This window comes from Spea bombifrons, chromosome 7, assembly GCF_027358695.1.
Source record: "Spea bombifrons isolate aSpeBom1 chromosome 7, aSpeBom1.2.pri, whole genome shotgun sequence".
Lineage (NCBI taxonomy): Eukaryota > Metazoa > Chordata > Amphibia > Anura > Pelobatidae > Spea > Spea bombifrons.
The window spans coordinates 26,280,469-26,344,679 of record NC_071093.1 but is presented as its reverse complement, the minus strand read 5'-3'; the positions used below and the strand labels follow the sequence as shown (position 1 = coordinate 26,344,679).

Sequence of the window (64,211 nt, the reverse complement as noted above, 5' to 3'; positions counted from 1 at the left end):
CAGAACATAGAGGGCTATGTATGATAGTATAGGAAATAATATTTATTTAGTGCTTGTTGATCCAAGGAGAAATCTGATTTTTTCCCCATTGAAAGCTCAATTCGAAATTGCTGACATAAGGGGTTTTTGCCTTCTTTTGGATCAACAGCACTTAACAAGGAATAGGAAAAGGGTTGAGCTTGATGAACGCAAGTCTTTTCTCAACCTTTACCACTATAACTACTATAACTTTAAGAAGCATGTTCTGCACATTCTTTTAAGTCACTGTTTAAGTATTCCTGACCAAAATGACAACATTTTATATAAATATAAAACATTTTTGGAAGTGTTTTGGGCATTTAATAATCGTACTTGGAATGCAGTTTCTAATGCTGGGCTTAGTTACAAAAGTTAAATCCAGCAGGGCAAGTAGAATTGCATCTTTAATGACAATAAATCTTAAGCATGCTTGTATTCATGCTGTAAATGTAATAATAATGACCAGGGAGCACTTTACAATAATATATAGCCCTTTGCTATAGAAGATGCCGCCTTACCCTGCAGGCTTGCGAATATGAGAGTTACACCTAAAATCTTAAATGGGCTAGATGAAGCAACGAAATAGATTGTGTTGCATTTCATTAGAATTCATTAAAGGTACAGTTTGTAATGGACTAGTCTCCATACTCAAGTCCTGTTCCTTTGCAGCCAAACATGCAGCCCTCAGAAAGACCTTGAGACTGCAGCATTCGATGTAGGTGGAGTAGGAAGGGTAGCATGCACATTAATAATTTACAGCTACAATTACATAGGCGTACCATTTTCTGCTGATACAGCTTAGAGCAACATTTTCTTCTGTGCTTTTTAGTGAGCTGTGCTTAAGTTTTACTGAGAAGTTTATTTCGATTTATAAATATTGCACGTGGGTCATTTTGCTGCTTCTACAAAAGCACAGGGATAAATCACACAAAATAGATATCATTGTCTCCTATGGGATCAGCTGAATGTCAAATGGCTGCACTGCTAGTTGCTGTTAGTCTGAAAGAAAATAGGAATATATTGATTAATGTGGAGTTGGTTTTAATTGTTGTAATCCAATTAGATTTTTCTGCAGCATTTGATACAGTGCCATATTGGTTACCACACACATTAGGGGAGATAGGCTTAATGGAAATCATCTTTACTTGGTTTGAAATTTGAGTAACGTGCAGAAAACTGAAAGTCGAGGAGTAGTCTACATAAATGAAATTATTCTGCTTGGGTTTTTTTCAGCTTTTACCAGTCAATCCTTCTATGACCTGGGCTAATCCCAGTACCACAGTGTCATTACAGAAATGTTCCCTCATAACTATACAGTGGTCCCTGCTAATATTGACACCATTGGTAAATAATAACAAAGAAAGATGTGAACAATTGGGTTTTCTTCAAAAAATGTGATCATTTCTTTAAAAAATACATACAAATACTCTGTTCCCGTGGATAGCAAACAAGTGGAGGGCCATTGTACCTGTGAACGCTCCGTGTTTGATCCGGACTCTCTGGGGTACTTCCCTCTTTCTCTGGGCAGGGGGCCCACTTCACGCCCTACTTCATACCCAAGCCCACTTCATACCAACTTTCTCTCCTACTCATTGCTGTTTGGGAGTAACCGGATCCTATATGCAGTTCTGCGCCGTGCACACTCACAGAACCAACTAGCCCTATCCCCACAAAGCCACTCCTCCAAAAAACAACTAACCCAGGTATGCTTGTGACCACCTCAGAATGTTTCCAGGTCAGGGCTGACAAAGGAACTGCTCAATGCCCTACTGGATTTAGAGATTTATGGTTACTACCCAAAACCTTTTGTGTGTTTTAAGAGCTATGTAACAAGGGTTTTCACCACTATTTGCTTCACAATGTTAAGAACTGAATGTAAGAAAATACACTTTGAAGCTTCTGTTACAAAATAAGCTGTACCTTGGCTCCTGGATCCTTTATATGGTCAGTGGTTCCCCATTAGGGTGACCACACGTACCAGATTGCCCGGGAGCCTCAATCAATCGAAACACCTTTTTTTTTCCTACGCGGAGGAGAGAGAGGGGCGCCGAGTGGTTTTCGCTAATGAAGTTTTCAGCAACCACTCTGGTCCCCTCAGTCTCCTATGTGCTGCAACCACAGGACCTCTACAAGGTAAGTGAACTTCAAAGGGGGAGAGGGGTAGATAGTGAGAAGGGAGGGAGAGGGGTAGATAGTGAGAAGGGAGGGAGAGGGGTAGATAGTGAGAAGGGAGGGAGAGGGGTAGAGAGTGAGAAGGGAGGGAGAGGGGTAGATAGTGAGAAGGGAGGGAGAGAGGGGTAGATAATGAGAAGGGAGGGGGAGAGGGGTAGATACTGAGGAAAGAATATTGAAATAAAGAATGAGAATGAGTGAGAGAATGAATGTGTGGATGAATTGTCTGAATGAGTGAGATAATGAAAGTTTTGCTTTAATCCATTCCTGGATTTCCATATGCTCTGTTCTGTGCTTCTGATTCCTTGATTCCAGTTCTGCTCTTTGCTTCAGCTCTATTCCCTTTAAAAGGTGTTTCCCACCCGTTATGTTTGTCTCAGTCTACAGGTACGTCTCTCTGATGTGTGTTTGGATTTCATGTTTGGTTTGTTTAGTACCTCTGTAGGCAGGGTTTTAGTGATAGGACCCACTGAATATTGGAGTATTTTGGCGTAGTGGTGGGCTAAGCATACTATGGCTATATGATGTGATGGAATCTCCAATTGTTATCTTATAGTCCTAGGCTAGTCCTGTATCCATGTGTGTCAGTATTTTGTGTACCTTTGCCCTCCTACCCTGAATCATCTGAGGATTTCGGTTCCTCTCTCCTATCCCCATGTCCCAGTTAAGTTGTGCTATCCTTGCTTAAAAGAGAAACGTCCGAGGATTCCAGCTCCTCACTCCTTCCCCTGTGTTCTTTGCCTTATTCCCTGTCCTTTGTTGTTCCCTGTATCATGTATGTCTTGTCTGGTTATATTCTTTGCTAGGTCTCCATGTTCCTTGCTCTGTCCTTCTTGCTTGCTACGTTTCTCTATGTTCCGTTATGTCTCATGCCTGCTCCATGGTGTCTGCTGGACATCTCCAAGTTGGTGTGGCAGAGCCTTTCCTGGTGTGTGTGTGTGTGTGTGTGTGTTTGGGTGTCGTTGTGGCAGAGCCTGTCCTGGTGTGTGTGTGTTTGGGTGTCGGTGTGGCAGAGCCTGTCTTGGTATGTATGTTTGGTCATCTGTTTCCTGGCACTTAACTTACAGTAAGAACTATTTCATTTTTTACTTATCCAGAGATAAAATGCCCTCCAGAATTTGTATTAATCATTTAGTGAAAAAGTTAAGGTATTGTGTTATTTACTCTATAATATTTATTTCAAGGATTAATTGCACTAAATTGTGGCTTCAGGCTTCCCATGTTGAATGACCAAGTATTATGTTAGTCCACAAACAAAAGTAGCATTCCATAGCACATTACTTTTGACAATATATTTACTCTATATGTATGTGTATATATATATATATATATATATATATATATATATATATATATATATATATATTGTGACAGTGTAAACCCAAGGGAGATGCTTAGTGTGGCATTTGGGTACAGGTGCTATCCAGATCGTAAATATGGGTCCCTGGGGTGGAGCAATTGGAGAGCAGAGTGGGCCAATGCTCCGTTCCCCCATTCTGTGGAAAATCCATGCCTGCTTTTCCAAGTGGCTAGAAGTCTGCAGGATCCGGTCCGGGATACCTATGGGGCCGACATCAGCCACAGGTGCTGGGCATTAAAAAACCCTGGAGCTTTATATTCAGAGAGACTGTTGGGGGAAGAGGAAGTTTCCCTGAGCTCCCAGGGCAAGGAGAGTCCCTGAAGACTACCATCCCTGAGCCAAGTGAGGCAAGACCTGCCTGGACCTGTGTGTGCTGTCTGGGGGAGGTTTTCCAGAGCATGGCTTAGCTGGGTCTGGCTGGGAGGGTCAAGTTAGTGGGTGATTCGGCTGGTCAGTCTGGACCAGCATAGATTAGTTAGCGAGGGCTCCAATTGGGAGCTAGGTTTTCTTTTTATGATTTGGTTTTTGGGGTGTTGCATTTCAACAGTTAAAATAAAGTTCTGTTTTGTTACAAGCTGGTGTTCCTGACTCTGCCCTAGAGGACTTATGCTATAGGGTTGGTCACAATATATATGTATTTATACACACACATATACATATATACACCCTATATGTTTTTTCAGTGGTATGATTTAATGGTAGAAATTATTAATGCCCCCCCTCCAGTTTTGACTGTGGTATCTTATGTGCCCCCCCTATATTGTTTCTAGAGTCGCCACTGTTTGGAAAGTTTGAGAAAGTGATTATCACTACAGTAACCAATGGAATGAACAACAGACAGTACATAACCCCAATCAGCCCTGGGGTCACATGTCAAATAACATGCCCTTCAGTCCCTAGCAATGCCTGGTCTGTTCAGATTACTTAAGGAGCGAGGCCTGTGCAGTAGGGTTCCAGATCTCCTTGTACCACACTACTACTTCACATGCCCCAGAAAATGGGTAAAATATGGCAAATATTGAACCTTTGACTGAAGTGAGAAGTAACACAAAGAATAAATGTAGGGTCGGTAGAGCCAGGAGTCATGACAGATGGTGTTCTAATAATGGTGAGAGACATACACACCCTAGAGAGCATTGCCAATAACTAAAGGTGAACAAAGAACATAAGGCAGAGGGTAAGCAATGTTCCAGCTCACACGTGCTTTCTCTCAAACCTAGAATATCTGTGGATCAGCTTTACATAGTGTCAAGAAGGTACGTATTACAGGAAGAGATGAGACAGTCACCATAGTGACAAAGATAAATATAATACAAACACTAGATTGCAGGTAGATTTTTCTCTCCACTTAGAATTTGTTTCCTTACGTAAGTCTTCTCTATTCTTTGTAGCAGGATAATTACAACAATAAGCTAGTCACCCAAACTACTAGAATATGTGTTTTTAAATTAAAATTTTAAAAGATCAGTTCTTAGTGCATGCATATAAGGGTTTTAAATATTTTATTCTTAAGTTATATAACTCATTATTGATTTTCAAAATATGGGTTTTGTGAGAAAGGAAGTTCTTTTTTTTTAAAGTTTAGCAAAGGTTAATGCAGCATCCAGGGGCACTCTGCAGCAGATGCCACATGTGCATGGCGTACTTGTAACCAAGGCACCCAGCAGGGTCACATAACATGTGTTACTTGGTACCGTAGTAGTGTTGCAGCTTCACAGTAGCTCGTATTGAGAGTTCAAGCCACCATGAAGGCATGTGGAGGGAAGCATGTTCACCCAGATTTGCCCCCTTTTTTTGTTCTGGGCATGACTAAAGTAATAAACACTGCTGAACACTTAACAAGAAATGTGTTTATTCAAGCAAACCGTAGCGACACTGAATGTATGTTGTGAAGGAATACTTAGCAGTGCCTGACGTCACACACTGGTCACGGTGCATTTTCTATGATGTTACAAGGAGTTCTGCACAAAGTGTGTCCCATCTGTGCCTTTTTAGTGAATGCTGTCAAAGGTATCTTATCTCCGAGCCATAATTTGGGCTGCCATACCAGATAGGACAATATAAAACAAACAAAAGACCTAGTAAAGGGGTGGGCGATATCAAGCATATTTAGAAATTTAGAAAAGTTATTAATTGCCTCCAGTATCATGTTTACATTGTTCCAGTAGATATATGCTGACTCTTAATACTTAGGAGCACAGTGAGGTAAATGCCTTATATTCCCTCACCCCTTTCAGACAGTTTTAATTGTTTATGATTGTGTTAAGGTAGAGTGACCATTACAGTGGAGATTATATTAAAATACTACTTAATACTTAATATGTACTTTGAGAAAGGAATAATTCTAGTCCATCCTTGTGATAAACATTTCTGCAATTCCACCCAAATAGGGTGGAAATCATCTTACCCAATGCTAAGACATGGCCCCAAACAATGGATCAAAACTAGTTGCAATGTGATCCCAAAATTATTGTCTCAGTCCCTTAATTAAATTTGGTTGATTTGGATGCAGTGGTGTCGGCAGAGGGGGCCATGGCCCACCCTACATCATGCTGTGCCTCCCAACTGAAATTGATAGACGCGGAGGAGAGAGAATACGTTTTCAGCAACCGCTCTGCGCCTCTCACTCTCCTCTGCGAGGCCTCTGTCTTGGTCGCGGTGCCGGCATTTCATGCTGAGCGCCGGAATGACATCATATTCCGGCGCTCAGCAGTGAAGCAGCACGCACCGTGGCAGAGCAGTGAGACAGAGGCCTCGCGCTCCCACCGCAGGACTTCTACAAGGTAAGTGAACTTCAAAAGAGGGAAAGGGTAGCTAGTGAGGAGGGGGTAGATAGGGAGAAGGTAGTGAGACGGGGGAGAGGGAGTAGATAGGGAGAAGGGAGTGAGAAGGGGTAGATAGGGAGTAGATAGGGAGAAGGGAGTGAGAAGGGGTAGATATAAGCATTGGGGACCAAGATGGCACAGGCAGGGTGGTTATGGGACAATGATGGCACAGGTAGCCTGTTTATGGGACAAAGATGGTGTACTCTCGGCTGTTTGGGGACAATGTTGACTCATGCTGGGCTGTTTGGGGACAAAGATGGTGTAATTTGGGTTCTGGTCAGGTTCTATGTGGCAATGGGGATGTCAGGGCTGGCTTTGGGGTGAGCAACCTGTGATCTATGGCTGTAATTTAGGGGGTTTTACCTTTACCGTTAGTATTTACCTTTAATGCTGAGTTCTTATGTGAATTCCAATTGATCTATACCTGCAAAGCTGGGTTTTTGTGTTATTCTGTTGATCTATATCTGCTATGCTATGTTTCCATACATTATTTATGTTTACCTGCAAATACATGATTTGTATGTCTGATTCAGTTGATCAATACCCGGAGTGCTGTTTCCATGTGTTGTTTATTTAATCTATACCTTCAGTGCTGAGTTTACATGTGATTTCCAGTGGATCTATACCTGCAATGCTGGGTTTGTATGTTCTGTTGATCTATACCTGCAATGCTATGTTTCCATACATTATTTATGTTTACCTGCAAATACATTATTTTTATGTCTTATTCAGTTGCGCATGCTGTTTCCATGTGTTGTTTATTTGATCCATACCTGAACTACAGGGAGTATGTAAAAGAGAGGTATGGTTTAGTGAATGAGGGGACAAAGGGACTCTAGGGATGATTACTGGGGAGAGGGCCTCTCAATGTCACAGTGCAGTCAGAAGGAGGGAAGACGGTACTGACTCTCAGTCTTCCCCTGATCTGCAGTCAGTGTGGCAAATGTTTTTTTTTTTTGGTGTGGTAGCGGAGGGAGTGATTGCATGATAGGGAGCGTGGAGCAGGACCCAAGGAAATGCTTGGGTTGGGTCCAATTTTTTCACTATAAAATATATTGGCAGCAGGGGCAATATATATATATATATATATATATATATATATATTGGCTGCAGGGACTAATATTAATATATATCGACAGCAGCAGGGCCTAATATTAAAGAATGAAAAATAACTGCCAGTTCAGCTGTTATTTTTAAATCATATTTCAATCAAGGTCTTTACTTCAAAGAGATAAGTACATATCATGTAGTTAAAAATGCATGTCTAACGCATATATAGTGTATATGTAGCATTTTATAATTGCCCCCCCTACTTTGGTGCCTTTCGCCCCATGTGCCCCCCTGAATATGAAACCTGGAGACGCCACTGTTTGGATGGTGCTTGTAACAGGATGCAGGTGTGGCTAGTCTATTATTGGAAAAAAAAGAAACTAGCTTCATTACTCCAGCGTTTCCACTAGGCCTTTCCAGGAACTGTTGTGAAAAATAGGGTCTTTTTCACTAAAAATGAAAGGTCATGGGCTTCTGTGCAGATTATGATTGTTTTCTTTAGGATCTAGGTTTGCCATTATTTACAATTGTTTCCAGGACACATATTAATTGTGCATGTAACAGATAAGGTTGTTAAAATGCTGTTCTGTAGTAGGTGGGAAATATAACTGATTCCTCTCTGTAAATGGATACATCTCACTGCAGGGGAGCCCTTTATATGTGCTGTTCAGCAACAGTGACATCAAGTGACAATAAATATCTGCTATATGTCTCAATCTCTTCTTTTATTATTATTATTAATACATCTTATCTATTAAGTGCTAAAAAAAAAAATTACACAGCACTGTACTATGTAAGTAGGGGGGTTAACACGTACATAACAGAAGTACATTAACACATGTGACAAAAGAGGAATTAGGAACCCTGCACGTGTGCTTGCCATCGAGCCATATGGTAATTTTACACAAAGTTCCTGGCAAGAATGGTGGGCTTTTGGGGGCCCTGCTCATGATCTTGCAATCTAAAAACTTTCTTCATCTTTTCTTCTGTTGCAAAGTGCCAGGGCTGGGGCAAAGTGCTGGGTGCAAAGTGCTGGGTGCAAAGTGCCAGGGCTGGGTGCAAAGTGCTGGGTGCAAAGTGCTGGGTGCAAAGTGCAAAGTGCTGGGGCAAAGTTTCTTGAACAGTAATAGTCCACCTCTTTTCAGAATGTTTGGGGTTATTTTGTTTCATAAATATTGTGTTTGGGTTCTTGTACTTTGAAAATATTGTTTTTTATTACATCATAACAAAATAAGAATGTTAATGTAAATTTTAAGTTGTTTTTTAACATCCAGTTCATTAAATTCTTTTAAATAAACGAAAAATTTGCATATTGTTTTTTTTATCCGATTAATCGATTAATCGAAAAAATAATCGGCCGATTAATCGATTATTAAAATAATCGTTAGTTGCAGCCCTACATGTTAGTGTGTGCGCATAACATGCTATCATGCGGCCGACTTAACACTTGGACTGGCAGCTAGAGGCATAAAAAAATGTGCTATGTCCCTCTCCTCCTTTATCCATCTGTTTCTGTAACCTTGTATTTTTTGAATTAAACACTGAGACAAGTTTATTTGCACACGAGAAGAGAAAAAAACACAACAAAGGGAGAGGAGAGATAAAATAGAGGAAGGAGGGAGAGAGAGAAGAGAGAAAGGAGAGAAGAGACAGAGGAAAGGATGGAAAAAGAGGGAAAATAAAACTAGATATGAGCAAAATCAGAAAAGAAGAAAAAGAATAAAAGCAAAACAGTTTAATTGGCTGAGACAGATGACATTTAGATTCCAAATTGCATCTTAAAAAAAGACAAAATTGTTCTTAACAGTATCAGTTGCCATTTCTTTCTAAAGAATATGCACAGGACTGTGAGCTCTCTCCACACACATACATATCTCCAGCATATGTACATGTATACTGTAGCTTAACTTTCTCCAGCATGTCAGTTCTCTCCCCCACCCAAACTTCATCTCTCCACATGTGCATTCCACATGCATTCCGTGTGTTCCAGGGCCATGCTAATAGCAACAAACAGCCAGGGCCTGATTAAAGTAGGGGCTGATGGATCTGCAGCTTCACTTCCGCAGGGGCCTGCTACTTACCTGTGTTGATCACACACTGTGCGAGCAACGTCTCTTGTACCACCAAGGAGATGCAGGAACCCAGCGAAGTCATGTCACATACATCACATGACCCTGCTGCGCATCTGCTTACCCTGGGAGGTAAAACAGAGGTTGTTCGCACAGGGTGGGCGTGCAAGAAAGATAAGCCTAGCAGCAACATTCAGGACAGACTACAGAGGAGAGAGTCGAGACAGTGGAATGCCAACCAGAGTATTCAACACGGGAAATGATAAGTGAATGAACCAGAGTTTTTGTGGATTCTTGAGTGAGAAATAGATTTTTAGGTGCAAGCGGCAGGCTCTTGCGAGGGACTGAGTGTGAGGGATGAAGAAGAGGTCAAGGATGACACCAAGCCATTGGGCATGGTTAGTAGGAGAGAAAGTTGTGTTGTTAATGGTGATAGAGAATTCTGATAGTGGAGTGGAGATGGAAAGAGGGAAGATAATGAGTTCAGTTTTAGAAAGATTAAGTTTCAGATGACATCCATGAAGAAATAGCAGACAAGCAATTGGTAATACGGGACATGAGAGATGGAGGTAGATACGGAGAAAACATGTACATTTGGGTATCATCTGCATATAGATGATACTGAAGCTGACAGAGAAGGAACAGTTAGACAGATATCAGGAGATCCAGGAGAGAGCTATATCTCGAATGCCTATAGAAGCAAATGAGTTAAGAGGAAGGTGGTGTTCAACAGTATCAAAAGCAGCAGAGCGATCCAGTAGTATTAGAATGGAGAAGTAACCTTTTGCTTTGGCAGAGAGCAAGTCATTGGAGACTTTTGTTAGAGCTGTTTCAGTAGAGTGAAGGGGTTTGAAACCAGACTGTATAGGATCAAGGAGGGAATTAGAGGGGAGGAAGTTGTTAAGGCGATTGTACACAATCCGTTCAAGCAACTTAGAGGTAAAAGGAAGCAGAGAGATAGGGTAGTTAGTCAGACAGATGGGATCGGAGGAAGGATTTCTTAGAATGGGTGTAATTTGGCGCATAATTAAAGGCTGTTCTACAGTTCCAGGTTGAATGCTGAAGATTCGGTGGAAGTAGATTCCAGAGGTATGGGGCAGCCCAAGTGAAATCTTGTAGATGGGAAAAGAAAGAGGTGATTTCTGTGAATGGATATCTGAATGATTATCTGTGAATGTGTATGAATGAATGAATTAATATTTGTCCTGGTGTGTTTGGGTGTGGGTGTGGATGTGGCAGAGCCTGTCCTGGTGTGTGTGTTTGGGTGTAGGTGTGGCAGAGCCTGTCCTGGTCTGTGTGTGTTTGGGTGTCGGTGGGGCAGAGCCTGTCCTGGTGTGTGTGTTTGGGTGTCGGTGTGGCAGAGCCTGTCCTGGTGTGTGTTTGGTCATCTGTTTTCTGGCACTTTACTTACTGTAGGAATACAATTAACTACTGCATATCATTTTTACTTATCTAGAGATAAAACAGACTCTTGAATTTGTAGTCACTTCAGAGGACAAAACTTTCTAGGCTCAGAATCAGTGAGAGGACAGGCCCATGATGCTCTTAATCCGGCCCTGCAAACAGCCACTTTCATTTGTCTAATGGATGCCCAGTTCCACTCAAAATGTGGACATACATAACCACTCACCCAGCACGTCACTGGGACACAAAGAAGTAAATCCAGGAGCCTTTCCTCTTCGTGTGTCAGCTGGTCCGCTGACATCGGTGGGTGGTCTGCTAACTTCACTTTGTGGTTCACTGATGTTGCATTTGGGGCAACACAGAAAACATTTAAGTGGTAGAAGGAGAAGTGGGCAGGGAATGAGGCTTGCCTCCATGCTGCACCTGGAACTGGAAAATTATCTGCAGTGACCAGGAGAAGCGACGCTTCCCCGGAGTCTCTGAGCGAAAACCAGAGTATGCGTACCTCTTTATTACGGTACAGTCCAGGTAAAACCTGGACAGGTGGCAACCCTATGCACACCACACTCAGCCTGATAAGGAAATACTAAGCTTCCATGTCACAGGATGACCTTGCACATTCTTTTTGTGAAAGTCACCTTACTCAGAGGTATAACATATCTGAATGCATACATAAAATGCCTTATTTTACCTTCGAGCTGTCCTAGACCTAGCCCAGCACAATATCACCAGCTGCCCATTCTGCTCCACAACTTCTTAACTGCTGAAGTTCTTGGTACGTCTTTTAAGGATGCGTGGCCCTGAGTGGAAGTAAACAATGGAGGCTCTGCTGACATGGTACAGTCATCCATAGTGTTAGGAACTGGTTGGGTAAGGGTTTTTTATATTTATGACATGATATTTATTATAGATAAATATAGAACTTGGGTTAAAAAAAAAAACAAAAAAAAACAAACCAAATATGTCATTTTACTTACTAATCCTTCCACAGGATAGATGCTACTGCTAGAAGGGAACACTATTTTTTTAACACCAATTCCTTTGCTGAGTAACGCCACAAATACATTGATTTACGAAGATCGAACACTCACTTCCACACTGATTTACAAAGATCAAACACTCACTTCCAAACTTTTTTTTTGTTTTAATCAATTTTAATATCTCTGGCTTGGTGGTCATCAAAAGGTTTTTTCTTACTATTCTTTTCTAATGGGAGTGGTAAAACATGTTTGAAATATTTTGAAAAGGTTTTTATCATTTCTCCCACTTCTTATTTGTTTATTTTTCGATTACTTTTCCAGTTTTTTCCACTGACAGTCCATTTGCTTTCTCCTCATAGTATAGCTGAACCAAAATTCCTAACCCTAACTTACAGGACCTTTAACAACACTAAACCTCCTATATCTCTGTTCTTGTCTTCAAATATGCTCCCAACAGCACTCTCTATACTTGATTATGAATATGATTTATGCCTCTGTTGTCACCCTTTCCAAATGATGGCTCCTTGGCTTCATCTGTGTTATGGAATTTATTACCTTGTTCTGTCAGTTTTCCCCAACTTTTCTGCTTTGAAAACTCGATGAAAAACAATTTATTAAGAGAAGTGTATATCCTTTACCTAATATTTTGCAATTCACCTTACAATAGCATATTAACTGTTTCCTTAAGGTTTCATATCTCTCTGTGAGTCTGGGCCACAGTCTATGCTATCTGATCATCTCTATAGTCATTTGATTGCAGGGAGCCTGAGTCTCCCTGCTGACATGGGCCAGAATACGTCACTGGACTAACACATCTCCCTACAGATGACATACTTACCTCCAGTCACCTCCAGTGCTGGCTCAGGTGAACGCTGTGCATAGGAGTCTGTTCAGATCTCTGTGTGCATGTGTGGAAAATGCTGCTATTATTTTCTTTGGGAACACTTTTTGCCACTGATTGGCTTCAAGCAGCCGTTCAGTGGCAAGATCATCGAGGAAGACAGCAGCTGCTGCTGCAGGGCAAGCTTTTTTTGTCATTTGAGCTTTAATATTTTCATTTTAGAAAAATGCATATTAAAGTACTCACAGAGTGAGGGGGTGTCAGAGACATTTGAGAAAGTAGGTAAAAGTGCTACGATGGACTGGGAGGTCGTGCCCTGGGTTTAAATCTTGGGGCATTCTAGTGTCACATGATTTTGTCTGTATACTCTAACAAATTCATTCTTTTGTGTATACCCTGGAAGAACAAATTTAAAAAAGTTCATGAAGAACCTGAAATGAGCTTTACTGACATGTCCTTGGTTGATGCAGGAAGAAGTGTAAATGAAATGGGATATAATAAAGGTAAATAAAACACCTGGTCCAGGTGACATAAGCCTGTAGGTACTTAGGGAGCTTAGTTCAATAATTGCCAGGAAGCTATTGTTCAAGGACTCTTTACTCTGAAACAATGCCAATATACAAAACCAAACCAGGTACTGTATTTTATGAAAAAGGAAAATCCAATTTGAGGATGAAAATAAATAACCTGTATACTTAGTGTTCACAGTGTGGAAATTTTACTTGAAATGTTATGGAATATTAATATTAAGAGACACATTTAGGAGAATAATACCATTAATTAGGTTCAGTAGCATTCCATTCACAAAGGCAAGTAGACTCTTAGACTAGACAGTTCATGAGGTTTATTTACACTTGGCAAAAGCTTTTGATATGCCACACCCTAAGATTACTGTGTAAATTAGAGACTACAGACAAAGGGGAAACTATTTGTACTAGATAGAGATTGGAATGAAAAACAGAATGCAGTGTGCAATAAGAAATGTAGACTTTCATAGAAAAATAGAAGTGTAGCAGGAGTGCACAAAATGTTATTCACAATTCAGTTTAAAAAAAAGTAAATGAAAATACTTTCCCAAAAACACATATATATATATATATATATATATGTACATATATATATATATATATACATATACAAACTATCCATTATGCATCTGTCAGAAAAACTGAAAGCGATTTTCTTAACCCCTTAAGGACAATGGGCGGTCCCTAAACCCATTGAAAACAATGCATTTTGAGCGGGCTTTGTCATTAAGGGGTTAAAAGGGACCTTTCTCCAATGATTCTACTCTTATGAGACCAAGTGACACATCTCACTAGATCAGTTTGCTTCATGGCCTTTAGGCTTACATTTAGTGTCCCCCTCTTTGTTGAAGGGAGCAAGATGATCTGTCTAACCCTTATTTTGGCCGCGGATGGAAGGAAGGGGTTGCGTATGGCCTCAGAAGATATACCGTATTTGCTCGATTATAAGACAAGGTTTTTTCCAGAGCAAATGCTCCGAAAAATACCCCTCGTCTTATAATCGTGGTCGTCTTATAATCAGACCTCAACAAGGTCTGACTATGAGACTAAGATCCAGATCCCCCGCAGCGATGCAGGGGATCTGGATCCTCCTGCCCCCCCCTCCACTTACCGGTACTTCTGAGTCCCCGGTGCTTAGTCCGAGCAGCGTGTAGAGCTCTACGCGATTCGCGTACACAACTTCCGCTGCAGCCAGAAGGAGGCGCGTTTAGCAGCAGGGGTTGTCTGCGTCCATAGCGCAGACCTTCCCCGGCTGTCAGAGATCAGAGTTCCCCGTGATCTCTGACAGCCGGGGAAGGTCTGCGCGATGGACGCAGACAACCCCCGCTGCTAACCGCACCTCCTCCCGGCTGCAGTGGAAGTTGTCTACGCGAATCGCGTAGAGCTCTACACACTGCCCAGACTATGCACCAGGGACTCAGAAACACCCTATTTGCCACTCTGTCCCATAATATGCCTTTTAACCCCCTAAATGCCAGAGTGGCATATAGGGGTATAAGGCAATTCTGGAGGCAGTGTCACATAGGGGGTCAAAAGGCATATCATGGGGCACAGTGGCATCTAGAGGGTTAAAAGGCATATCCTGGGGCACAGTGGCATTTAGAGGGTTAAAAGGCATTTCTGGGGCAGATGTGCATAACGGGGGGCAGGTTGGGGGAAAAAAAAGGAAATAAAAAAAATATTTTTCTCAGTCATAGCTTTTATTAAAAAAAAATGTTCACATAGTTTACATGAATTAACAGTTACTGGTAAAACTTTTTAGTGTCGTCTTATATTCAGGCTTTTTCTTTTTTTCATAAATTAATATTCAGATTTTGGGGGGTCGTCTTATAATCAAGCAAATACGCTAAGTTGAGCATCCGGTGGCTAGTTTGGACAGCAAAGCAAGGTGCCTTGATCTTAAGGAAAGATAAAATGTAAAAAAAAAGTAGTTTTAGGGATTTCAAAATTCATAATAATGAAAGTCTTTATACATTTTTGTTTTCCATATAATTTGAAATTAAAGGTGTATTTCCACCTACACTGCTGAATGAAATGTAAGCCTTTTCCAGTATTACAATCATTATTCCTAGTTCTGTTGAATACTGAACCTGATCAAGTAAAATTTTTCCTTATTTATAATTTTTGCCAGGAACATGTACTGATACAAAGGCAGTACTAATTGTTTTTGTGGGAGTGCCATAGAAACAAAAAATAAGCTCAGGTTTTGTAGCTTTTTTTTATGCGATTAATCCTTAAGAGGAAAGAATATGACAAGTCTGCTTGGGTTTATTTGCTTAAGACATTCAACTAATGTTTTGTCAAGTAGACCAGTACCTTTAAAATGATCTCAATATCGATATCCTGCCACTGCAATCTGAGACAGATTGTGTTACAGTGTTTGAAGTTTCTGGGCTTCTTGCGCTCTGTTCCTTCATTTATTTCTTTGCTTTGTCAATGTTCCAATTTTAAAAATCAATTACACATGGATGCAAATTCATGTATAAGCTAAGAGGCATCTTGAAACACCCTTAATTGACAATACTTCTATGTGCAGTGGATCTTGTAACCATTTATTTACACTACATATACTTAGAAGAAAATACTACACTTTTGGTCCTGGTCTTTTTTTTGTCCCAAGTAGACACGAAGGATAATGAGAAGGGCACGAATATTTTCAGCACTATTGTAAGTGCAACATATACCACACTTTTTGCTTTTTATCTTTCAGATTAAATTGATTTGAGAAGCAAAAGTGTTTCGGGGCATAGCTGGGCTTTCCCCAGAACCGAACCCTGCTGGCTAGTCCCTGTTATGTTATCTGCACAAGAAGTTAGGGCAAAACAGTGGCATAACTACAAGGGTCACAACTGTGACAGGGCCTGCCTCTCCAAGGGGCCAGGGTGACCCCTGCGATCACTTGTTCCTGTCTCCTCGTGTTGGTTCAAAATTGTTCAGAAAGGGGCCCTTTCTAAACAAATTAAATTGGCACGGGGAGATAGGAAAGCAGCAGGGTCACGTTACATTACATTATCTAAGCTTGCGCTGAAACCAAGGCAGTCTGAACAGTGTGCAAGCACTGGACTGAAAGCTGCAGGAGTGGTAACGTGGTGCACGAGTATATATGTTTGTATGTATGTGAGCATGAATGTGTATGCGTAAGTGTACATGGGCATGGATGTCTATGTATAAGTGTATGTAAGCATGTGGCACAATACCTCTCATTTTAAAGGGAGCCAGACACAATGGCTTGCTCAGTATATACTGATGGGAATTATGCTATACCACTGTATCTCACATTAAGCTCATGCAAAACACTTGCTCAGGCCTGGACCAACACACAATCTGAGTAAAAAGGGTTTGGAGAAATTTGTTTTACTATTATTTCTTTAATCCTCTGCAGTTCTAATATCTTAAATTCTTTTGTTATTTACAAACTTTCCTCAAAGTAACCTCTGTAAAAAATATAGTGGGGGCACACTTTTCTATTCTTACCCTTTGCGCTCTGCATCTTCTTTAAATAGCACCGGATGTCACTACCACATTCACTATAATGCTGTTTGTGTGTGTGGGGGTATGTCACTGACAACCTGTTTAGGCACAGACAAGCTGTTAGGGGATAAAAATGGCACTGAAAAGATGTTTGGGGCTTAAAGATAGTACTGACAACCTGTTCAGGGGCAAAGATGGCAATAAGTTGTTTGGGGTGCAAATATGGCACTTGTAAGTTGATTGGGGTTAAAGATTGCACTGGCAAAGCTGTGTGGGAGGCAAAGCTGGCACTTTGGGAAGTGGATGACATATTACTTGGTGAAGGCGGAGGGCCCAAAGAGGTGGCGTTGTTGCCATAAAGAATGGGTGTGGTTACAAGTATTATGTTTGTTAAGGGGAGGCGTTAGTAATATAGCTACACACAGAAAAATGATTGCACCCATGCATCAGTGGCAATAGACTCGGCCCTGCTGACAGCATAGACAGTGTGACATTGAACTCCGTTCTAAATCCAGCTGCCTAGAGGAAATGTACAAGACTTATATGAATATGCTCCCCAAGCTCATGACTAGGTATTATAATAGCATAAACTAGCCTCCTACTAGCTGTCCCTTAATATGAGCCATTGCAGAGGGACTGGCAAGACATACTTTGAAAAGGAGAGTGTTTAAAAAAAAAATGGTTGTACATAAGCTAGTAAAGTGGTACTATTTAATTGTGAAGTCACAATTAAACATTGTTTTGTCATTACATCAAACCACTACAGTCTGCATATAACCAGCAAAAATGAGCCACAGCTTATACATTAACTCATTACGTCATTGTTTGTGCACATTGGTCAAATCATTTATTAACTTTTTTTTTTTAATATAGCGTTCTGGTTTAGCCATAAGTCTAGTTAGCAATTTCAAAAAAAATCAAGGTCTACGATAATTGTACAGCGCCATCAAGTGGAGGAAATTGTTTGTCAACTATGTTCAGAAATCAAATGAAAAGGGCAGCCAGAATGAATGTTCTGAATGCTATAATACTGTGAAAACTTGTTTAACTTTCTAGAGGGTTTCTTCAAAACTTCCATACATACAGGGTAATATTTTTTCAACACTACTCACATCAACTATTGAGGTGACTGGCAATATATACAAGTATATAACCCCCCCCCACACACAAAAGTCTGAGTACCACTACCTCATAGCAGCAGGAGAGATGTGGAGCAGCTAACAGTTTGCTTTCCAAGTTTTTGAGCTAAAAATGTAATTAGAGGCAGACATGTCATCGTAGTGGTCTCACATGTTGATGAGATGTGAAATAACAACGAAGAAGCTTTTTCTTTTTTTGACAATACTTCCATGTTTTAGCAACATATAAACATGTTTAACCCCTTCGTGACAAAGGCTGATTTTACTTTTTGTACCCTTCGTGACAATGGCCGTTTTAACATTTCTGCGCGGCTCGTGTTTAGCTGTAATTTTCTTCTTTCCCGCTTACTGAACCCACACACATTAGATATTGTTTTTTTCAGGACAAGAAGGGCTTTCTTTAGATGACATTGTTTTGATTGTGTCATATTATTTACTATTAAAAAATAGTATAAAATATGGTGAAACATTTAGAAAAAAATGACTGTTTCTAACTTTTAGTTGAAAAATCTTTTACTCATCTATAAAAGGTAATAAAAAAAACTGCTAAATAGATTCTACTATTTTTGAAATACCCAATGTTTTTATGCTTTTTTCTACACATTATGGGGCAATAAGTACAGGTAGCGTTTTGCTATTTCAAAGCCATTTTTTCCAAATCTGGTAATTCTTCCCCCCCATGTGCCATTTCGAGTATCTTTGAACCCGGCCAATGCAATTTACCCCATCAAGCCATATATTTTTGAAAACTAGACAGCCCAGGGTATTCCAAATGCTAGTATTTTAACCCTTTCCAAGCACTTATTCTACCATCAGCCTTTGTCAAACTTTATAATAGTAATTTTTTTGCATTTGTTTTTTCACACACATTTTACTTCAGGTATGAATAAACAGGTTCTCATATATGTCACTATCATAAAACACCCCAATATGTGTTCATCACATATACATACACACATTTTAAACTGTATTTTTTTCTATTGTTTATATATTAAGTTGCGTGTATATATATATATATATATTATGCACCATCTCAGCAGAAAGAATCCCCATTTTTACCATTAGTTCTACCTCAAATGTTTCAATGACTGTTTATTTATTTATTGGGTTTTTGCCTCAATGGCACTTTCATTTCACTAGCACTGTGATTATTGCACAATTAATTTTCACTAGCAAAGTATCCGTTTGTTTACTGTTTGTTTACTGTTTAAAAAGTGCATATATATATATATGTGGAATAGTGCACAAGTTGTTTTAGGGAATCAAATATAATGTTTCGGAAATTAAATTATTTTTGGGTCGTGACCTAATGTCCAAAGAGAAATGTGGGTCCTGAGGATAAAAGGGTTGAGAACCACTGAGTTAGGTGAAATGATTAGCTATTCCTTTTGTTTCGTCATTAGCAATACTCACCCCTAGTTGTTAGTCCTAGCTTTTTGTTTTATATAGTAAGCTCAATGGGTCTGAAGCTCTGAAAAACTGAACGTTATTATTCAGTTTCAGCTACCCAAATGTCAATTTTGGTGCTAGAAGTACTGTCATATCACCTGACCAAATAGCACTACATTATGTAAGTTCTAGTTTGTATTATCCACTCAGTCTAACTGCTGTACAAACTCTGCAGAGTCTCTATAACATTACATAATATTAATTTAAATAAACCCTTTTTAGAAGGTGAGACATCTAACACAGACCTGGACAACATATTTCCTCAAGCTAGCATGAAGCCCTGCTCAGGTCGGTTCTGCAGCTCATGATCAACAGGGCCACAAAGTACACTGGGAGGACTCGTCTCCCTTTTATTGAATGATGCACATACTGACAGTGTTCAAATGCCCATGCTTCTGTCCTGATGTTCCATTCCTATGGTTATCAGCACATTTGAGAAACAGAGTTTATCCTGCTTCAAAAGTTGAAAAATATAGAATACAATTATTTATAGGGACTCCATAGGTATCATAGTTACAAGGAGGTCCATGAGACCCACAAAGATCCCAAGAGGGCCTCTAGTCACATTGCATATACCCTCTATGTTTATTTATATGCCCATTAATAAAATAACAAAATACTCCCCACAACGAAACATTCACATTAAGTGTGAACTGAATTTGAATAAAGAATAACAAATGCAAGAATAGCTCCTCCTACTGTAGTATCATAAATAGTTTTAATCTTGTACTGTACACAAATATTTAACAATTAATCACTATCCAGTTGTCACGCTTGCAGCATAAAAAAGAGTTTATTAGAAGCATTAGCTAAGTAAGTAAAGGTCATATGACACAGTGAAGATATAGCAGTCTGCGGGCCATCTGTAGATTCCCACTGCTCTGGTAAATGAGCGACAGATTGAAAGCAATGTCTCTCTGAAGGTCCACCTGATCGTCATCCATCCCCTAAAAAAAAGTAACAGAAAGGGGCTGAATGAAACTGGGCTATATTTTTCAGCTGACAAAAAAAAAATACAAAGGATTGTTGAAGCATGTTTTGTTTCTCAACTAGGTCAGTCAGGATACCAACCTCCATTTGAGTGTTCTCTTGTGTTTATTTTCTACATTTCTACAGTGATACTTGGTTGGCAAAATGTTTTTGATACCTTTTAGTGGAATAATGTTCATACATATACACATATGTATAAATAGACATGTCATTTTTAACACGTTCAAAGAACATTTTAATTGACCATAATAGGATGTAGCATGGTGGTACTAATACGAGTCACTTCTGCCATAGTCAAATGTCAAATAGACATTTATTTCTTAAAACATCATCCCCTTTACAGTCTATATCCATGGCTACTTGTTACTCTAGATACTTCTGTTGCTGGATAAATCCAAGAGCAGGTCCTTCAGATTATACAGATTATTTCCACATGTAAACCAACTCAGATCATGCCTGAACCAGAGTCTTATTTACTGGAATTGTATCCCAGGTCCTGTAGCTACCCACTGCATTTATTGGACACGTTATTTATTCTGTTACTGTTTGTGATACCTGCATCCTATTAGCAGCATCATTTGCAAAAACAAAGAAGCCAACATGTGACAATAGCTTAGCCCTGTAAAGAGTTCTAACTGCAATTTCCCTAAACTATACAGGTGGGAGGGCAAACCCTGCCCATACCCCACAAAACCTTTAGTGTTGGGTATGGTAACATCACAGCAATTTCCCTGCAAACAGGAAAGACACCCTTGGGTTATGCAGCATGCTCAGTTACTTCAGTGTGAGTTTGCTGCAGTAAGATTTAAAGGAGAACTCACACCAAAATGTTTTATTACTAGCATCAGCTTCAAATACATTTTCAAGCAGCTGCATATTGCCCACTTGCCTGTGTTCTAGCTGGGTTAGTATTAGCCCAATCTACTAGACAAACACTTTGACAGCTTACCATGATGCTTGGAAAAAACAATACAATGGCTCATTGTTAATCACTGGCCAGACACTCTGACTAATCAAAGTCTATGTAGGACGGGACAACATAGCCATAAAGAATCAGCTCAGTGTGGGGGTTGTGCAGAGAAAGTCATCCAAAATATAACAGCTGTATATAATGGCAGCTTTCATTGTGTAAATAAAGGAAGTTTATTGGAACAAAATAAATTACTGTATTTTATGCTCACCTTGAAAAATATTTTTCCTTGAGACTTCCCCTCAAATGAATTCAGGAATCTGGCTTTAGCAGAATAATTGAATGTTCTTTTCTACAGATTTACCTTAACAAACCTGTGACACTATGCGTTAGGCGTTAGGGCTTAGTGTGTTGGACATATTAAAATAAAATGCTAGCATTTTCTCCTGATGTTTACTATGGAAACAGAAACATGCTAGTTCTCCAATACTTCTCTTTAAAACATCTCTAGGGTCTCCTTACTTCTTTAAGCTCTAAAACTATATACCCCATTATTCAGTTTTAGCTACCCAAACGTGAGGATGGAAGTGCTGTCCTTATTTATGGCTTTATCATCTGACCAAATGCCCCCGCCTTTATAACTAACCATGTGCAGTTTATAGATAGTTGACACACCTGTCTCTTCACACTATCTATAGTGATGTTTCTACTTTCATTCCACAATCAGGGAATCTTATTATGCAGAGCTATTTCTATCAATTCTTTCTGCAAATGTATAAGCCAAGTAATACACTATGTAACAGAAACATGGTCACGGAATTTGGCTAGTTTATGTTGTGAGCTTGAATAAAACTGATGAAGCTATGCAATACCTCTTATTATTGTAGTATTTTTTATTATATTTAGTATATGACATACCTTTAGCTGAAGTGGTGTGAGCTCAAGAGCTTGCTGATAGTAGTGAATTGCAAAGTGAGTTAGACCCATTTGATGCAATGCACGGCCAAGGTTGTAGTAAGTTTCCTGGCAAGGGCCACGGAGATCAAGATACTTATTCAGAAATGAAAATCCCTAAGAAAAAAAAAATGTTAGAATGTACATTAGAAAAAATACAAATGTATTTGCACAAATATTTGTCATATTTTCAAGGTTCAAACTACACCTGCACCTTGCTTATTCTAGAATAACTTGTATGATTATATCACCGGCCTGTGACAATATCTGTCAAACACACATGCAAACCAGAAAGATTTCAGAAATTGCCCTTTGGGACTTCAAACCATAATAAAACAAAGAGGTATGAGTCAACTGTCAACCATTGAAATGGTTTACTATACTAGGTTTTACACAAATTGTGTTAAAACGGTTCTCAGATTTGCAATTTGTTGACAGTTTCAAAATGAAAAAGAATTACAATACCTGTACTAATAAAGCATGTCTTTTTAATACAAACTTCTGTGATGCCATATGAACGAATGTTAAGCCTATGCATAGGCTGTGCAAAGGATCACTGGGCTGCATTCGGAAGGCCTGCACATACTGGGCTAAATAAAAAAAAACCATGCATTTATGTATTCACATAGTAAAAAATCCACAATAAGCAAATGGGTAAACACTGAGACAGATTACAACAGATCACTGTGATTAGTGATCATATGCCTCTGATAATCTTAAAATGCTTCCCCTGGGTCTGCTAGGCAGCCCCCTTTAATAAGAAGTGATGTGTTACTGTCAGCACATGTGCACAATGTATCTTTATTCACAGGATGTACCATTAAGCCCAAGTGGTTATTATGGCCACTTTAAGATGTAACAGCATGCCCTAATGTCCAAAACAAGCACATTCATTGACCACAAAACATCCTTACCAAGAGCATGTTTGAAACTTCCAGACACAAATGCGTTATGACCACTAAGGACACACAGAGCAAGATTTTCAGGGTTTTTCAGCATTAGTCTCAGGCAAAATCGATGATGTCTCACGTCTTGGGAATGCATTGTGACTTGATTGAAGATATTCCAAAGCTGTGGTTTGTTTACATCTTCCATTAACATTATTCTTTAAAATAATAATAAAAAAGATTCATATGATAGCTTTATGTATCTAAATGCATATGATTCAGATCTCAAAAGAAAAGTTAAGATACCCTTTCCAAAGGTATACAGCAAAAGTGGGTTTTGATACATACCGTAGATATTGCTTATATCAACTTGTAAACACGTTTACGTAGAGAGAAAAATGTAGGATTTCCAAAAAGTTACGTGTAATAACAGATTACTAATTCCAAGAGGTGTAGCTGTTAGTAAATATTATTTGAGAGTCTGGGGCACGTTAGGCATTTGCTACTTGATAAATACCGTATTTGCTCGATTATAAGACGAGGTTTTTTTCAGAGCAAATGCTCTGAAAAATACCCCTCGTCTTATAATCGGGGTCGTCTTCTAATCAGACCTCAAATAGAGGTCTGATTAGGAGACTAAGATCCAGATCCCCCGCACCGCTGCAGGGGACCTGGATCCTCCTGTCGTCGCCCCCCCCCCCCCACACACACACTTACCGGTGCTTCCGGAGGTGAAGTTGGCAGCGGGGGTTTGTATGCGTCCGTCGCAAATACCTTCCCCGACTGTCAGAGATCAGAGTTCCAGAGTTCCTGATCTCTGACAGCCGGGGAAGGTATTTGCGACGGACGCATACAAACCCCCGCTGCCAACTCCACCTCCTTCCGGCTGCCGCGGAATGAGACGTCAACCCGCTGCCCCGGCAATACAGCAGGAAATTGGAAGCACCGGTAAGTAAGTAAGTGTGTGTGTGTGTGTGTGTGTGTGTGTGTGTAGGGCATTTCTGGAATGCCTTACACCCCTATATGCCACTCTGGCACTTAGGGGGTTAAAAGGCATATTATGGGGCAGAGTGGCATATAGGGAGGTATAAGGCATTTCAGGAGGCAGAGTGGCGTTAAGGGGGCATTTAATAGTGCACTCTGCCTCCTGAAATGCCTTATACCTCCCTATATGCCACTCTGCCCCATAATATGCCTTTTAACCCCCTAAATGCCAGAGTGGCATATAGGGGTATAAGGCATTTCTGGAGGCAGAGTGCTCTATATAATGCCTTTTAACTCCCTTAATGCCACTCTGCCTCCTGGAATGCCTTATACCTCCCTATATGCCACTCTGCCCCATAATATGCATTTTAACCCCCTAAATGCCAGAATGGGATATAGGGGTATAAGGCATTTCTGGAGGCAGAGTGGCACATAGGGGGTCAAAAGGCATACCATGGGGCACAGTGGCATATAGAGGGTTAAAAGGCATATCATGGGCCACAGTGCCATATTGGTGTGGCAAGCCTGGGGGCAGATGTGCGTAACTGGGGGACAGGTTGGAAAATACAATAGAAAATATAAAAGAAATAAAAACAAAAAAAAAATATTTTTCTCAATCATAGCTTTTATTAAAAAAAATAGTTTACATGAATTAACATTTACTGGTAAAACTTTTTTCCTTTAGGGTCGTCTTATATTCAGGCTTTTTCTTTTTTTCCTACGTTAATATTCAGATTTTGGGGGGTCGTCTTATAATCAGGGTCGTCTTATAATCGAGCAAATACGGTAATTCTCTCTTAACATACTTAGTTACGTGGACATAGCTAAGCAATATATAGTAACTTACCTGATGTAGTTATAAGCTTTCCTAAAGTTTTTATCAAGAATTGCAGTTGAAAGCCCAAAATATTCTAATTCCTTCCGTTTCTGTCGGTCATCGTAGAATGAATAATACTCCAGCGAGGAATCTACAAGGAGCTCCCCTTCTTTGTATCTGGCCAAGTCACACAAGGCATATATTGCCTTCAAAAGAAGATACCACCAGTCCTCCTTGCTTAAAACGCTTGTAAGTATGGCAAATATTGCTGTATATAACATTAGAACACATGAAACCATTAGATATAAATAAAGATATGACATGGTATGAATAGGTCTGTTTCCAACATTATGCAAATATTGTTCAAATGGAATGTGCGAAATAATCTGGAAGTATTACATTGGGATTTCTAAATATAGCTTTACAAAAGCATCTATTTGTCTACATATATAAAATAAATGATCCTTCCATTTGAAGTAGGTATTGATTATAATCTTGTGAACACTGCAGTGAATTGAAATGTATAAATACTGGATTTAATTACTGATGCCACATGAGCTGTTCAGACCACAAGTGACAAACCAGAAAGAGTCCTCACAAAACAAAATCAACATTGGATGTGTTAGAAAAACATACTGCAGAAGTGAATGTGGATTGGCCAAAGGAAACACAATTTGTTGTATTAACTTTAATACACTGCGATAAACAAATCTGACAGTTCAAAATGGGGGAAATGGTCTAAGAACTAAAAGAAAAAACTATAAATCAACACTAAAATGCACCACAAACATTTAAAATGGGAGCTCCAGACATTTCTATTACTAGTATATCATTAAAAATGAGTTTAAATAGTGTTCTGAGTTTTAAAAACAGTTCTAGTTTTAACATACGTTTAAGCAGCTGCTCATGTGTATCTCCGTTATATTCCAATCTGCTAAGCAAACACACTAGCTCTTTATAATATGGTCTTGTAGTTAAAAAATCAAAACAAAAACAAAAAAAACCCTGTTTTAATCACCCAGACATTCAACAGATTTCAGATTTAAATAAAATAAAACTACATTTTCTTCAAAACTAAATTACACTACTATATACAGCGCTGTACTTAATGCCCCCAAATTTTTCATAGGTCCTCTCCTTTAAACAGTCTTAAATCTTATCAATCTGGTATAAAAACAAGCATTTCATTGAGATGCACTCACAGCTGCCTCATTCAGCTAATTTGCTGGGGCTTCCTCCAGTTGATTAGCTAAGGTACAGTAGGCAAAGATTACATTTTATCTTGTCTTTATACACAGATTTCAAAATTCTGCCTGCATCACAAAATATGCTTTTTGCTTCTTCCACAGAAGCTGGAAAATAATTACCTTTTGCATCACAGTTTGCAGAGTCCTGATCATCGTTGTCTGAAATTTTATCTCTAGACACTTTGATGAGATATAAGTGTCTCTCCCCTGATTTTGAACTTGAGATTAAACAAACCTGTGCTCTGTTCATTGCAATCTGAAAACAGAGAGACACTAAAATGCAGTGGAAAATATACAGGGTATTAAACCAGTGAAATTATGTAGGCTTATACAGCTGAAAAAATACAGGGCTTTTTTTTTTTTTCTACCCTTCGTGACAATGGCTGTTTTAACATTTTTTGCGGCGCTCGTGTTTAGTTTCTTCTCTTTCTTTTAGTGTACCCACACAAATCATATATTGTTTTGTTAAAAAAAAAAAAAAAAATGGTGAGAATTGGAAAAAAAATGACCCTTTCTCACTTTTATTTGAAAAATATTTTACTCATCTACAAAAGCCTATGAAAAAAACCTGCTAAATAGATTCTAATATTTGTCCTGACATGAGAAATACCCTTTTTTTTTTGCAAGTTATAGGGCAATAAGTACAAGTAGCATATTGCTATTTCAAAACCATTTTTGGCAATTCTGCTCCCACGTCCTATCTGGGATATCTTTGAAGCTGGCAGTTCAATGCCATATATGTTTGAAAACTAGACAACCCCGGTATTTCAAATACTAGTATTTTAACTTCCATGCACTTATTCTATCACCAGTCTTTGTCAAGTTAGTGGTAATAATTTTTTGTGTGTTTTTTTCCACACACACTGTACTTTAGGTAAGAATTTACAGCTCCTGGCATATGTTACTGTCAAACAGCACCCCAGTATGTGTTCAGCAACATCTCCTTTGTACAGTTGAGTTGTTTAGGGACTAAAAGGCCACATTAGGCAGGTGCACATCATTTTTTATATTTTGTTGGAACTGGATTGTTCCCCTGATGGTGACAATTAAAGCTTACCACAATTTTATTTATTTATTTTAACTATTTTTATTTATTTTACTAATCACATGTATATATTCTGTGCATTTATTATAGATAACTCAGCTATAGATAACTCAGCTCTTTGAATGGTGATCAAGTCATATTTTTAGGTTTTGCTTGTATTGACACATTTCCTGTATGGATGTTTTCTAAACACAAAATCACATTTAATTGAACTTACTTTTAAAAGCATGGCAAGCATGGTGAGTAATGTGTCCACATAATCATACATTTTGCCTTGAGAGTAAAGCAGGGTTGATCGATGAAGCAGCAATTTGAGTTCCTGTAAAAGTAACACCCAGATAGAGATTGAAATTTCAAGTGGTTTAGTCAACTCTGATCTTATTGTTAATGTTACTGTTATAATTTATATACGGCGGGCCAACAGTAGAGAGGAGGATTAAACTGGCAGTGAAGTAAACATATGGTGTGCCATTTATTTTAGGGTAGAGCACACAAGAGAGAGATAAAATCTTTACATAGAGCTGCCCCTATGATGGCATTGAGTTTATTTAGAAACTGCGTGGTGAAGCTTGATCTTTCTCTACATATGACTCTACAATCACAAAAACAATGTGAGCCTCACAGGTTCTAGATTATTATGTATTGCTTTATATTGTGCCATCAGATTCCACATCACATTACAAGTGGTAGCATGTAAAATAACAATATGACGTACAGAAACAGGAGGGCCCACAAATACTCATGTGTTCATGTAGCTCAGGTGTTTGCCATTTAAAGGGACACTCCAGCCATCATAAGCAATTGAATGCATATGATAGCTGAGAGGTCCCTTTAAATTTACATGTATTTGTCCCTTTGCATGCCCCCAACTATTTGCCATGGTATATTTACTGCCAGTCTGCTCTTGCACTGGCCGAGCAAACCTCATAGATGGGTCTAACAATAGATTGTTGGACCATGGAGATGTTCTGTACCACTCTGTGTACAAACCCCAATGTGATATCCTGCACATAACAGGGATACAGAATCATCACCGTAAACAAATAGAATGCACCCCCCCCCTAAAAAAGACTTCGGTTTTAACAAGCACCACTGTATTTTCCAATTTGAGAAACCAATAAAAAACAAAGCCAACAATGATATGCAGTGGTGTGCAATATACTTTGCAACGGTTAGGTTCACTTGCCTGTTGTGCAGCATTTGCATCCTGTGCCAGTGTATCTGGATCATACATGGGTTCTAATGCCTCCAGTGCTTTATCTGGCTGACCAAGTTGTTGCTGAAGCGTTGACAGAGATATCCTGGCATCCAAGTGCAAAGGAGCCATATCTACCACCTTGCCGTAACTCTCTGCTGCTTTCTCCATGTGTCCCAATGCTTTTAAGCAATCTACAAAGAAAGAAAGATTAATAATTAAAAATGATGGATTGTGTGCAAACGAATACTCTTAGTCTCCTGTAAACTTTCAAGTATAATACTCAATTGTATTAATTTTTCTTTTAACAGGATTATGTACTCATGGAAAATTAAATTATAATTTAAATTTAGGATTTGCATTTGACTTCTTGGTTTCCTTGGGGAAGTGGACAAAGACAGAATAACAAGAAGATACAAGAGAAGAAGGCGAGCCGCACAGCAATGAACACAGAAATGGTCAGTGGAAAACATAGGGAGACATTCAGAGACAGAGTGAGAGAGTGAATGAGAGCGTGAGAGAGTGAATAAGAGTGTAAGAGAGTGATCGAGTGTGTGAAAAACCATGAGAGTGAATGAGTGAGTTATGTGATACGCCCTCCAATATTTGTCTAAACCGAAAGGGTAGGAAACAAAATTTGTTGTCTGCAAACAAATGGGCCAAACACTAAACAAAAAATTGCGCAAATCATTCTGTCCCATTTGCACAAGTCTAATGCTAAACATGTATTATAAAGCTACAGGCAAGCCAAGAATAGCAACAGACTTTACCTGCGTGTCGCAGCCATACCACTGCTAGATTATATTTTTCTGAGCACACTAGAGCGCTCAACAGTGGTAAAGCAGAATTATATTCTCCAACATCAATAAAAGCTTCTGCAACATCCAGATACAAATCCCCCATTTCTTCAGGATTCTGCTCCATTAGGGAAGTCAACATAGTCTTTAAAGATAAAAAAAAACATAAATTCACACTTAAATACTATTTCTCAAAGTTTCTTGAACAGCACTCTTTCCAAATTTCCCAGTAGGCCACCTCACTTAGAGCTGGTCATCCTTCTATATGTTTGTTTGCAGGGACAGTAGTAAAAGAGATCTGCACCTGTCGCAGTCCCCTTCAGGCAGATTGACAGACTCAGAGGCTGGGGACAGGGAGGTAAAAGGAATAAACACACACACATACAAAAATAAGAATCGGGCATGCTGGGGAAGGGTATGGATGGGAAATAATACTGGGTATAGTGATTAGGGGGATGATTTAGATGCAATAAGGGGTGATAATGATAGGGGATAAAAATTATTGAGGAGAACAATAGGATGATTGAAGAAGGTATGCATATGTTGGCTGGGGGACACGACATATGAATTATGATATGAGTGGGTGTAATAATGTGGTAGCCCTACACTTACATACACACATACATACATATACAGCCACTCCAACACCATACACTTACCAAGTATTGGGACCTCTTAATTATTTAATTTGGGTGTTTCAATCAGACCTATTGCCACATGTATAAAACAATGTAGTCTGCATTTACAAACATCTGTGAAAAAAGTGGGTCGCTCTGTAGAGCTAAGTGAATTCAAGCGTGGTACTGTGACAGGATGCCACCTTTGCAATAGGTCAGTTCACAAAATGTTATCCTGGTATTATTGGAAAACGGAAGCGTTTAGGAACAGCAGCAACTCAGCCACAAAGCAGAGGACCAGGCAAAGTCACAGACCTGGGTCACCGAGCGATGAGGCGCATGGCTCGTAAAAGTCGCCAGCGCTCTCTTGATTCCATAGCTGAAGAGTTTCAAACTTCCACTAGAATTAAAATCAGCACAAAAAATGTGCGTGCATAAACACGGGGTTGGATGCATTTGGTGTGGAACTTGACTGGCCCACACAGAACCCTGAGCTCAACACCAGCGAACACCTTTGGGATAAACTGGAAAGAGATTTGCGAGCCAGGCCTTCTTGTCCATTAGTACCTGACCTCACAAATGCTATCCTGGACGAAAAGTGGAAGCTGTTTTAGCTGCAAAGGAGGGACCAACTTCATATTAATGTCTATGTATTCCGAATAAGATGTCATAAAAGTCCCTGTTGGTGTAATGGTCAAGTATCCCAATACTCTTGTCCATATAGCGTATATACAGTATATATTCCCTACAACCATACAGGATATAAAAGTGTGGTGGAAGTTCCCCTTTAAAGCCATGATATATCTTTATGGGCCAGTTAGTGGCAAAAGGTAAAAAAAAAACCAGTGGATGTTAACTGTTGAGAATAATGTAGTTTGGTGATTTTTTAGAAGCTGTGAAAAACATAATGAAGGGTACATTCTAAAATTCATATATTTTTTGCAGTTTGAATTTCAACCATTACTTACATTGACTGGCTCAAGAATATTCAGATGAATCAAACAAAGCATCATTTTGACTGTAATATCTATGGGAATACCATCTGGAACATGGCATACAGCAATTTCTGGAGAAGAACAAGAGGGAACAAGTGTAATGCTTTACAAATACAGAAAGGCAGATGTATCTTAATAATGTCAGCTTCGACAAGTTCATTACCTGCACTGTTTTCTGAAGTGGCAGACTCCTTTCTAAGTGTTATCCCCGAAAATTGTGTTATAACCTTAAGGAAGGAATAAAATAACATTACATTTTACTTTTGCTTATAATAATTCCCCAAGTGTATGTATGTATAAATAAAAGGATCATATATATAACCTTTAGAAAAACGTCGCCTCAGAGGGGATATGAGAACATTATATAAATATATTCGGGGCCAATACAAACCATTGTGTGGAAATCTATTCATAAACAGGACTATGCATAGGACACATGGTCATGCGTTCAGATTGGAAGAAAGGAGATTTAGACTAAAGCAGAGGAAAGGGTTTTTTACAGTAAGGACAATAAGGATGTGGAATTCTCTGCCTGCAGAGGAAGTTTTATCGGAGTCTGTACAGACATTTAAACTGCAACTGGATGGATACCTGGAAAAACATAATATTCGGGGATATAATCTTTAATTATGGGGAAACAGCTTATTGATCCAAGGAGAAATCTGACTGCCATTTTGGGGTCAAGAAGGAAATTTTTTTCCCTGGTTAGTGCAAAATTGGAAAGAGCGAAACCGGGGTTTTTTTTGCCTTCTTTTGGATCAACAGCAACAAATTAACAGATATAGGAAAGGCTGAACTTGATGGATGCATGTCTTTTTTCAGCCTATGTAACTATGTAACTATACGTAATATATTCGCCACAGTATTATGCAAGTTATACTTGTAGATGTCTAAATTGAGTAAAGCGCACATATAAAACTGTTAAATATGAGCCTACCTCTAATGCTTTGTCATACTGCTTGTTGGAAATGTATAACTCTGCAGCAATGTTGACATCTTCTATTGCTACAAGACTTTGGTGTTTGGAGAAGGCTTCTTCAATCACAGCAATGGCAGATGCAACATCATTTGATTCATAATAAGTCCTATAGAATATACATGTAGATGTTAACACCTGTATAGGTGTTGGAAAATATATATCCACTGTGGATTAAAATCATCATGTTTATTGCTATACACTGTAAACCAAAATGGCAAGATCTAAATATCTTTTTTTGCAATTTTTCTGAAAAGGGGACAGCTGGAATGGATGGCTGGGGGCTTCAACGCTAATTGCTCCTATAATTAAGGTGGGAAGGACAAAGTCAATGGCTCTGCTGTGAAAAAGGTGTCCCTAGTGCCAAAATCGTGACAGTGAAGCCATGGTGGAGACCAGGTCCCCTTCTTCTTTTCTTTCCATTGAGGGGCCACACTCATATGCAAACCCTCCCTTCCCTTCGCTAGATCTTCTTAGTCCCTGCAAGGGGAAGGACCACTGAAATCTTCGATTGAAATGGGGCATGACCCCCTCATCAGAAAACAAGGAACTTTTTAAGGGACCCTTTCCATCATGGTTTTTCGGTATACAAAAAAAAAAAAAAAGACAGTTACGCTGCTAATAAAAAACAGAGCATTTTAGGTCGGTGTGAGAAAAGTTCCCATGCACCACACTCCATGCCTAAAAGGCTGAGGCTATTGACATGTAAAAATGAGTTTATGTAGAGGTCCAAGGTGCCAAATGTTCTTACAAGCAAATGCAAAAACTGAGGAATTGATGTGTGTAAACCACAAAAACTCCCAGTGCACCGCGCCTAGACCATGGCATGGGGACACCTTACGGCCAGAGGACCAAGCTTTCCCTCTCTCACAGGTACTCACTTGATCTTGACTGAATGTACAATGACACTCTTGGCTCTCAGCTGACCGATTCAGTCAGAGAAAGTAAAAGCTGTACATCAAGACAAAATAATTATGAATAATATGGGGTTTAACAAAAAAATTATGCATGTTGGGTATGACTCTACCGATTTTGTTGTTGCTTAACATACACTGAGCATAGTTAAAGTTGTGGCAACTAACTTGTAGTACGAATACTAAGCACACACGCATCATTTGTGTGGATACACTAACTCATAAAGGGATATTAGAACTAAAGCAAAATATAGCAAAATAAAAATTGCTCTGCTCTGTAGGTGTATTATAGCCCTGATCCTTAAGAGGTTAATTGCATTATTGCACTTGAAATAAAAATAAAAAAACGGACTTCAGCATCATATTTTAATTAGATTGTATATCTCTCTACAAACAGGAGTATGAGGAAAGCAATATGAAGCACACACTAATACCATCAAGAATTAGCATTTTCTATTTAGATCATAGATAGAAAATAATCAGAAATACTGCTCACAAATATAAGCTAGCCTTGCATGTTGCAGCACACTGGTAATGTTATGCCTTTATGACACCCTCTTTTGCAAAGAATACGTCCAGCATTGTATTCTTGCACCATACCAAACTGCTGGCTATTGTCTAACAGTTATTTCTAGTGAGAACATATCAGTGCATGTCCTGCCCACAGCATCCAATATCTTCTTTTTATTCTCATATATTTTGCTTATTTCACGTTGTTTATCTTAGACTATACGTTGAAGTGCACGGGATATTAATTGATCCTGTATAACCAAACTAAGCACATTTTCACAACTTTTATTTGGTAGAGAAAATAAAATACTTTAGTGCTTACTTTCACTCTAAACGTAAATATAGCATAACATTTATTTAGTATTAGAATCCTGGCAAAACAAAAAGACATAAGACAGCATACTTAGCCATATCTCTTGCCAGCTGCATGAATCTTTCACCATCAGAAGGAGACAAAAGATTTAAAATCTTGCGATATCCGTCCATTGCCAGTTTATGTTCCCCTACCTGCTCATACAGGCTTGACCTCTCCCACAAATAACGAACATTTGTAGGGTTATATTTGAGTGCTGAAAATAAAATATACCACAAAGAAAGCAGTTAGTTTGCACATAATGGGGTAAAATTATAACCAACACAGAAAGTAACATTGAGAGGTAACTAATATGCTTGCAAAACTAATCAATTATTTTTCCATGTATACATTAAAGGAAAATAGAAAATAAATACAAATATATGTGTACATATATTTCAAAATTGCCAAATATACTGAGTAACCCTTACCGAGTAGGTAATGCTTTTTGCAAAGCATTGGAATACATAATGGATGTGACATGTTATATGGCAAAAAGAGAAGCATAATGAAGCAGCTCTGGAAATGGCAAATTCATAATCAAGTACTAAAATATACTAAAGGTCTTTCTGAGTTAAAGGTTCTTAAAGGGTTGATCATTTTGCAGGGATCTGGAACAGTATTACATTTAGAATGCTGGTTATTTCCCATTATAGCTACTTTCTTGTGACAGCAGTACTAGGCCTTCTTCTCATGAGCATGCCAAGCAGGTTGTTAATGCAGTGCTTTCTCCCCAGAGCTTTCCTAGCTAAATTGTCTTCAAAGGGCTATGGTGTCATGCAGAGCTTTTTTACATCTATAATTCATAAAATAGAACTTTCATGTCAAATAACCTTTTTTAACGTGTCTGCTCCATTAAAAGGGTATTGATACCTATCACAATACATGTAAAACATGTTACAAACATGTAAAAAAAAAAGATAAAATAGCCAAAGTAGTTAAAACAGTGTGTCATGTTCTGAACATTTAAATAATAAAAAAAAGATAAGTTTTTTTTAAAAAAATTTCCCCTGCGGAATTATTTCACAGAACAATCAGACTGTTTTTCATTCCCTTTGATTAAAGTAAAAGTCTCATACGTGTCTCTTTAATAACAGAAAGCAATATCATTTTGTGCAAGATATGTGGTTGGCAAACTGTGCTCAAGAGGCCAACCTTTATAAATGTGGTGGAATTCTCCCGATTCCCCATCATGAAAAGCACAATAACAGAAAGCCTTTGTTATACTGTACATTTCTTTACCTGCAGTTATGGTCTAACAAAGTTTCATTGTACAAGCAAGATATCCATTATCCATATCTCATTTGTACAATGCAACAATGTAAGAGATATTGCTGATGATCGTTCAGTGACAGATCAGCATCTCTCTACATCAAGAAAATGTGTTGCTGTCAGTTACTATGGTAACACAAAAAAGATCCCTGCATGCTGTCTATTATTCGATCAGCTTGCAGCATTCAAGGACATGCCAACTGCTCCGTGCATGCAGTAGTTGGACATTATAACATCATCGATGTCTCCCCCACCTGTCAAAGCATATATGTGGAAAAACATGTTTTATTGGCTTGTTGTAATTGTTTTTCTCATTTTGTATCTCTAACATTTTATAAAGTCAATGTTCTGTATGGTTACACTAGGCATTTAAGAATAGCTTGACTTGTCCTGAAAAAAATGAAACATACATCTTACCCAAGGTAAAGTGTAAGTTGTTACCTACATATAACAATAGAACAACACTAATACATGTAAAACCCAGAACTGAAAGTGTTAAAACAACACAAATAGAAAAAGGTAGAACAAAGTCACATACCTTTTGAATAGCAAAAAATTGCTTGCTTAATGTTATCTTGTTCCAAAGACATCTCTGCAAGCCTGACCCATTCTTCTGTATCACTGGGGTTCAAATGAGCTGCAATCAGTTCAAACTGTAGGGATTTCTCCATATCACCTTGATCCTCGTATATCATCGCAAGAGTTGAGAAGGGTTCATAAGCAAGAGGCGCTACAAAACAAAGAAAAAGATAAAACTGATCAATAAAAACAAATAAATATGGGAACAAATGTAAAGTCAGGACACCTGAGGCTGACCATTTAAAGTGTAATTATTTCTAAGGTCTACCCCCCCCGCCCCCTCCCCAAAACAAAACAATCAATGCAACAAAGCAAGAAAGGAGCTGAGTTGTATTGCAAGAGGAATACGTAGCAGAAAGTGTGGTTCTGCCACTTAACAGATCTGGTAAGACTTCATCTAGAGTATTGTGTACAGTTCTGGAGACCTCATCACAAGGAGAATATTAACATTCTGGACAGAGTTCAGAGGAGAACTACTAACATTGTGATTCATTTGCAGGATTAAAAATGTAATGAAGGACAAAGATCTTGGAGGAAAGAAGAGAGGCAATGTGAACCATAAATGATTTTAACAATCATTTAATCAAAACACTATTTTCTAAATAATTTTCTATTACTATTTTCTATTTTTTAAATAATTATATAAAAAAAAGAAAGCAGATGCCAAGAATTATATTCGACATACAAATATTAAATATATAACCCAACAAAAAACACTATTTTCTTTATGACGTTCCATATAATTTTTATTAATCAAATACCATACAACCTTGTGCACCCAAAATGCACAAAACTAGAGGACATACACATTATGTGAATAAATAGTTGATATATACAGTGCTATGAACACCATTATATTTACATTTATTAAACATGAACTGTATGATGCATGATTTGGGAATGTGATGGTTATATAAGATAGCATACTTTAAGTTTCATCAAAGTAGCTTCCAAGAGGACCTATTGCTATTCTACTATCTATAAGGTGACAAACAAACCTTAGAGATCAAAAACAATGAATATGATGAGACAAAAAGAAATCCATGTTATGTGAAAGACACGTCATTGCTATATGAGCAATGGAAAGTATAAAAGTTAAAATATTAAATTGGAATTCACAGCATACCTTGCCTAATGATTTCCATACACATTAATATGGCTTCTTCTTTTTCTCCTCGAGCAAATCTGATATTGGCTTCCCCCATTAAGCCTCTTAAGGCTTTGGGAAGTTTACTGCGAGGTCGCCTTGCCTATATGAAAAACAAAACAACCAGAATTATCTGTAAACATATAACATTTGAATTAACATTCATTTATTTATGTTCTTTCATTCATTGCAGTTAGCAAGCTTCAAGGGACGTTTGCTCCTTCGCTTCAACATTCTGATACCTACAATAAATGCTTAAATTCATTTTAAATTTCTTTTTGAGGACCTACATTTTGGAGGTGTAACATGTGTCAGAATAACATACTTTCATCATTTTCTTATTTTCACGATCAATTTCCATCTCCAAGGCAAAGACATCTCCAGCTGAAGGCTGTCCTTCTAGACATTCACCCTCATCATATTCTTCATCTTCCTCGTCATCATTGTCCTTCTCATCTTCTCCGATCATTGAAGCAAAGGCTCGATGGACTGACTTACTTACTCCATCTGAGGTTTCCTCTTGAAATTAAAATAATACGAAATATACAGATTAGAAAAACATGGCTTAAAATGATTTTAAGTGTTTTATCCATGATAGATAGCTGATTAATATTGACAACTTAGTAGGACTGACCCAAGCATGTACAATTGTACATTTATGGAGAGCCGAGTCTATCTGAACTAGACAGGAACTGCTAGATTTCAAATGCTTCAGTCAGTATCACAATTAGGGCTGCAACTAACGATTATTTTAATAATCGATTAATCGGCCGATTATTTTTTCGATTAATCGATTAATCGGATAAAAAAAAACAATATGCAAATTTTTCGTTTATTTAAAAGAATTTAATGAACTGGATGTTAAAAAACAACTTAAAATTTACATTAACATTCTTATTTTGTTATGATGTAATAAAAAACAATATTTTCAAAGTACAAGAACCCAAACACAATATTTATGAAACAAAATAACCCCAAACATTCTGAAAAGAGGTGGACTATTACTGTTCAAGAAACTTTGCCCCAGCACTTTGCACTTTGCACCCAGCACCCAGCACTTTGCACCCAGCACTTTGCACCCAGCACTTTGCACCCAGCCCTGGCACTTTGCACCCAGCACTTTGCACCCAGCACTTTGCCCCAGCCCTGGCACTTTGCATCCAGCACTTTGCACCCAGCATTCAGCACTTTGCACCAGCACTTTGCACCCAGCCCTGGCACTTTGCACCCAGCACTTTGCACCCAGCCCTGGCACTTTGCACCCAGCACTGGCACTTTGCACCCAGCACTTTGCACTGTGCCCCTGCACCCAGTCTCTAACTCTGCCCTGCACCCAGCCCTGCCCCCACACTCACACTCTGCCCTGCACCCACTCTGCCCTGCACCCACACTCACACCCTGCCCTGCATCCCCACCCCCACTCTGCCCTGCACCCAGTCTCCCACTCTGCTCTGCACCCACACTCACACCCTGCATCCCCACCCCCACTCTGCCCTGCACCCAGTCTCCTGCCCTGCACCCCCCACCCCCACTCTGCCCTGCACCCCCACCCCCACTCTGCCCTGCACCCACACTCACGAACCGCTCTGTGCGAATGGAGCCACTCGCACAGAGCGAACCGCTCTGTGCGAATGGAGCCACTCGCACAGAGCGAACCGCTCTGTGCGAATGGAGCCACTCGCACAGAGCGAACCGCTCTGTGCGAATGGAGCCACTCGCACAGAGCGAACCGCTCTGTGCGAATGGAGCCACTCGCACAGAGCGAACCGCTCTGTGCGAATGGAGCCACTCGCACAGAGCGAACCGCTCTGTGCGAATGGAGCCACTCGCACAGAGCGAACCGCTCTGTGCGAATGGAGCCACTCGCACAGAGCGAACCGCTCTGTGCGAATGGAGCCACTCGCACAGAGCGAACCGCTCTGTGCGAATGGAGCCACTCGCACAGAGCGAACCGCTCTGTGCGAGTGGAGCCACTCGCACAGAGCGAACCGCACATAGACATGAAGAATACTTACCTCCGGAACGCGTCACATCCGTCACGTAGCTAAAAGAAGGCGGAGACTGCAGAGCGTGTAGCAGAAGCGGGGAACGCTCGCGGAGGTAAGTAAAAGGAGCCGAGTGCTCCAACAACGAATTGATCACTCGATTAATCGATAACGGAAATCGTTATCGATGATTTCCGTTATCGATTATTATCGATTTTATCGATTCGTTGTTTCAGCTCTAATCACAATGCATCCTTTTAGGGCTGCAACTAACGATTATTTTCATAATCGATTAGTTGGCCGATTATTTTTTCGATTAATCGGATAAAAAAATGAATGTACATTTTTCATTTATTTAAAATAATTTAATAAACAAATGATGTTAAATACAAACAGCAGAATAAAAAAAAAAACTTGTCTTGTCTTTATTTCCCAACCAGCCCCCCCAATTTATGCACATTTGAGCCCAGACATGCCACGCTGCCTCCCACATATGCCACTCCACGCTGCCTCCCACATATACCACTCCACGCTGCCTCCCACATATACCACACTGTCTCCCACATATGTCACTCCACTCTACCCCCACATATACCACTGTGCCTGATACACCACTCCATCCTCCCCAGACATGCCACACTGCCTCCCAGACATGCCACGCTGCCCTCCCCACATATGCCTTATATACCGTATATGCCTTCTACCACCAGATATGTCACTCCATCCTGCCCAGATATGCCTTATACCAGGGCTTGACAAATTTGTTGTGAATCTAGGCGCCAGATAAAAAAAGTTAGGAGCCAGGTTTTTTTTAAAACTAACAGTGGGTTAGGAGTGATCTGATTATCATCAGCCCACTTACTAAACTCACAGCATTGGACCTGGAAGCACCCTGGACTTTCAGGTCAGTGCTGTTTTTTGTTGTTTTTTATTTTTTAATAATGTTTAAATGTTAACTCCTGCAATGCCACGAATGTGTTATACACAATTGTGGAATTGAAGGGGTCAACGCTGCACTGTCGCTCTCATGGAGCGATCAGGCAGCAGGGGGGTGTTGTGTCAGGTCCCCACACTCATGTGGAGACTGAAGAACCCTCTCCCCCTGTCCCTGAAGCTGCCTCTGGCAGCTGGGACGCAATTGCTGGTCTATAGACCAGCCATTGCAGGGGGGAGTCTCTCTGATGACTGCTGTAGGCTTCCATGCCTACAGGAGTCATCAAAGGGCTTGTGGGGGGGCTCATTTTTGCTGTTGCTGGCCTGCCTGGGATTCCAGGCAGACCACCAGCAGCAGAGCCCCGTACAAAACGGGAATTAACCCCTAAAATGCCGCGGCATTGAAGGGGTTAACGCTGCCCTGTCGCTCTCATGGAGCGATCAGGCAGCAGGGGGATGTTGTGTGGGGACCCAATCAACACTGAACCCCCTTTCCTGAAGCTGCCTGTGGCAGCTGAAAACGCTATTAAATTAAGTTAACTTTATTAAATTAATTAAATTAACCCTCAGTCCTCATCATTAAATTAACCCTAAACACCCCATTAACCATAACTACCCGTAAATTAACTCTAAATACCCCATCAAACACAACTACCCTAAAGACACCATTAACCACAGAATCCCCTAAATTAACCCTAAAGACCCCATCAACCACAACAGCCCCTAAATTAACCCTAAACACCCCATTAACCACAACTGCCTCAAATTAACCCCAAACACCCCATTAACCACAGCTGCTCCTATATTAACCCTAAACACCCTATTAACCATAACTGCCCCTAAATTAACCCTAAACACCCCATTAACCATAGCTGCCCCTAAACACCCCATTAACCATAACTGCCCCTAAATTAACCCTAAACACCCAATTAACCATAACTGCCCCTAAATTAACCCCCACCTCCTCTAACTTTCAGCAGCCCAAATATTAATTTCATACTTACAGTTAGATGAGTGTCACAGCCATGTGGTTCTGGCCTTCTGGGAGAAGGAAGGGGCGGGGCCAGTTGTCAGAGTGATTACAGGGAGGGACTGGTAAGTAGGATTATATAATGAGGGGTATTTGAAAAAACCCTCATTTTATAATCGATAAAAATCGATTCAACTAATCGATAATGAAATTCGTTGGCAACGATTTTCATTATTGATTATTATCGATTTTATCGATAAGTTGTTGCAGCCCTGTCTGTACTGCACACAGAGCTGTATCTACAAGGTACCTCAAAACCAAGGCAACCTACTCGGTACCCAGATAACCAGTCTTAAACCTACATCTACCATAGCACAGAATATGTGGATCACTGCTATGCAGTGCAATTCTCTGAGACTGCAGAAAACTGAGTAAACAATATGTTTTCCACAATACTAAGTGATATGTAGCCTTTGGAACTCAAGAAACTGACTACCCTCAGAAAACCCAACAATATATTTAAAAGTAATAATCGCAAAATCAATTTTCCAATGAAAAATTATGACTTTATATCTATGCAGGTGGTTATGTTCATGAAAATTTGGTACTAAATTGAATATGATTGACACAATGTAGACAACTAGTAATTGAATTAAGTGTTGTGTTTACTAGCACTCTACAAAATCTAGCTATACTGACAACAGAAAATAACGTTTGAAGGGGTGGGGCAACCTCCCGTAAGACGTGCCCATACAAGAAAAGGTTGACTCTGTGGGCAGAGATGTAACATCCTAGTGGTTGAAACATGCATGATACAGTAAAGAGGTTAATAAAGATAAGAAGTTATACAAATTTCAAATGCTGAAAATATTATCGGTTACCTTCATCCTCATCAGAGGCCCTGTTTCTTGACTGGTAAGTTCCAGATGTTGATGGCATGTTAGAATCATCTTCTTCACATTCAGCAATCTCTGCTTGTAATGCATCCTTTTATCAATTAAATAATAACTTCCGTTTAGAGAAATCAAAAAAGAATATAGCAAAAACAAAACCTAGCCATGGATTTGCAACATAAATTGGGGTTCATAGAATAATGAACTCATAATTATCAAACCCAGGCAGGATCTGAGTTGGAGAGTGGTTCCTTGGCACAGGAGCAAAAGAGAGTTAATTTATTCTCTATGAATAAGCATGCACATGGTGCACAAATGGAATCTATTATAGGTTTGTCCTCATAAGGCAACCAGCTTATACAGGCTGTTGAAAGAAAGGATGCAACAGAGCCAAGGTCATCCAAAAGGAGGGAATAAGCCCAATGTCACTGCAATGAGCACATGTCTAGGTCTCCACTGTAGGGCTCCTGTGGTTAACTAAATAAACTTAAGACATCAGGACGGGATAGACACCAGTTCAAGAGCTGCAATCATGATACATAATCTACATACCAAAGAAACGTGCCAGACACAAGCCTGAACCCAACTCAGAAGTTTTTATTATTATGTGTTAGCAAGTCCACTGCCTCAAGATAATTTCAGAATGGAAAAATGGGTCTTCTGTGAGTCTTACCCTGAGTTCATCTGTCCCAATAACTATTAATAAGAATAAGTTACCGTATTTACTCGCCTTATAATTGGGGTCGTCTTATAATAAGACCTCAAATAGGTCTGACTATAAGACTAAGATCCAGATCCCCTGCAGCGCTGCAGGGGACCTGGATCCCCCCCCCCCAAATTTACCGGTGCTTCTGACTCCCTGGTGTGTAGTCGGGGCAGCAGGTAGACGTCTATGCAGATAGGCAACTTTCGCTGCAGCCGGAAGGAGGTACCGTTAGCAGCGGGGGTTGTCTGCGTCCATCGTGCAGACCTTCCCTGGCTGTCAGAGGGGAGAGTTCCCCGCACCGCTGCGGGGAATTCTCTCTTACAGCCGGACGGTGTATGCGCGATGGACGCAGACAACTCCCGCTGCTAATGGCACTTCCTTCCAGCTGCAGCGGAAGTTGCCTACGCGATCTGCGTAGACGTCTACCTGCTGCCCCGACTACCCACCAGGGAAGCACAGGTAAGTTTGAGGGGGTAGTATTAAATGGGGGGCATAAGGCATTTCTGTAGGGAGAGTGCTCTATGGTATGCCTTTTAACCCCCTTAATGCCACTCTCCCTCCAGATATGCATTTTAACCCCCTTTATGCCACTCTGCCTCCAGAAATGCCTTTTAACCCTCTATACGCCACTCTGCCTCCTGAAGTGCCTTATACCTCCCTATATCCCACTCTGTCCTATAATATGCCTTTTGAGGGGTATAAGGTATTTATGGAGGCAGAGTGGCACATCGGGGGTCAAAAGGCACATCATGGGGCACAGTGGTATATAGAGGGCTAAAAGGCATATCATGGGGCACGGTGGCATATAGGAGGTATAAGGCATTTCTAGGGCAGAGTGGCAAGCCTGGGGGCAGGTTGGAAAATAAAAGGAAATAAAAATAAAAAAAAATATTTTTCTCAATCATAGCTTTCATTAAAAAAAAATTGTTTACATAGTTAAAACTTTTTTCCTATAGGGTCGTCTTATATTCAGGTTTTTTCTTTTTTTCCTAAATTTATATTCAGATTTTGGGGGGTCGTCTTATAATCGAGCAAATACGGTATTTTATTAGTCACAGCAACTTATGCAGTGCTTCATACAATACAAGGGGTACGGCAAAACTAGAATTGACAGACTATGACAAACCGATACATTAGTTATAGAGGGCCCTGCTCGCAAGCTTATATAAACATGAAAATATTTTCCAACATCTGACTGGCGAGTACAAGAAGGAAAAACAAATTGTTGCAAAAGAACTCCGTGTGAATGCCTGATGAGGGTAAGCCAGTTATATAAAAATGATGAATAGCTGTGATTTTACCTTTTTCTCAATTGCTTGCCTCTCTTCTCGTCGCCTTTCAAACTCCTCGAAGGATATTTTACCCTCCAGGTAATCAATAAGCTCGGGACTAAAACCAGACATCTTCAACTGGTGCTGTCATAACATTTCTTAAAACGGTCAGTTACTGTAAGTATGACAAAAAGATGTGTTTACATAAAATGAGTACATATATGTACGTTTACATATCCGAATAGTGGCTCAAGTGAAGACAGTTGACACACGAAAACAGGCCTAATCTCAACAGGAATACGCAATAAATACACATTTGCGTATAATTTCTATTAGCAAACATATTTTTTTTGGAATTTATCCATACATATTATTCTAGAACTCGTGTTATAGCACGGTTGGATACAATTCATTTGTGTACCAAAGCATAATTTTCAAATACTATAACAAGCTCTCGATCACCTCCAAACCTTGTTATAAATGTCACGTTTCAGAATACTGTGGGAAAGGGAACGCCTATTTTCAAGGCATGTATTAATAACTCGGTATTAAACCATCAGTGCAGAGCAAGTCTGCGTGTATTCCGCTAAAACAGCTACTCATACATCAATATTGCGCCTTTTTAATGATTCGTCACCACGTCATGACGTTACAAAAGGATAAACTCAGAGACACGCTACTTTCCAATTAACGCTGCTCTGCAAGGGCTCTCTTCCTGCTTAAGTCACGCTCTACTTAACCGGCCAATGGCGAAGCGTCAGTACAGTGATTGACAGTCCCGGTATCATAAGAAAAATAAATCGAAAGAGGCCAGATTCAACCAATTGCTGAGTAGGGGGTGAGGCTAATTGTGCTTGGCAGAGGGAGGAGTTGTGGCGGAAGAGGAAAGAGTATTGAAAGAAGGCGGGTGTAGTCGCGTGTGTAAAGGAAATTATTGCGAATATTGCCCCCGGGAAGGGGTTATATCACGTAGACCTGATCGAGCCAGACAGTCGGCTTGTATCTACGTGTGCATCAAAAGGTCAATAAAGCCCAAATATCTTCGTGATCCAGACTGCGTAGTGCTCAGAAATTGTACAGTACATGATCGCTACTCCCGGATGTCAGGAAAGGTAGATTAGCCTGTATAAAGCGCAGATATTTTGCAGAGCTGCCGTCGGAAATCCGGGCTCCCATCATCCAATCAGCCCGCCCCATCATCCATCCCACACATTGCTCTGCTTTAAGATCCTCTAGGGGCAGGCAGAGGGTTAATGATGTCTAGATGCAGTGTTTCTTCAAGGCCCCCTTATAACTAACGACAAACAAACGCTCCGATGCCAGCTCGCTCTACTTCTGTACACTTAAATACAGACACACTCTTTCTCCTGTTCCTCTCCCCCTCCTAATCGCCACTAACCGAACGCTGACACCCACACATTATAGTAACACACACACATACACTCATGCATGATAACCCCATACACAAGGACACTATTAGCCTTTCTCTATGTCTTTTTGTCTACTATATGTAAGTCACTAATCATCTTTTGTAAATTAATATTTTACATTTTCTAGTGTCAGGGAGGGAAATGTATTTAGCATAATTGATTTTTTTTCTTGTGTACTGTTTCTGGTATTGACCGTGCAAAAATGCTTTCCTTGTATATATTTGGTTAAGCTGCTGATGTTTATGTTAATGAAAGTTTTGTTCTTGAATAAACCCAATCAAGCAGATTAAATAATTGCAAACAAATAAAAGAATGTTTCCATTTTGATTATTTTTCAAAGGTGTAGTCTGCATAGTTAACAGAAGATGGCAACAGAGTTCTACCAGACCCACTCAATTAAAAAAAACCATGTCTGGTAGAGAAATATACGGTATGTAAAATATGAGAACAGGCAATGTCACAAAGGACAACAGCTGCAAAAACCAAAAGCATATGTAATGAATATGAGCAACTGAAGCACAAGTTAAGAAAAATGTAGGTAAAATTCCATATACTCGCACCAGCTGCCAAGCACAGAGACAGGAAAGAAACAATGTGTACAGACGGGGAGCAAAGAGAAAACTCATTTATGTTCCCTGGGAAGATGGCTGTCAAAGGAAATGTATTTATTTTCTACTGTTCTAATGCTGTGTTTTAGAAATATGATTATTTTGATATTGGTTTTGCAGACTGCATTACCTTATGTATCGGATAGGAATAGGAATATGGAGTCTTGAAGGTCACAACACAGAATAAATTATGCATACAAATGGTCCGGCTTAGATCTTCTTGCTGGAAATCTAGTAAGTGTTGGCCATAATTCACAGTAGTAGTTTAGTGAATAATCTAAAACTAAACTGCAATTATTATTATTATTGTATTTTATTTATGTAGCACCAACAGTCAATAATGACAGATGCTCATTATTCTGGCATTATGAGCTCTTATATTATGAAAACTAATGTAGTTTGTGTTACTCTGTATGCAGTGGATCACCAAGTCCCCAATCTTCTGTGATCACACTGCCTGAAATGGTGTCCTGTCCCTGGCCATCAGGAGGGCACAGCCTTCTTAGACTCCCTCTAAAGAGGGGAACCAGTTAAGCCATCATGGGTAGAGCCATGTAAATATTACATTTTAGACCACATAGAATGAGATTTTATAATAAAATCCTGAAAAGAATTACAGCCAGTCAGCTAACAGCCCTTCACTGGTATTCCAGTCTCAATAAGAACATTGTGAAATTCCCACACAAAAAACGTCACTCACCTCTTCCTCCAAGACCAACCCACCGAACTAGTGAACCATCGCCCTCCTCCCTAATACTGCTCAAATGTCTTTTTTTTAACAATGGCTGATTTTATTTTTGTTTTAACATTTCTGTGATGCTCGCATTTAGCTGTAATTTTCTTCTTTCCCGTTTACTGAACCCACACAAGTTAGATATTGTTTTTTTCATGACAAGAAGGGCTTTCTTTAGATGTCATTTTTTATTGTATCATATAATTTACTATAAAAAAGTATAAAATATGGTAAAACATTTAGGAGAAAAATGACTTTTTCTGACTTTTACTTGAAAAATCTTTTACTCATCTATAAAAGCTAATGAAAAAACCTGCTAAATAGATTCTACTATTTGTCCTGAGTTTGGAAATACCCAATATTTTTTCAAAACAATTTTTTCCCAAATCTGGTAATTCTGTCCCATGTGTTATTTTGGGTAAATTTGAAGCTGGTCAATGCAATTTACCCCATCAAATCATACATTTTTGAAGACTAGACACCCCAGGGTATTTAAAATAATAGTATTCTAACTCTCTCCATGCACACATTTTATCACATCTTTGTCAAACTCTGTGGTAGTAATTTTTTTGCATTAATTCACCTGTTATAAATTAACAGCTCCTGGTATATGTCACAGAACATCCCATTATGTGATTAGTAACATCTCCTGAGTATAGTGATACCACCAATGCATGGGTTTGCCTGTCTGTTTTGGGGCAAAAGCGCCACATTTGGGGCATGCACATTTTTCAATGTTGAATTTTGACATTTTGTGATCCACTGCCAATGCCCTATTTAGTACATCTTTGAGCCTGGCCAATTCAGTGTGCCCAATAAAATCATATATTTCTTAAAACTAGACACCACCAGCCTTTGTCAAAGTTTGCAGTAGTATTTGTCACACAACACCCCAATATGTTCAGCAACATCTCCTGAGTACAGAGATACCCCATATGCATGGGTTTGTTGGGGGGCGAAAAGACCACATTTGGGACGTGTGCATTTTTCAAATTAGATGTGGTCACCCTCCCCCTGTGTTAATTGGGAAATTGTTGAACCCGGCCAATTCAATTTACCCCGTCAAATCATACATTTTATTTTAAAGTAGAAACCCCATGGGCATTTAACATGGCAGTATTTTTATCTCTTTCCATGCGAGAATTGATAAAAGATAAAGCGCTAATTTTAGGACTTTCTCAAAAAAAAATAAAAATAAAAAATAAATATATATATATATATACGTAACCAAAGAAAAATGGGCACTCACGGGTCTTTGTAGTAAAGTGCATTAAACACTAGTTTATTTCAGTCAGCACGGTCAACGTTTCGGACCACCTCCGGTCCTTTCTCAGACCGTGCATTTCCAGATCTATTTCTCTCTTTTTTAGTCTGTTTAGCTCCTGTGATACATCTTTTTCCACAACTACAGAAAAAGATGTATCACAGGAGCTAAACAGACTAAAAAAGAGAGAAATAGATCTGGATATGCACGGTCTGTTTTTGTCAGATTACTATCGAGCAAAAAGGATTCCAAGGGGATTTCGGATCCACAATATCCCCACACTCGGACGACATAAACCCGAGATGTGTAGAAAATGGATAGCATTACTTAACAAATGTTCCCTAGATCTGATGGTAATCATCATGGAGGATGTACAAGAGGAATTACATCAAGTTCGCAAACAGCTCTTAGATTTTGAGACCGCACAAATGGATATTATTACCAAATTTGATGCAACCATCATAACTACTCTACAACAGCAACTGGAGTCCTATCGCAGTGACCTTTTAAGGTTTAAAAGACAGAAGCTTTCCAAAGTGAATGAAGATTATGATAGACACAGAGTATATCGCTGGTTAGGGAATAAAATGGAGAATTCACCACCAGCTCGAAGATTTCGTCAATATCCATATAAAATCAGGAGACCAAACCAATTCACAGTGGATCAGAGTTCTGTTGATTCGACCTCAGCTTCAGATACAGAGAGTACTAATAAAACGAACCAAGCTAGCCGTGGATTAGAAAATACTACAACCACTCCAGCCTCTTTTTTAGGCGAAAGACCGGGATATATAAAGAGTACCAGAAAAACACGCCAAGATACCCTAGGAGAACCTCCAGACGGAAACCTAGGCGAGGGCAAAAAAGGCAATCAACCAATAAAGACAAGACCATCCACGAGGAGATAATTCCTGTCTTTAATCTTTCTAATCGCTCCCTTTCTACAAGTGAACGTGAAGTGCTGTCTTATGGTCTGAATTTCATACCTACTAACTATATCAAGAAATTTGACTGGCAGGTTGAACAATATAAATTTGGACGACAACTACGACTGAAAGAATTTTTTCATAAGAAAAAAACTACGACTGATATTTTGAATCATCCGTTCAAACTTAGAAGCACTTTTGATCCTACCTCAAACAATATTTCTCTCACCACATTCCAGAGGGTTCAAGAAACCCATTTGGAGAATTACCCCTGGAATCAACGTAAAGCTCATTTTAATTTAACCATTTCCCAAAAACAGGCACTGACTACTTTATCCACCGATCCGGAGATTGTAATTTGCCCCGCTGATAAGGGTGGTGGGATAGCGGTCCTCAATTACACAGACTACAGAGATGAAATTATAAGACAACTCTCAAATCCAGAAACATATGAGACACTTACATATAATCCAACTGAGAAATTTTCAGCTATGATTAAAATAGTGATTCAGCGAGGGCAAGAAGCTGGTTATTTGACTCCAGATGAAGCCAATTTTCTGATTCAAGAGTTTCCACGTATTCCAGTACTGTATACGTTACCAAAACTCCACAAGAATGCACATAAGCCACCAGGCCGACCCATAGTATCCGCAAAAGGTGGACTTCTAGAGCCATTGGGTAAATGGATAGATTACCATCTACAAGATGCGATCCAGAACACCAGGAGTCACTTGCGTGAAAGCCAAGCATATATGTACCGTTTTGAAGAAGACTACTTGATGGATATCTTGGGTGACCAAGCCTTACTATACAAACGCTACATCGATGACTGCCTAATAATTTTGAAGGGCCGTGGACCATGGACCAAATCAATGCACTGCCCACGCCTATTCTGATGACATCAGAATGCAATATGGATTTTATTAATTTTCTTGATTTGAGGATCTCCATCTCTGAACGTCAACTACATTTTTCATTATTTAAAAAACCTACTGATCGAAACACATTACTCCACAGACAAAGCTGCCATCCTCCTCATGTGTTTAACCCCTTAATGACAATTGCCGGTCCTGGCACGGCACGGAAAAGCATGTGCTTTACGACAATTGACGTGCCAGGACCGGCACGTCTTTAAACGGGTGCAGAAAGCGATCTACTATCGCTTTCTGCACCCAAAAAGCGTTGCTGAATGCCTCGACCTCGAGGCATTCAGCAACGCCGCGATCGGCACGAAGGGGCCATCTCTGGCCCCTCCACGGGGCGTCAACATCCGCCATACTTTGTATGGCGGCGGACGCCCGTTTTAAAAGCGTTTAGGAGGCGATCGATGATCGCCTCCTAAACTTAAATGGTGTCGCTGGAATGCCTCGATCAGGAGGCATCCAGCGACACCAAACACTAACCTTTTGATGGGCTGTGACCGCTCCGGAGAGCGGTCACAGCCGCAGCTACCGGCAATCTTCGCCATCAAGGAAGATGGCCGCCGTCCTGTAACAGGAACCACAAATTTTAAAAGTTCGCTAGATGGTCCGGACCATCTAGAGAACTTTGGCTCCACTTGCAGGTTGAATACAGGTACTGCATTCACCATGCAAGTCAATGGAGCCCAGCTTTCTAATCACAGTGTGATTAGTAAAAATAAATTAAAAAATAAAATAAAATTAATAATAATTAGAAAAAAATAGTAAAAAACTAGTAAAATGTAAAAATCATTTCCCACTGATGTCACTATCAGGGGAACCTCCAAGTTGAAAAAAAATGTTAAAATTTTTTTAAAAAAAAATATATATATAAAAAATATATTTTTGTGAGCAAGTCCTAAAATTAGCATATTAGCTTAAAACAATTCTCACATGGAAAGAGTTAAAATACTGGCATATTAAATGCCCGTGGGGTGTCTACTTTTAAAAAATGTATGATTTGATGGGGTAAATTGAATGGGCCAGGTTCAACAACGTCCCAATTAACACGGGGGGAAGGATGGCCACACATCTAATTTCCAATTAGAAAAATGCACACGTACCAAATGTGGCCTTTTAGTTCCCCCAAAAAATGACACACCCATGCATGTGGGGTATCACTGCACTCAGGAGATGTTGCTGAACACATTATGGGGTGTCGTGTGACAGCGGCATATACCAGGAGCTGTAAATTCATACATAAAGTAGGTGTGTGTGGGAAAAATACACACACAAAAATATTACTGCAAACTTTGAAAAAATGCTGGTGGTAAAATGTGTGCATGCAAAGAGTTAAAATACCAGCATTTAAAATACCCTGTGGTGTCTAGTTTTGAAAAATATATGGTTTTGTTGGGCACACTGAAATGGCCCGGCTCAAAGATGTACCAAATAGGGCATGGGCAGTGGATCCCCAAATGCCAAAGTTCAACATTGAAAAAAGCGCATGCCCCAAATGTGGCCCTTTTGCCCCCAAACAGCCAGGCAAAATCATTCATGTGGGGTATCGCTGCGCTCAGGAGATGTTGCTGAACACATATTGGGGTGTTTTGTGATAGTGACATAAACGAGAACATTTTAATTCATACCTGAAGTAAAATGTGTATGACAAAACAAATGCAAAAAAATGACTACCATAAAGTTTGACAAAGACTGGTGGTAGATATGGTGCATGGAAAGAGTTAAAATACTAGCATTTGGAATACCCTGGGCTGTCTAGTTTTCAAAAATATATGACTTGATGGGGTAAATTGCATTGGCCGGGTTCAAAGATACCCGAAATGGCACATGGGGGGAAGAATTACCAGATTTGGAAAAAATGGCTTTGAAATAGCAAAACGCTACCTGTACTTATTGCCCCATAATGGGTAGAAAAAAGCAAAAAAACATGAAAACATTGGGTATTTCTAAACTCAGGACAAATAGTAGAATCTATTTAGCAGGTTTTTTCATTACCTTTTATAGATGAGTAAAAGATTTTTCAACTAAAAGTTAGAAACAGTAATTTTTTTCAAAATTTTTCACCATATTTTATAATTTTTTTAATAGTAAATAATATGATACATTCAAAACAATGTCATCTAAAGAAAGCCCTTCTTGTCCTGAAAAAAACAATATCTAATGTGTGTGGGTTCAGTAAACGGGAAAGAAGAAAATTACAGCTAAACACAAGCAGCGCAGAAATGTTAAAAAGGCCATTGTCACAAAGGGTACAAAAAGTAAAATCAGCCTTTGTCTCGAAGGGGTTAAAGCCATCCCCTATGCACAATTCCTGCGGGTATTGCGAAATAATTATAATACCGATAACACGGAACAACAACTAAGGGAGATGGAGAGCAAATTCCTACATCGTGGATATGAGCAGAATTTAATAAGAAAATGTTTATCTAGAGCTAGAAAGACGATGGGCCAGAACAATATCTCTACTCAAATTATCAGACAAAAAAGCTCTGACAGACTGACGTACAATATGCGATACACTATGGCTTCAAAAGATATCTCAGATGGTATTAGAACCAACTGGAATCTGGTAATAAACGATAGAAGTCTTCCTTTATCATTCAAAAAGCGACCGATAATTAGCTATTCAAAAGGCAGAAGCATTAGAGATATAGTAGTTTCCTCTGATCCTATTCACTGTTATGATACTAATTGGTTGGCTAAACTTCCGGCTCGAAAAGGATGCTATAAATGCAGTGGCTGCGTTACCTGCGGCCACATGATTCAAACAAAATCATTTCAACATCCACATACAAATAAGCAGTTTGACATTAATCATTATATCACCTGTAAATCAGAGTTTGTTGTATATAAAATCACATGCCCGTGTGGCCTCTGTTACATTGGAAAAACGGACTTGACATTACGGGACAGAATCCGGGGACACCGGTCAGCTATCAATACAGCGTATCGAGATGGAACAACTGATAAGCCAGTGGCTAAACATTTTTTGAGCGAGAAACATCACTTGAACAATTTACGCTTTGTAGCCATTGATATGGTCCCCCCCTTGAGAAGAGGAGGTGATAGGGCCAGGTTATTGCCTCAACGCGAGACCTTTTGGATTAAGACTCTTAATACCCTCACACCAATGGGACTAAATGAACATGTTTCTTTTTCCTCATTTTTGGATATTCGATAAAATGGAGCATAACTCTTTTATGGATTTATGTTTGCTGCATTTATGAAATCCCAGTATGTTCTGTTTTTATTCATTGCATGCATGATATCTCTTTGCAGTCTGCAGAATTCTCTGCCTTTACTAAATTTTGTCTATTATAGATTCTTGTGGTATGGTACTATGTATTTTTTAAACGTACACATTTTAATTCCATATGCACTATTTAACCCCTTGGGGACAATGGGCGGTCCCGAAGCCCATTGGGAACAATGACTTTTGAGCCCGTGTATGTGGGGGGCTTTGTCATTAAGGGGTTAATTGCTATTTCACTGAGAAGCTTCTCTTTTATTTATATCATTTCACATGACCAAGAGAATTCAATGTATTGAACGGAACAGTTCTAGGTTCCGCTTGTTGCATGGGAGATGTTTTATTAGGTACACATTATGTTTAACTGGGGATATGCACATGCTGTTCTGGTGATTCCAGTCTTCATTCCCACATGATGATCGTTTGAGAGGTGGGGTAAACCACTCCTGTTGTTTATCACATTAATTATTGCACTGCACAAATTGTTTCACTTTGCCACACAGCACTTGTCTTGAGAAAGGACCGGAGGTGGTCCGAAACGTTGATCGTGCTGACTGAAATAAACTAGTGTTTAATGCACGTTACTACAAAGACCCGTGAGTGCCCATTTTTCTTTGGTTACGTATATCTGGCTATTTTTGGAGCACCTGGGCATATAAAAGCCTGTGTATATTTACAATATTTCTGAGTGTGCAGCCGCTCCCTTTGGTTTGTGTGTATATATATATATATACACTACATTTTGTGGAACTGAACATGTTACCTTTTTAAAAAATTTTTTTAACTATTTTTTTTTTAAATTAATTTTACTAATCACAAAGGGCGCACAGCCATCTTGCGAGTGCCAAAATCTTGCAGTGGCGGTTGTCACAGTGCTTACTGGGGTGGGTGTTTGGTGTCACTGAATGCCTCGCTCATCGATCACCTCCTAAACTCTTTTGAAACAGGCCTCCGCCTCCGTCTGTGCAGACCCCCACCGGCTGACAGAGAGTATGATCCTCTGCAGGAGACCTCGATTCTCTGTCAGCCGGTGGGGGTCTGCATCGCACGGACACTTTTTTTTTTAGTGCTATAATATCCTTCTTTAGAATAGGTGCCCAAAACTGCACAGCATATTCAAGGTGTGGTCTTACCATTGATTTATAAAGACGCAAATACATTCTTATACATGACAATACCTTACTGGCCTTAGCAATTGCTGATTGACATTGCACATTGTTGCCTAGTTTGTTGTCTATAACAATTCCCAAGTCCTTCTCATTTGTTGTTTTCCCTAATTCAATACAGTTTAGGGTGTAAATTGCTTGTGCACGGCTTACCTTGAAGTGCATAACTTTGCATTTATCTACATTACATTTCATCTGCCATTTGTGTGCCCAGTCCCCCAATTCATCTAAATCATTCATCAGTCATCTGCAAACACGGAAACATAACTTTCAATGCCTATTGCAAGATCATTTATAAATATGTTAAATAAAATTGGTCCCAGAACAGAACCCTTACCACTTTTGTCCAGCTTGAAAAATTTCCATTTATGATCAGAAATCTAGATCAATTTCTTTCAGTTTGAATACTAACCTATTGTGTGGAACTGTGTCAAACGCCTTGGCAAAATCCAAGTAGATTACATCCACTGCAATACCCTGATCTACACTTCTACTTACTTCTTCGTAGAATGCAATTAAGTTTGACACGACCTATGTTTCATAAAACAATGCTGATTTTTGCTAATAACACTGTAAATACTTTCCCAGACACAGAAGCTAAGCTCACAGGTCTATAATTTCCAGGCAAAGAGCTTGAACCCTTTTTGAATATAGGAATCACATCTGCCTTCCTCCAATCCACTGGTACAATTTCTGAAAGAAAAGAATCCTGGAAGATTAAAAACAGAGGAGATACATTTACATGGTGCCCCTCCACATGGTGCACAAAAAACTCTTCCCCTGGTGTGTCTCTGCTTAATAGGGCAGTTCCCCAAAGGTCCTATGTAGACTATGGACCAAGATGACATAGACTCCATAGATTGCTTTAACGACCAAGGATCGCTTTCTTTGCCCAAGCAGTGTTGCTGTAATCATAGGATGTTGAGGCATTCAGCAACACAGCAATCTCCTCCAGGAACCCTGCGTGATCCCTCCCCAGGGCAGCAGATGCCTTATTTAAGAGAGTTTAGGAGACTATTTTAGGAAGCTCAAATGGTGTTGTTGAAATGCCTCGATGGCGAGGCATTCAGCGACAACAAAAACCCACCCCTGGACACACTATGACCACTTTGGAGAGTGGACACAAGCGCCACAGCAAGGGATTTTGCAAGATAGTGGCACCCGTTAAAAAATAAACAAGTTCCCAAGATAACAGTTACACTGGAGGCAGGGCCGGCACCACCTATAGTCAAGGCGAGTCCAGTCCACTGCATTGGAGGCGCTTAGCACATTGCCATATTCGTGTGAGGGGATTTACCATTGTTTACATTTATTTAAATTCAGGCATGCAAAATAATAAGTATCTTTTGTTATGCCTCTAGGTACTTTAGAATATCTGGAATCCAAAATCTATATGTTGTAAAACAAAGTACTAAATGTTTTTACTCTAAGTAAGCTGATTTCACCTATAAATTTAAAGGCTTGTTTCATAAAGTGAAATAAAATAGAGAAATTGCTGCCACCCAACTGAGATAGGCTGAAGCAAGAGGTCAAGGTGAGGTCACACAGCATTGAGTTGCATGACCCTGTGGGGGTAGCAGGGCAGCTTGCAGGGCGAGCTAAGTCAAAGACAGGCTGAAGCTTCCTAGTGTTAGCAAATTTTAGGGTCTTGTTTAGCAGTGACACATACCAGAAGGTAAAAAAAACCACATACACAAAATGCCACCACAAATCTTGACAAAGGCTGGTAGTACAATAAGTGCATGGAAAGAGTTAAAATATCAGCACTTGAAATACGCTGGGGTGTCTAGTTTTCAAAAATATATGATTTCATGGGGTAAACAGAATTGGGCAACTCCAAAGATGTCTCAGGCAGGACATGGGGATGACCAGATATCAAAATTGAAAAATGCACACCTCCCAATTGTGGCCCTTCAGCCCTAAAACAACCTGAAAAGCCTATGCATGGGGGTATCACTGCACACAGATGTTGCTGAACACATACTGTTGTTTTGTTTGGCAGTAACATATACCAGGATCTGTAAATTCATACCTGAAGTACAATGTGTGTGGAAAAAACCACACAAAAAAAATACTACCACAAACTTTGGCTAGTGGTAAAATGAGTGCATGGAAAGAGTTATATTACTAGTGTTTGAAATACTCTGGGGTGCCTAGTTTGAAAAAATATTTGGTTTGAGGGGTAAATTGAACTGGCCGGCTTCAGACATCCCATGTGGGACATGCGGGCAGGATTACAAGGTATGAAGAAAAAAAATGGTTTTGAAATAGCAATTTGCTACTTGTACTTATTGCCCTATAATTTGCAAATGAAAGGAAAAAAACATTGGGTATTTCTAAACTGAGGACAAATATTATAATCTATTTAGCATTTTTTTTTATTAAACTTTGTAGATGAGAAAGGGTTTTTCAATTTTTAATATTAAATTAGCTGATAGGATTAAAACAAAAAAAAGTCCTTCTTGTCCTGAAAGAAAAAAAAAAACAAGCACTGCAAAAATCTGTCTGTCGCAAGGGTACAAAAACAGCTTGGTCCTTAAGGGGTTAAAAGGCGCTGCATGCCATATCTGTAACGAGGACACCGGCCGTGGAAGGGGTCACACCCATGATCTCACCCAACCTAAACTGCCCTCACATTGTCACACCGCCTCAACACAGGTAGCCCCGTTTGGGGATATGTGGACGGCAGAAAATACGTGCATAAATGAAAACAGGTAAAATAAAAACGGCTTGCCCAATTACACAAAGAGCCATTGGCGGGCCAAAGAGAATCAGTGAAGCTTGCCTCCCCCAAGCGTCCCTCATTTCAAAGATTGTTAAATCTGCCTTTATTTTCCCCTCTTGATAATAACCCATATGGAAATACTAGACGGCGGTATGCGAATTCTGCGATTACTATGTCTGGGCACAATTTCCTTGCCAGGAATCTGGCCAGGAGCAAAATAACATGGCGAACATTCCTTATCATATTGATGTCTGTTATTTTACTCAAAACCATTTGGGGAACCGTATCCAAAAAACGAGCAGCACAGATAAAACCAGCGCATTCACATCATACACTAAGGAAATAATTATAATAGCGCATGATTGCATATTGCCTGGAGCATGCGCACCAACCTTCTTAGCGCGGGAACCCATGGCGTGACTTCGAGCACAGCCCTGTTTGAGGTACTGGCCCCGCCCACCCGACGCATCGCAGTGAAAAAGAGCAACACCAAGGTACCCTGGGACAGGCTCCGATCTTTCGTCATTTCCTGGACAGATAGCGGCTGGGCGGTTACGCTGTGGCGTTCGTGTAACTGCAATCATGAGTGATAGCGGCGAGCAGAATTACGGCGATCGGGTTAGTAATGCATTAGTGCCGCATGGAATTTATAGTTTGTTTTGTCCTAAATAGATATTCGCTATCTGTGGCTCACTGCCCGTACCGTCTGAGAATGGAGTAGGGGGGGACACCTGAGACGTGCTACACTGTTTTACCGTTCCTCTTATGCTTTTACCCATTCTAACTTAGAAAACCGTGAACGGTGTGTAAGAACCACGTTTTATTTCGTTAGCGGTACTTCAATTTTCGTAATTATAGCCTAAAGCCATATGTCGGAGATCGCGACGCCATTTTGTGCATGGTTGTTTGGGTGTTCTAAAATGGCTCCGGTGTTTGGCGCATGGTGAATAAAGGCAACGGCTTGCGAACGCAATTTCTGGCATTAATGGTTATACTTTGCGAATGCCTTGACGTACTCCTGGTACGCTAACGATTTTATGTATATATATTAGTATCTCTGGTTGCTGCCGGAGATTATAGGTCAATAAAATCATGCGTTTTAAAACATGGACGCGCCCTATGTTAACTCAAGAAGCCGCTTCCTTTAATTATATATGGCTTGGCCTGCATATTTAATGAGCCCATGTTGCACGTCACAATTCGGGGTAATGTTATGTTTGGAAAAGCAAGTTTGTAATGCCTGTTTTCTAAGTCTACACAAATGTATTGCGTTATAATAGCATAACTTGTTTAAGCTGTATGAGTCATAGGGATACTGCGTATGGCGATAGCTAAGGGAAAACGAAAGTGAGAACCAAATGGTCTCCTATGAACTGAGCTGAAATATCCCTATATTCCTAGGACAAGGTAGGAAGCGGCTCCTTCTCTGGCTCTCATTTTCGTTAGGAGTTTAAGTAACGAGCCTTAGCTGCAACAGGTTATTGCTCCCCAACCGCAGTTCCCTTAATGTGCTGTGGTTAAGAATTGGTGTTGCTGGACGCGGCTGCTTCCCACACTTTATCTAAACCGTCTTAAGCTGAACTTCTGCCTTGTAACAGATGGTGAGGTGAAGCGAGTTGTTGAAGCTTTTTAGATCCACTTAGGATTGCATTTAAACAAATAAAATGCAGATTTTACTACCTGTGTACCGGTACAGATGTCATTACGCTCCCAGCGTGTTATTTCCTTTCAGCTGGCTACAGGTTTGTTTACTTGGAAATTGATTCACTCTTGTTAAGGGGACATTGTTGGGTCTATTCGTTTTCAACTCCCTCACTATTACATTTTTTTTTTTTTTAGCATAAGTTTACTAAGTATAAAGGTTTTCTTAAAATGCATCAAATATTGTCTTTGATTTCCTGCTTCATGAAATTGCTGTACATGCTATCTGCACCAAGAAAAGCAGAAACTCATCTTTACCAAATCTGCCAACGAGTTGCGAGGCATCTATGCGCTTTACTCTGCTGGGTTTGTGTCTTGTTTGTGATGTTCTGAATAGTAGCAGGTGAGCTCTTCTCTAGGTAAAGAGGGTGTGTTTCATAAAAATTATTGGCATCACTTGCTGTGCACAGACCTGCAGCTCCCTGGCAGTATGTATACGGATATATGTTTAAAGGGACACATCTCCTGTGGGGGAAGGGCAAGTCGTTAGCAAAAGAAACACTGAAAACATTTGCATGCATATGATGGTTGGAGCATCACTTTAGGTGCCATTAATAGTTCTCGATCCATATTTTGCGGGCCAGTTAGAATGGTCTGTGGGGTAGTAAAAGTTCTCTTAATCATGTCAGGTCATTTGTAGTACACTGCTTAACAGTTCAGATTTTCTTGTGGAAATCCAAAACTTTTTATGATTGTGTAGTGACATTGTCAAGAAATGCATTGTACAGACATTTTTCTCAGGAGGCTTTAGTAAAAGCCCATAGACCTTTTGGTGTCCGGTGTATGGTCACTGCTGCTTGTATCCAACTTTCACTTCTAAATGAAGGATCTGTTTTTCTTTGCATTTGTGGCAATGCTTCACTTCTGAGTGTTAAGCAAATAAGCATGCTTGGTTTTCCAGGTTGAAGGGATTCAGCAACTTGTAGTACAGGCATATGTTTACTCCATGAGTATCACTTGTACTCATGGTAGCCTTTTACGCTATTGGAATAAATTTCATATAATAGGTGTTTCTCAAATGATTAGGGCCTGCATTGTACCAAAGGCTCTAACTGGAGAATTACTTCTAGGGATCCCAGTGACAAATGCTGTGTAACCATCAGTGTTGTCCGTATTTCCTTCAGTTTTAAGATCCTGTTGGAGTTTTTTGAAATCCTAGCATCTAGATTTTTTTTTTCTAGTTTCAGCTCTGTCAGATTTGATCCTGAAGACTTAAAATTTCATCCTGTTCTTTTTCTGTTAAGGTTATTATTGAAGAAGGAAAATACAGAAGTCGTCATTTGACAAGTTTAATAATGAGAATTATTTGAAGCTCAGGAATAAGTGAAGCTGAAATTTGAAAAAAAGAGAATGCATGCTAATTATAAGAAAAGAAGTCCTACTTATAGGATATTGAGAAATGTGTGTGAGAAGGGGAAGATTGCAAAGAAGTCAGAATTTGAAAATGAAGAATGAAGAAAAGAAATAGAAATGAAGTTAAGATAAGAAGTAATCTGGAATCAGAAAGCACTACGCTAAGTAATTACTAGTCTGTTTCTGTGTCCCTGTATATTTTTCTAAATATCTGCATGCATTATCTATTTAAAGAGTGCATACAGGGTAAAGTGAATACCAGGGAAAAGTCAATTAGGCTTGCTTGCTTTAGCTATCTATAAATATTTTTCTCTTTGTAAGCTTCAATAAAAGGGTCAACACCAGAATCCAGAGCTCGGCTAATTTAACAAATTGAAATGTTGGTCATTTTGTGATAAACTTTTTTCCCTTTGTTTAGGAGTCTCGTTCAGCTTCAAGAAGTGGAAGTGCACATCGCTCTGTTAAGTCGGCGAGCCAGTCTCCCAATCATTCTGCTGCACGTTCAAGATCCAAAGAGGGGTCCAGACGATCAAGATCCAAATCCAGGTCAAGGTCGCAATCAAGGTATGTGGTTTTTTGTTTTGTTTTTTTAATATAATGTGAATAGCTTCAAGCTAGGTTGAGGCTGACTATTCAGCATATGTAATGGCTTGTGTAGCTACTTGCAATACAAATGGCACATGTCCAAGAGTCTAATACTTCACTATGTAAACTAGTTAGCATTTCTGTTGAAAGACATATCCTGTTTCTAGACGTAGTTTTGCTTTTACTAAGACACTTCCCAACAGTAAATTTTAAGAATTCTTGGTTAGATGCATAGTGCCATATAATTGCCCTGTTGGGAGGGTTTTTTCTTTTTTGCTTCTTGCATCCATACTCGATGGGCTTAGTGGGAGCTATACATGTTGCTTGACATGTAGTGGTTTTATGTACATGCTAAAATGAGAGCAGGCTTTTGTTCAGTGTAGGTTTTGGTGTGTGCAATAATTTGCAACTCCCTCGTTGATTTTATTTTACACTGACATTAGGTCCAGGTCAAGAAGAAGCTCTCGTCGGCACTACACCAGGTCACGAACCCGTTCTAGATCTCACAGGCGATCACGAAGCAGGTCTTACAGTAGAGATTACAAGAGGAGGCGCAGCCACAGTCATTCTCCTATGTCAAATCGTAGACGTCATGTAGGCAGCAGGGTAAGCAAGGTATTCACAATGGAAGTCTATTGCAAGTATTTTGGCACGGGGTGGGGGATAGATGCAGTCTCTCCACCAGTAACAGACGGGTAGATGTGCTAATAAGCCCAGTTTTTTAATATTTCCAACAAGCTCACATACTTGTGGTGGTCCGCATAGTTTTTGGTCGGAGTAAATGTGTTGTTAGTTTAGAGTTCCAGTGTGCTATGTAATTGGGCTTTGTGTTCACATTTGATATATATATTGTCATGGGCTGATGCCAGTGAGTTTCCCTGTAAAATTATGTGCTGGCTCTGCATAATGTATACAAGTGACTTCACTGTATTATACAGTGCTTTATTATGGGCATATTCCTTGGGTGGGCTCATGGCACAAAAAGTAAATGAGGAAACTGCAGACCCATTTTAGTGGACACGAATTATTAAAACTTGGGAGGTTTTCTTATGGAATATGACAGTATGCAGTTCAATCTACTGCAATAACCTATTGAGAATGTTACCCTAACTTTTCTAGACAAAACTTGCTTGTTTTCATATAGATGCTTTTTGTAAAGCCTTTCTTTTCTTTCTATCCCCCCAAAAACACAGGCAAATCCAGACCCCAACTGTTGCCTTGGTGTATTTGGACTGAGTCTTTACACCACAGAAAGAGATCTAAGAGAAGTTTTTTCAAAGTACGGTCCTATTGCTGATGTTTCTATTGTTTATGACCAACAATCTCGGCGTTCAAGAGGGTTCTCGTTTGTTTATTTTGAGAATGTTGATGATGCCAAGGAGGTGAGTTTAAATAAAAATGCATAAATATTACTCATAAACATGTCTGATTTCTACCTGATTTCTCTAGTGTGTGTTTTGTTTAGAATTACCTGGTCTGTAAATTTTACTAGTGAACTGGGATTTTATACCTTGCATACTGAAGAACAAGTGTAATTAGAAGTCTTACGGGAGGTTAGCAGACTGGTCAAAAATGTAATCTTGCCTCTGGATTTTCCAGTTACGTGCATCAGATATGGCACATAAGCCAGCTAACGGTGCATGCTTGCATAGATTGCATTTGCCTGTGGCCAAATAAAATGGTGTAGCTGCTTAATTCTTCACCAGCCTGGATAAGCCAGATGTTGGGCACAAGCAAATATTTTACTGCTAGTGGTTGTAAAAAGTGTCTTACTGATTTACTCATCCCAAATTAAAGCATTTGGCTACACAATTCTGCCCATATTTTTCCTTATGTAAAGACTAAAATGAGTCCTTGGTCTGTTTCAGGATGTTCAAATCTCCTCACTGTTAACTTCTGCTGTTAGACTGCTGCACTTATCTACCAACCTTTTTGGTAAAATGTTACATTATATGAAGTTCTAGCTTTTTCTTGTTTTCTTTTAGGCTAAAGAGCGTGCAAACGGAATGGAACTTGATGGAAGACGCATACGTGTTGACTTCTCAATAACTAAACGACCTCATACTCCCACACCAGGAATATACATGGGACGACCAACCTAGTGAGTTTAACTTATCTTGTGTATGGTGTGTAACTTGAGCCGAATTCTTCTGTGTGGACAGGAGTAAATCGAAGCATCCAAGGGATTTATTTCTATTAGGCAACCTTTTAAGGCATTAAAATGGCAAATGTTGACGCAGATCTTGAGGAGGAAAATTGTTCATACAACTTCCATGCTTACTAGGTGATAAGAGCACAATCTGTTTTTGTTTTAACAAACATCTTGTCTTATCCCCAAAGTGGTAGCTCACGTCGCAGGGACTACTATGATCGAGGATACGAAAGGGGTGGGTATGATGACCGTGAATACTACAGCAGATCTTCCTACCGGTAAGTGCTAATATTTCTACTATACAAATACAACTTCAACAATTCTGTAGCATTTATTTGGGGGGGGGTCATTAAAAGAGAAACCTACCTTAGGCTTGATGTAATTTCAGTCCCCAACTGTACACAAGGGTTAACGTTTACTTTTGCCATTGGCTTAACAGAAGCCAGTGGAAATTTGTATTTTTTTTACAGCATGCCCCTATATAGAACATGCTCTTGTTGTAATTTATGAAACTGTAAATTACACTAATATAATGAACTGTCCATCCCAAGCCACCTTCATTCTAAGCTGAGAGAAACAGCACTACATACTTTTTCACCTGGCAAAACAGATGTAAAATAACTGTTTAGTCACACCCTCATTACAACTGTTTCTGTACCTACATCTGAGTACTTGGTTGCACCAGAGCAGGACACTACTTTTGTTTGCACATCTTTATTTGTAAATCTTTATTTTCAGCGGTGGTGGTGGTGGTGGAGGAGCATGGCGTGGAGGACAGGATCGGGACCAGTATGCTAGGTAATTGGACAAATGTTGACAAAACTTGAGCCTTTATTATGGCGACTCTTTCCAGTGTTGGGCCTTAATGAATATAGAGTTGAAGCTGCTCCTGTTAGGTTTCCCTTTGTGAATAAACCCCCTATATGCTGCTGAAAACTCATGTAGTCTCAGATTATCTGCTTTATTACTTTGCCCTTTACAACATCACTTATTTTTCTCTAGGATTTATGGCTGAATACTATGCTTCTATACAGCCTTTCCAGCATTCTTTTGGATGGCATTTTGTGCTAAAATTCCTTTTGGATGGCTGGTGTGAAGCACTGTCCCACTCTTCCAGTGAACCATTAGCATTCTGTAATGGTAGCCTTAAGTAGCTGTGGTGTCTAGTGAATCACAATTCTTTTTAGACTGCATATTAACCTAACTAAAATATCTGCTTGGCTGGTTATCTCATGGCCTTTGCCTGAGCCACACCTACAAGGATAGTTTGTCATGCCTTGTATTCAAGGGTATGTTGTAAAATGGTTAAAGAACAGTGATGTCTATAGTAGCTTTGATAAATGTGTCAAATGTGCTGCTTTCACAGGAGAAGATCTCCCTCTCCATACTATAGCAGAGGAGGATACAGGTCTCGCTCCAGGTCTCGTTCATATTCTCCTCGTAAGTAATTGTCAAGACTTGTGTGTTTTGGGGGTTTGTTTTTGTGGCTGCATGATCTAAATAGAGGCCAGTCAAAAGTAATCATGCCTAACAAACTTCTATTTTTTGCCTTTAGGTCGCTATTGAAACAAGATCCTTCAAATGCACTGAAAGGATGAAGATCATAACTAAAGATTTGTCATGAATTTAAGTGATATAGTAGAAAATACCATTTTCAGGCAAATCTTTGATAGGTTGTATAAAGCTGTCTTCTTTGGCTTCTGTACAGGCATTTTGTGATCCCTTGTTTGCAGGTACACTGCATGTGTTTTATAACTTGTGACTGCTAAAACGTTTATATAACTAAGCTTTGATGTTTATTTGATGTTATTTCTCCCTCTATTCAGATTCTGCAAGTTACAATAAATCAAACTTGGATTTTTACTCCTATATGGCTTTTGTTCTCCAAAATGTAAAGGGTTTTTATTTAATGCATAAGACCATAACCTATCCAAACATGGGACAAACTTTAAATTCATAAAAAGGTGACAAACAATTGGCATTAATCAATGTAATCTTGAAACAGTGTGGGCTTTTAAAGCAGGGTGTGCAATTAGCTGCCGAAGTTGCATTAGGTTAACCCCTTCAGGACCGGGATTTTGATACAAAGGTGGCGATAAAAGACTGGAGCCGTTGTGTTTTTGCTGTCTTCAACTGTAATTTCTCAT

At 39.5% G+C, this 64,211-nt stretch overlaps 2 protein-coding genes across 6 annotated transcripts; one reads left to right on the top strand and one right to left on the bottom strand.

Moving 5' to 3' along the window:
- Positions 1 to 20,004: 20,004 nt before the first annotated feature.
- GTF3C3 (general transcription factor IIIC subunit 3) lies at positions 20,005 to 56,711 on the bottom strand. 3 transcript variants are annotated; one of them, XM_053472162.1, is made up of 19 exons: positions 56,666 to 56,711; positions 43,282 to 43,426; positions 41,263 to 41,368; positions 36,819 to 37,012; positions 36,473 to 36,596; positions 35,306 to 35,497; positions 33,547 to 33,712; positions 31,681 to 31,828; positions 30,907 to 30,970; positions 30,717 to 30,814; positions 29,105 to 29,276; positions 28,326 to 28,528; positions 27,357 to 27,458; positions 26,215 to 26,350; positions 24,878 to 25,115; positions 23,074 to 23,264; positions 22,625 to 22,749; positions 22,124 to 22,276; positions 20,005 to 20,252 (listed from the first exon to the last, which is right to left on the bottom strand). In XM_053472162.1, the coding sequence occupies exons 2-19, from the start codon at positions 43,381 to 43,383 to the stop codon at positions 20,130 to 20,132; spliced, it is 2,637 nt and encodes an 878-aa protein (XP_053328137.1). In that variant the 5' UTR covers positions 43,384 to 43,426; positions 56,666 to 56,711; the 3' UTR covers positions 20,005 to 20,129. The 3 variants fall into 3 exon arrangements, with proteins under 3 accessions (XP_053328137.1, XP_053328138.1, XP_053328139.1); XM_053472163.1 differs by lacking the exon at positions 56,666 to 56,711 and having other exon boundaries at positions 43,282 to 43,493; XM_053472164.1 differs by lacking the exons at positions 41,263 to 41,368; positions 43,282 to 43,426; positions 56,666 to 56,711 and having other exon boundaries at positions 36,784 to 36,917.
- Positions 56,712 to 56,758: 47 nt separating this feature from the next.
- Positions 56,759 to 63,933, top strand: TRA2B (transformer 2 beta homolog). 3 transcript variants are annotated; one of them, XM_053471077.1, is made up of 9 exons: positions 56,759 to 56,891; positions 59,746 to 59,891; positions 60,356 to 60,518; positions 61,106 to 61,294; positions 61,898 to 62,013; positions 62,253 to 62,342; positions 62,803 to 62,862; positions 63,431 to 63,504; positions 63,620 to 63,933. In XM_053471077.1, exons 1-9 carry the CDS (start codon positions 56,856 to 56,858, stop codon positions 63,628 to 63,630), a joined length of 885 nt encoding a protein of 294 aa, XP_053327052.1. In that variant the 5' UTR covers positions 56,759 to 56,855; the 3' UTR covers positions 63,631 to 63,933. The 3 variants fall into 3 exon arrangements, with proteins under 3 accessions (XP_053327052.1, XP_053327051.1, XP_053327053.1); XM_053471076.1 differs by having other exon boundaries at positions 60,356 to 60,527; XM_053471078.1 differs by lacking the exon at positions 63,620 to 63,933 and having other exon boundaries at positions 63,431 to 63,512.
- Positions 63,934 to 64,211: the final 278 nt, after the last annotated feature.

Coding starts and splice junctions, on each gene's coding strand:
- GTF3C3 (XM_053472162.1), bottom strand. CDS start 43,383: ATGTCTGGTTTTAGTCCCGAGCTTATTGATTACCTGGAGGGTAAAATA. Junction 33,713..35,305: donor AATTTTTTGCTATTCAAAAG/GTATGTGACTTT, acceptor TTTTATTTTCAG/CACTCAAATATAACCCTACA. Junction 20,253..22,123: donor TCACACCACTTCAGCTAAAG/GTATGTCATATA, acceptor ACTTTTTTTTAG/GGGATGGATGACGATCAGGT.
- TRA2B (XM_053471076.1), top strand. CDS start 56,856: ATGAGTGATAGCGGCGAGCAGAATTACGGCGATCGG. Junction 59,892..60,355: donor AGGTCAAGGTCGCAATCAAG/GTATGTGGTTTT, acceptor CACTGACATTAG/GTCCAGGTCAAGAAGAAGCT. Junction 62,014..62,252: donor TACATGGGACGACCAACCTA/GTGAGTTTAACT, acceptor TTATCCCCAAAG/TGGTAGCTCACGTCGCAGGG.